Consider the following 72,089-nt stretch of genomic DNA (forward strand, 5'->3'; position numbering starts at 1 on the left):
CTCATTTTTCCAACTTTAAGGATACAGTCTTATCAATTATGCCCTCAATGATCAGAAGTCCTCTAACTTCAAATTACCTGAAGGATTGCTTCCTCTTATATGTACCTGCCCACCTCACAGCTCCTTCTCTGTGTGACCCTGCCAAAGGAAGAGAAGCAGGTGGCTACCGGAAAGAGGGCCTTCTCTGCTGTGGCACCCCGACTGTGGAATGAGCTCCTTAGAGAGGTTCGCCTGACACCTTTCTTGTACTCTTTTCTGCACCATGTGAAGACCTTTTAAATTTCCCCAGTATGTTAGCAATTTATTAACCTAGTCGTTTAACTCTGCTGTTCTAAACCAACATTTTAAATCTGTATTTTAAATCTCTGCATTGCTGCTTGGTTTTAATCTGGTTGTATTTGCATTATGGGTTTAAGCTTTTAGATTATATTTTATGCTGTACTTATGGTTTTGTAAACTGTCCAGAGAGCTTCAGCTATGGGGTGGTATATAAATATAATAAATAAATAATAAATAATAATGTTGATTTCTGTGAACCAATAGCTTTGGCTATTGGGCGGTATAGATATGAAATGAATACATGAATGAATAAATAAAAATAAATTTAAAAAGGCCCCTAACTCATAGGATTCATAGCAGCTCATAGCAACTCATAGCAGCAGCAGCAGAGATGATCATTGCCTCCCCATACTCCTTTGCTGCATATTTCATGAGGCAGGCTCCTTAGCCGTCTAGCATCAGCACTTCACAGCGGGGAGGGGAGGAGGCTGGCAGAGGTTCAGGATAGGTCATATCCCGGCCTCTCCAGACTCCTCCCCTCCCTGCCCACCAAAATGCTCCCTTCCCCACCACTCTCTGAGGTCATTTTTCTGACCTTATATGGCAACTAGTATGATTCTTTCCACACCAGCTGCAAGGGGGCAGGGGAGGGGGGAATCTCCAGTATCTGGTGACCCTGCAGACAATGTCTAGGGACCTAGCCCCAAATTGGAGAAGGGATGGTGAACGAGCAGTGCTTACATTCGCCAAGATTCTCTGAATGTCACCATGCTGCTCGTCTTGCCTCAATTTGTGCCCAGGTTTGTGCTTGCTTTTTGTTTTGCCTGAACAGGAAAGTTGCGCAAACCCAACAGCTATATTAAATGTGGAAGTCGTGCCAAAAAATCCCCAGATTTGCACAAATTCCCACCACAGACAAATGAGTAAAACATTCACACATGTTTGAAATTTGCGCAAAATCAAAAGGTGAAACTTGTGCGCATCAAACATGAGCGCATTTGCGAACATTTCAGGCAGACACATCTCCTGTTTGTGCTTGTGTTTGGCATTGTGAACAGGGCATGTTTTGAGCAGAAATGAAATTCTCATGCATCCCTATACCAGACTACATGCTTAGGGTCCCATCCCCTTTTGAAATCTCACAGACCAAAGCATGCTTAGCTTCATGTTGTTACATCATGCTTAGCTTCATGTTGGCCTTTGCTAGACCAGAGGTTATCCCAATGTGAGGCCACTTTGGGCCCGGTATTTCCACTGTTTCGGGCTCCCGGGACCGCAGAAGGTCTAGCCCGTTCTGCGGCATTTCCTGGCTACACGGCTTACTTACAAGTAGCTGGGAGAAGCCACGCATGGGGCCCAGCGCTCCATAGGAGAGCTGGGCCCATCAGAGCTGGGGGTGGAGATCAGAGCTGGGGGCAGGGGGGCATCGGAGCCGTAGGGTAGAGATCGGAGTCAGGGGCGGGAAGAGTAGAGACAAGGAGAGATTGGATCAAGGAAGAGCGGAGCCAGGGAGGATCGGCGCTCGGGGGCGGGGGGGGGAGCTCGGGGCAGGGGGAGTGGAGAGAATGATATTTTTTTTTTAAAAAAAGACTCACCTCAGCACACAAGCGTTCATGCGCATCTGTCCCTTTTAAGTAAAAAAAATGGCGGACGCAACGGGGCTTTTGTGCAGCCCTTCGCATCTGACGTGTGGAAAGGAGAGACAGCCCACGCTACTTCTAGCGCAGGCTGGCCCCTCCACACGCCCGAATTCTCAGGTAGGTCTAGCAAGGCCCGTTGTTACATCATGTTGTTTCGTCACGCTACACCAGTGAGGTGTAGTGGCTAAAGTGTTGGACTGGGAGTCGGGAGATCCGGGTTCTAGTCCTCACTCAGCCATGGAAGCTCACTGGGTGACTTTGGGCCAGTGACAGACTCTCAGCCCAACCTACCTCACAGGGTTGTTGTTGAGAGGATAAAAATGGAGAGGAGGATTACGTACACCGCCTTGAGTTCCTTGGAGGAAAAAAGGCAGGATATAAATGCAATAAATAAATAAATCATGTGCCTTCAGTTACTAGTCCTGACCCAGAAACATTAGGTGATTAAGGTTGCAATCCTGTTCCTAATTTTATCAACGGGGCTTACTTCTGAGTAAACGTGCAAAGGATTGGGCTGAGTATGGGCTAGATGCAAGTTTCCCACTGTAGAAATCTTTGACATCATTTTCCTATGTGCTACAACCCAAACACTGAATTTCTGTCACCATGATTTTTACAAGTCTACATATTTCTCAACTGGCAATATTAATAAATGTTCCCCTGAAAGGAATGTGTCAAGCGCGTGTGTCACAATGCTCCAAGAAAGTATATTAAATATTAATTATTTCCATATGGCATTAAACATTCATAAAGCTTTGGGGGGGAAATCGAGGGGTCGTGTCAGTTCTGAGAGGAGGGAACTGTGCTTTTTGTTTTATTCTTGACATTTGAATTGGAAGGTTGGCCTACATACGTTTCTTGAGTTGTCTCTAGATCTGCTAATTATCATGCTGTAGTTTCTGTTTCTTTTCACTCTGTCAAGCTGAGAAAAGATATTTGTCTGATTATATTTCTATCGTATATATATATATATATATATATATATATATATGAAAAATAGATAGAGTAACACAAGGCTCCATTTTGAATTCATTGTTATACTTGCATTGCCTCATCTTCTATAGAAAAGGAGCTTTAAGGAGAATTTTAAAAGGAATTTAACAAGTGGTACCAGCATAAGAGCCTTGTGTGGCGTAGAGTGGTAACCGGCAGTCACTGCAACCAAAACTCTCCCCACGGCCTGAGTTCGATCCCAGCAGAAGCTAGTTCTCAGGCAGCCGGCTCAGGTTGACTCAGCCTTCCATCCTTCCAAGATTGGTAAAATGAGTACCCAGCTAGCTGGGGGAAAGGTATACACGACTGGGGAAGGCAATGGCAAACCACCCCACTATAAAGTCGGCCAAGAAAATGTCAGCGAAAGCAGGCGTCCCTCTAGGAGTCAGCAATGACCCAAGTGCTTGCATGAGAGGTTCCTTTCCTTTCCTACCACCATGTGATCATTGCATTGGGATCATGTGGAGAACATAGGGGTGCTCAAGGGATGTTCCAGGTGTGCCCAGGCACACCCTAATGTCTCAGGCAATAATTGAGGGGGGATTGAGTAGAGGGCATTGAGTAGGGATCCAGAGGGGGATCCAGACACAGCGATAACAGACCTCTGGCTGTTCCACTGCTGCCCCCCACACATAAAAGTGCATCATTGTTTCTGGCAGCAGAAGTGAAAAGGAATCATTATGTTGGGAGCCTCTCTGCCAAGAGCCATACTTCAAAGAGGCCAGGGCAGGAGGAGGAGGGACCCTGAAGGCTAATATCACCTCATAAGCCCCTCCTCTAGCCAGTGTCACTACAAAGCCCCCATGCTGGGGCTTGAGGAGCATCTCTTCATTCTGCCCGCACACACCTGCAACAGCCCTCCCGCAGTCAGGCAAGCCAAACACAAAGCAGGGCATCAGTGTCTACAGTGTTTAATGAATAAATGAATAAAAATAATGTCCTGTATGACTGAGTATTCAATAAATATTCACATGGATATATAGATATAGATATAGATATAGATATAGATATAGATATAGATATAGATATAGATATATCTCCCTGGGTGCACACCCCAAAGAAATGTGCTGCACATGCCTATGGCAGAGAATGCAAAATGTGTGAACTGGCATCAACGTCCTTTCACAAGGATACTTCACATTAATATTAAGAGGGAGAGTGATCTGGTGGGGACCATTTAACCTCAACAACGATCTTGCAAGGGAGCCCTGAATGACTGTTATTTTCCTTATGAGCAAGCTGCAACACAAACTAGTTTATCTACTAAGGGTAAAGTGGGATGAGAAGAGAGGGAAAGCAAAGAAGAGCTTTGGGAAGGAGTAGCAGAGTTTCAGAAGAAGGAGATGTTAGGGAGAACTATGAAGACATTTGACAAGAGACTGTTTCTTCCTTATGAGTGGAGAAGGAACTGAGAAAATAACGACACAGGCCTTAGCTAGACCTACCTTCTATCCCATGACAGAGGAGGGAAGATCTCGTGTTGTGATTAACGCGAGATCCCTCCTCCGTTTACATGTAGGGCACAATGACCTCAGGAGGAGAAGTGTTGTGCCCGCCATTTTTAATTTTTTTAAAGAAGACGGAGTGCACGAATGGTCACGTGCAAAGGTAAGTGTTTTTTTTTAAAAAAAATAACTTAATTTCTCTGCTCCCCTCCCCCCGATGGGTGCAGCGCTCCTGGCTCCGTGCGAGTAATCGCATGGAGCTGGGTCAAGCCATGGCAATGGGCCGCACATTCTGTGGTCTCGGGCTCAACCCGGGACCACGGAAAAAGCGGGCCCAAAATGGAGGGCGAGATCCTGGGGCAAGGGAGGGATCATCCCTCCCTGATCTCGGGATCCCCTGTTCATCATGTGGACGCACAGGGATGATCCCGGGGTTCGCCCCGAAATTTCACCCAGTCTAGCTAAGGCCACAGACACCAGAGCTTGGGATAAGCTAGGTCCTCTTTATTTAAAGCAGGACATTCACCCCTCCCTAGATCTGCATGTGAAAGTGCGGGAATCTTGCTTGTCCTTCCCTTCCACAAATGCGGTACCCCGTCCAAGCTGTACTGGTGGGGCAGGAAGCAGGCATGGAGCCACATTTGCTGAAGGTTAGATAGTGACCAAAGTCTAGGGTCACAAGATGGCGATGACCCTTGAAGGGAGTCCAACAAATACGAGTGTATGTATGCCTTCAAAATTCATAGCTTGAAATCAGACTGCCAGAAATTCTACATCAGGGCAGGGAATGTGTGTCCTTCAGATGTTGCAGGATAATTCAGTTTCACTTACCTTTCAGGAGAAAAATCTTGATTGGGACCAGCCAGCCTTTTTCTCACACCCGGTTTTATGTCTTTGACCCTGCCCTTTCCTTGACTGTACCAATTATATTTAAAACAGGGAAAGGCTTTTAAAAATCTGTGCAAGTCCAAATTTTGCAGACCTTTCCATGTGACTTTTCCAAACTACTTACTATTCATGAACCCTTTAAACCTGTTTTTTTTTAAAAAAAAAATGAAGTTTTTATTTATTATTTTACAGTGGTGATTAAATTTTTATGGAACACCATTTCCCTGCCTAAGTTAAGGGATATATGTGCTATGCATGATGAAAAGATTAATCCAATGCCTTGATAAAATAAAACTTAACTAGAACAGGTGGATATAGCATCACTAAAATGAACATGCACTATAAAGCCAGAAGACCAGCCGGTAGAAGTAAAAAGCTCCCATCAAATGTCAATGGACCTATATTAATATATTTTGCTCAAATGTCTGAGTCATCGTATTGCTTTTTTATTGTGATTGCATCCCATCTTTGAATTCATTATATTTATTTCTATTTTACCCGTCTCTACCAGATAGATGTAGAGCATTGTTTTTGCTATATGAGAAAATAATAGTAATAATTGTAACTGGAGAAGAAGGCAGAAAGAGGCAGGCAGGAGAGGTTGGTATTAATGCTGTGCTGAAAATCCTGATGATTCCATTTTTGGCATTTGGGGGTGGGGAACAAAAATTCTAGCAAAAAAAGACTGGGAGAGTGAGAATTCTGGAGAATTTTCTCCTTGGGGATGTGAATAGGGTTTCCACATACTAGAGATGTGCTCCGCTTCTAATCAGACCGGCGAATTAGAAGCGGAGCGGGGGGCTTCGCTTTGCGGCCCAGACTTCCTGGTTGAACCGCGGGCTCAATTGAAGACGCCGACGGACCGTGGACGGAGGCAGGTAAGGCCCCCCTCCCCCTTGGTCCCTTACCGGGCTCTGCCGCCGTCACTGCACGGGCGGTGATGGTGGCAGGGTACGGTAAACCTCCCGCCCTCCTCTCCCGGCCTTACCTGGCACCACTCCCCTCCACTGCGGAGCTCCGATTCGGAGCCGGAGCTCCGCAGCGAAGAGGAGCGGAGTATGGGCGGAGCGGAGCGGAGCGGGCTGATCCGAAATTTTCGGATCGGCCCGCAGGGTGGAGCGGGGGGTCCGTGCACACCCCTACCACATACATTCTTACGTCTAGGCTGTTTTGAGGGGTCTTCTTTCTATTTTTTTATTTTTACTTTTTTAAAAAACAAAAACATGCCTGACCCTTGCAGGAGCCCAGGGGTTCTTCCTGAATGCCCATTGAAGAAGACCAGGTCCCATGGTGTCCAATAGACATTCAGGCCAGCCTCCTTCAAATGCGAGGGGTGTTCCTTTTTTAAAACAAAAAACAAAAAAACAAAACAGAAAGAAAGCTCCTCAACAAATGGCTACACTTTAAAAAGGTATGTGGAAATACAGTCCTCATCCCCAAGGATAAATGTTTGCAAAATTCTTTCCCTCCCTTTGAAAGAGGCAGAAAAAACAATGCCTCTTTTGCAGGAAGAGAAAATGTTCTGTACAATAGGGGGCAGGATTCAAGACAGAACTGCTTTGTATGAACTAGGGCCAGTTTTATTTAAATTAATAGGGTGACCATATGAAAAGTTGGACAGGGGTCCTGTATCTTTAACACTTACATAGAAAAGGGAATTTCAGCAGGGGTCATTTGTATATATTGGGATCCTGGTGAAATTTCCTCTTCATCACAACAGTTATTGCCGCCATTTTGGACAACATAAAATATGAAAAATTCAGATCCCCAATCTTTGCATCTAGGGGCTCACCACTGCCACTTGTCCCTTTCTGCCAGGCCACGCGAGCCCCAGAGGTGCCCCACCACCATGTGCTCCTAGATGTAAAGATTGGGGTTCTGAATTTTTCATATTTTATGTTGTCCAAAATGGCGGCTTGAAAGGGGCAATTTCCTCCACATTAGAGGCATAGTGGACCCCGTTACACCTCTAACATTGCAGAAATTGCACTTTTAAGGCCGCTGTTTTGTACAAATGTATGGAAAGGTCAAAGGCCCAATCTTCTGTAAAAATGCCATCTTGCATGGAGGAATGGAAGATTGCAGAGAACTCCCAGACCATGTGGACCTCATCAACTGCAAGTGTGAGCACCTCATGGCTCAGGAAACAATGCCCGGGCTCAGGGAAGTCAAGCAGTTTAGTGGACCCAGTCAGCACCTACATTGTTCCTAACCACTGTACTCTGGTTTTGAAGTCAGATCTGATTAGGATGACCATATGAAAAGGAGGACAGGGCTCCTGTATCTTTAACAGTTGTACAGAAAAGAAAATTTCAGCAGGTGTCATTTGTAGGTTTGCTACACCTGGTGAAATTCGCTCTTCATCACAACAGTTAAAGCTGCAGGAGCTATACTACAGTGAGCAAATACAAAAGAGGGTAAGGCTCCTGCAACTTTATCTGTTGTGATGAAGAGGGAATTTCACCAGATGCTGCAGGCCTACAAATGACACCTGCTGAAATTCGCTTTTCTACACAACTGTTAAAGACACAGGAACCCTGTCCTCCTTTCCATATGGTCACCCTAGATCTGACAGCCTGGTCAGATAGAGTTTCTTGACTACAGGTCTATTTTGGACTGTGGAAATGAATCATGCCAAAGATTATAACTTATGGAAGATGAATACAAGTTGCTTTTGTTTCTTACTGCTTCTACTACTACTTCAGTAATGGCGACGACAACTAAATAATTGAATTAAATTAAGATTGGTTCTGTTATTGGTTCCCCCCCCCCCCCCGGGAGCAACATCAACCTGTAACCTAAATGCAATTTTCATACTTCCAATGATAATGCTAAGCAATATGGCAGGAGATCCATCACAAGACAGTTCCTGGGCACATGCCACAAAACGCTGAGAGTTAATATGCCAAAGAAAAAAATCTATCCAGTAATATTGCTGTGTCACTGCAGGACAAATGAGCTATGCTAATGCAGCTGAATGAAAATCTGATTGTTCTGACAGCAAATAATACTGCTGAAGAATGAATGCAAATGGTTTTACTACCCGTATTTTACACTCACCACAGAGGGTCGTGCCAGCTATTTTCCTACTCCTTTGCATGGCTGAGTGATTGTGACCTAAAATAATAAGTAGAGTGCAATTTTTAAAGTTGTGTATGAATTTACATACAGTAATAAAAAGAAAAGAAATAAGATTTTTGTAAAAGAGTTGCATCAAGTGGGAGTATTTATATTGTGGAAACCCCTGGGCCACAATTTGCAAATAATTGCAACACTCTACAAAATTTCACAAGGTGTTTACTTAGTTGAAGGGAACCTCAGAGACAGATCTGTCCTTCACTACCCAGTGCAGTGTGTGTGCTTTCCTTTTTTAGGGTGTAATTTGATACATGTTTGGACAGAAAAAGACTTGTGCAATGCTGAATGGTGGAAGTTGTAGGACTTTTTTCTGTCTCAACACGCATAGGATTGGTGGGAGATCCAGGACAAATAAAAGGAAGTACTTCTTCACACACTGCATAGTTAAATTATGGAATTCACTACCACAAGATGTAGTGATGGCCACCAATTTGGATGGCTTTAAAAGGGAGTTCGATAAATTCCTGGAGGTGAAGGCTATCAGTGGCTACTAGCCATTATGGTTGTGTGCTAGCTCCAGTATTCGAGGCAGTAAGCTTGTGTGCACCAGTTTCTGGGGAACATGGGTGGGAGGGTGCTGTTGCACCATGTCCTGCTTGTTCATCCGTGGCCGACGGCTGGTTGTCCACAGTGTGAACAGAGTGCTGGACTATATGGACCCTTGGTCTGATCCAGCCTGGGACTTCTAATGTTCTTATATTCTTAGGATTGCACCTTAAAAAGGAAATACGTATAGTCGGTAACTTAAATCACTAGATGCAGAATGAAGACCACATATCTATCTCAGTTAAGACGTTATTTTGGAATTGAATGAAGAAGTTTCTCTCTGGCAGGAGCCACCCTACTGCTTTGACAACTGTTGGGGCCCACGACACATTCCATATACAGTTTTCAAACTGCTTCCGAAGTGTTATATGCTGCTTGGTGTAGATCTGGTCTCTGTTCCTTTTCCTTTCTTTCTTTCCCCCCAATATATAGTTTGGTTCATTCAAATTTTGTGATCTTGTTTTCTTTTATGTTCAGATGAAAATGTGTATTCATTTCACCAAATGCGTGCATTTTTGTACTCAAGTTTGCCTGATGTACACTGTTTTGCACGTACTTTTCCTACTATAAAGAATGCTATGTTATTTTCACTTATGTATGGATTTTATGCACATGTTTCACAGACATACTTTTTTCCCCTTTTGTACACATGTTTTGATTGGAGAACTCCATTCCAAAATTTGGAGATAGCTGAATTTCTAGGGAAACCTGTGTTTTGGTTTGAACATGTTGATTTAGATAACATTTTCATTGAAATATGAACTGAACTAATTTCTATCTCAGCTCTACTGAGGACCGAGCTGGGGCTGACATCCACCTGATCAGTGATGGATGGCTCATCACAGCAGACCATATAGATGATACATTGAACTCATGTATAATTTTAGCAAGATATAGGGCATGTCTACACCAGGCAGTTATCCTGGGGTCGCCCCTAGGTCATCCCTGTGCATCCAAATGGGGCACAGAGCTGCACAGGGTGGCTCCATGCCTATGGGGGTGGGGGCAGCAATATTGCCATCTCTGGGATGGCTGGGGTGGGTTTGAGCATGGAGTTTGGTGGGGAGGTTCATTACTTTTTGCCGCATGCAGCTCCTCTTCAAAAAAAGATGGCACCCACAACACCCCTCTTCCCTTCCGGAACTTCATACAGCTGTATAGACGCTGGGGGAGGATTATGGAAGCAGGCAAGTCGGTGATCCTCCCCCTCCCTCCTGCTACACCTTTTGGTGTAGATGAGCCCTGGGAGACAAAGCTGGTTAGGTTGACATTTTAATATAAAGTGATCTTCTTTGCATATCCCAACCTAATCTGCAAACCAGAATGCTGTCATCCTTCCAATTTCACCTTTCTCTGAATTTTGAGATGCAGTTCTCCAATCAAAAATGTATACAAAAATGTGTACATTTAATGTTGCATACAAAAGTGTATGCATTACAGAAAATTCTGTAGAGAAAGGCATATATGAGGGGACAGGGCTTGCGAACATGCATATTTCGACGAAAACTGAGTGCAACATTATATACAAATTTTCATGTGAATATTGTGCATATGAATATTCATTTGGACTTTAAACAAAAATAACAAATAAATGAGGAACTGGGATGGAACAAGCTTGTGTTGCAGAAATGGCAAACATTATTGAAAATTAAATGTCAGTTTTTTTATTCCTACATCTAACACGTCTTGTTTTGACTTTAAAAAGTAGCCATGTGGGAACCAGATTATTCTCCTGTGGTATAAATTAACCTAACAAAGGGAATTTTCTCCAGGGCTGCAGAGAAGGGATCAAGGGTCAATTCCTTTCAATGATGTGTAGGGTTTTATGGATCTCCCCAAGACTGCTCTCTCCCCACCGGTAATGTGGTCTGCCCCAATGAACCAGGCAGAATGAGCCTCTGCCGAGTTCTCACAAGGCTCACAAGCCCTCTGCAAGTGCCTGCCCTCCTCCCCCTGCACCAATGGCAGCTGCCATTGGTGTGAAAAGGGAAAATGCATGATTTCCAGGTGGTCTGAAAATTGTGCATTCCCCCTCCCTCCATGCCAATGGCCTTTAAGGTCCCTATTAACACAGGGGTGGGAAACATGTCCTTTCCAGAGTCTCCAGAAAGTGTGCATTCCCCCCCCCTTCAGACTAATGGCACCGTTAGCATGGGGGGAATGTGCACTATCTGGAAGGCTGTGGAAATCATGTTTTCAATTGGGACCTTAAAGTCCCCCTTAATGCAAGGTAGCCTTGCGTTAGGAGGGCCTAAGGCCCTAATCAGAGCAGAGGAGAGGAAAGTGTGCTTGCCCAGGGTGGGCCCATGTCTGAGCACTTGCAGGCACTCAGGAGCACTCGGACTCCGGTCCACCATCTTGCCACACTCACCTGGTTAGGTCTGTGAGGGCTAGATGTGGAGGGGTGTTCCACTGCCCTCATGGACCCAACTGGGCAGCCGCGACAACCCTACCCATGTGCTGTAGTCTTGATTTTGGTCCTTCCAATCTGTGGCCTTTGCTAGACCTACCGGTAAGTCTGCGATGGAGGAGGGGAGATCCCACAATGTGAGTATCATGGGATGTTGCCCTCATTTACACATCAGGCATGGCGACCTCCGGAGGAGAGCCGTCGCACCCATTTTTTTTAACTTTTAAAGGGCTGGCTGCGCACAAGCGACAAAAGGTAAGGTTTTTTAAAAAAGAAAGATTCCCCCGCTCCCCCCACCCTGCCCCCAATGGGTGCAGCACTCCTGGGGAGCGCTGTGCCCCGTATGCGGCTCCCAGCTCTGCGCAAGTAATCAAGCGGAGCCGGGAAAAGCTGCAGAAATGGGCCACACGCTCGCAGTCTTGGGGTCAGCCCGAGACTGTGGGAAAAAGCAGGGCCAAAGGGGTAGGTTATATCCTGGGGCCAGGGAAGGTTGATCCCTGCATGAGCCCAGGATCCCCTGTGCATCATTTGGACGCACAGGGGCGATCCCGGGTATCACCCCGGGATATAGCCTGGTCTAGCAAAGGCCTGTATTTGGGACTGAAAAACCCAGGAAAAGTGTGAGTGCATGGAGGGTAAGTTGTAAGCAAGCACAATCTGTGAAATGGCACATCATCATGACTGTTCATGGGGCACATCAGATGAGGCATCAGCCTTAGCTTTCAATTTCCTGGCTTTGCGGAGTTTGGACCAAGGTGAGAAAGCCTTGTCTTCGGGTCTTTTAATCCAACAGGTTTTCTTTTGATGATTAAATATCAACATAGCTGCAATTTTGGACTGTCTTTAGGGACATGAGTATGAAGACTGTCATGAAGAGTGCCTGCACTTCAAATTTACCAGTACACCACTGGGCAGAAGGAAGAACTGAAACTGGGGTGCCTAACTGGATGGAATGGGACACAGCAGATGGGAATGGAACATAATCAGAAGCCTAATCTACACTAAGCTGGATATTGCACTATAAAAGCGGTATGAAAATGTTATATAAAAGTCAGGAGCCACACCAAGCAGGATATGAAAGCAGGATATGGTCTGTGTCAATGCACACCGACAGTTGTCAGTGCACTTCAATACTGTGGGCGGATCTACACTACTCTTATAACATTATTTCTGTCCATTTTTAGCATTGTTATCTATTTCGGTTTTTAACGTCATGGGGCACACTCAGGGAATGTAGTGTTACTTACCTTTAACTTTGCCTGTATTTATTCATTATAGCAGGGCACACTGTTTGTTCTATCGTTGTAGCTTTTTCTGCCTTTTCTCTGTGATTAGCTGAGCTGCTCTGCTTGCTCCGCCCACTTCCTGATCTCCTTCCTTCGCCTCACCAAGAATAGTGCAGAAAGACACGAGGCAAAACACTGCTAAAGCAGTTGCTAAAGGCGGGTAACGGAAGTGGAAATGCCCCCAGGGAAGCTATTGGCGGATCAACTCACTTTGAAATTTCTGGAAAAGAACAAATGACGATAGAACGGGGCACATAACAGCAATATAACCGCTACTTCTGAGCAACAATGAAAGGGGACAATGAAATAAAACCCATGAGTACAACTCATATACAGCGTTAGATACACAGCGTCATGTGATGGTGTAGTCACAGTAACCCATTCATAACGTTAGAAAACCAATAGTGTAGATTCCCATTGCTATAAAGCAGTCGTGTGGCTCCTGCCTTTTATATACCACTTTCCTAGTGCAATATCCTGCTTGGTGTAGATTAGGCCACAGCTCCATGCACAAGGACAGCCATGTAGTCACTTCTGCAAGAATCTTAAGTCATGCTTAGGGTGACCATATGAAAAGGAGGACAGAGCTCCTGTATCTTTAACAGTTGCATAGAAAAGGGCATTTCAGCAGGTGTCATTTGTATATATGGGGGAACCTGGTGAAATTCCCTCTTCATCACAACAGTTAAAGGTGCAGGAGCTATACTAGAGTGACCAGATTTAAAAGAGGGCAGGGCACCTGCAGCTTTAACTGTTGTGATGAAGAGGAAATTTCACCAGGTTCCCCATGACACGGGCTGAAATATCCTTTCCAATACAACTGTTAAAGATACAGGAGCCCTGTCCTCCTTTTCATATGGTCACCCTAGTCATGCTAAACAAAGGTCCACTGAGTGTGAATTCTCCAGGGCCCTCAAAAGGTAGAAGAAAGAACCTCTTGGTATCTATAATGACAATTAATAGCAACCAGGTGCATAATCACGACAATCATGAGCTCCATTTCGTAGCAAAACCAAACATTGTTGAATCATCAACTTTGAGCCATTGTTTCCATTAATCTGACACCTGCATGGCTTAACCAGAGCCCCTGTGCATCTTACTTGGGAATTACATAGATAAGCTGAGGATTTCAATTTGTTTGCCATGTAAATGTCAAAAGGTGTCGCTGAAATGGTGTGCAGTTAATCTCATTTGGGTCGGGAGCGGGGGGTGGGAGATGTCTTCCGAGGCAAGGCTGCGATTTTTGAGGAGTCAGCTCTTAACATTTAACATGCTTTTTCTCAAGGTATTAGGAAAGCAGGAGAACTGTAAGCTAGTGGGAGATCTATATTCTCTCTCTCTCTCTCTCTCTCTCTCTCTCTCTCTCTCTCTCTCTCTCTCTCTCTCTCTCTCTCTTCCATTTTACCATGCAACTGAGAACCATGGTATAGCTCTTAATGTGCATCACCCAAACATATTTTAAGTAGGGCCAAATTGAAACAGTCCCCGCCCCACAACTTTGCAGACCAATCAGATTTATGTTATACTATCATGGAAGGTAAATGAAGCCTTCTGCTTTCCCAGTGATGAATGGGACAAGGGACAGAGGAACATACTGCCTTTCCATTCCATGGCTAGGTATGCATATTTCCACATGATTGACAGACGCAGAATGTGGATGGAAAGGTGCCACGATTAGCTTCCTTCCAGTAAGAAAGAACAGCTTCCAGGGATGGGGGGGGTGTCATGAGGCCACAACAGAAGGGATCCCAGAGTGGTATACAAAACATTAAAATGAGAAAACTAACCAGAGAGAGAGAGAGAGAGAGAGAGAGAGAGAGAGAGAGAGAGAGAGAGAGAGAGAGAGAGAGAGCAAGAGCAACCACACCATCAAAGATGATGTAAAACAATCAGTCCTCAACCAGCAAATCAAATAAGAACTTAATAATCAATTCAATTTAAAAATGAATTAAAGGCTCAACTCAATGCATATTTAGACAGAAAAATAACTCCCAGTATGCTCCAGCCAGCCACGCTGACAAGGGGCATGTCTAGACCAGGGCGGGTAGAGGGGGAGGATCTCATGATATGATGATTGTGAGATCTTCCCCCTCCATCTACACGTGGCGTGTGATGTCCCAGGAGGAAGAGGACATTGTGGCTGCCAGGTTTTTTTTTTAATCGAAAATAAGCGCAGGAGTGCTCCAATGCAAAAGGTGCATTTTTTTAAAAAAAAAAATCCCATTCCAGAGGAGCTCCGTGCCCCATGCCCATTTCCCAGCTCTTTGTGGTTACTCATGAGGAGCTGGGATGAAACCAGGATGGTGGCCCACACCTCCCACAGGCTCAGAATCATCCCAAGACTGTGGGAAAAGTTGGGATCTTTATCTCGGGGAAAGGGAAGGATCATCCCTCCCTGCCCCCGTTGTCCCCTGTGTGTCATGTGGATGCACAGGGGTGATCCCTAGGATATTGCCCCATCTAGCCATGCCCTGGGTCAGGCTGGGAGTTATAAGGTGAGGGCATCATGGTACCACAACAGAATCATTCTGTCTGTCTATCTATCTATCTATCTATCTATCTATCTATCTATCTATCTATCTATATCTCTAACATTTATAAACTGTCTAAGGGATCCCAGGGTAGTGCACATAACTTTAAAATGGACAAACTAACCCTAGATAGATAGACAGTTTGTCAAGAGAGAGAGAAACGTAATCACACATCCAAATTTGAACCAACCAGTAAACCAAACAAGAACTTAACAATTAACAATCAATTCTGTTTAAAATGAATGAAGGGCAAAACCTGATGCATGTTTAGACAGGAAAAAGTCCTACAACTCCCAGCATGCTCCAGCCAGCCATACTGGCTAGAGCATGCTGGGCATTCTGGGAGTTGTAAGACTTTTGGGGAGAACCAGCACTTCCCCCCTCCCATTTCTTGGCCCCAGAATTGTTGTCAAATCAACTTTGAAAAATGTGAATGGAACAGCTTTAGCGAGGTGAAGATATGTCAGAAGGGGCCATTGCACTAGATATTTCACCATGCATATTTTGAGTTGAGTATAAATCACTGTTTTAAAAAGGCTAAATGGGGAATGTAACAGAAATAGGTGACTGGAAAATAGTGTGAATCTCACCCAATGTGTCTTGCCTCATCAGAGATTCTGCTCATTGAGCCTCCGGCATGTAGGACCTTTGCCTTTTTTTTTTTTAGTTTTCTTTTGTTAAGCTGCCAGTGTAATAGCTACTGAAATTACCAGCACAATCAAACATTAATTATATTTTGTGTGTAACATACAGTAGAAAGTCTCTGTGGTCCAAGAGATCATGTTTAACTGACAAAGAGTTATTTAATCAAGTGATAGTCCCTACATAAGATACATGATCAGATGTTCTTGTTGTTTTGTTATTGTTTGAAACGGGACATCTTCACTATCCTCTGTAAGCTGACAAAACACTTTTTGAGTCAAATATGCTTCCCAAGGTTGGATGTTCCAAAACTGTGATGCCACCATGGAGAAGCCTGCTTCCCAGCTTTTGCGGTTGGGAAGGGGGAGTAAGAAAGACGCTGCACATGCAATGGCACGTGGGCAGCATAAGGTGTGGGCAGGGCAGAAACTGTAAAGGCCAGCCCTGCCGAAGCTCAGCCTCTTTCGCTTCTCGGCTCCCACCTTCCCTCCCTCCAACTAGTATGGGATTAGCCAGTTGCCCCCTTTGGAGGGGAGGCTGAGTAGGATTTTTTTTACCTGCCACGTTTTTTGCCTACTCCATACTGGAATTACAATTACCAGAGGGTGACTAAACAGGTGAATTCGATTGGATCGGCAGGGGTGTGCGGAAATTTGCATGATATTACAATAGGAACGGTGAGCCCTCTGGCACCTTTTGGGGATTGGCATATCTGAAGGTCTTGCTCCTTGGGGCTGTGCAGCTCTCGTATCAGGATATGGTTTGCCTTTGGGGACCCTCCTGTCTCATCTACTCAGAGCTCTGCAGCACTGAGTGGGGTTTACACAGGCTGTTCCCCCCATACACTGAAGTGTAGCTTGAATAAGGGGCCAGGTTTACCCGACCCCTGGGTTCAATGGAGGGGCTCACCCTTATTGGCAGGCTAGGTGCCTGAAGAAAGGGTCTAATAGATTCATGCACTTTTACATACAGATCCAGGGAGGGGTAAAGTCCCCTTATTTAAATAAAGAGGCTCTAGTTGATCCCAAGCTCTGGTGTCTGTGTCTTTATTCCATGCTTCCTTCTCCACTCGCAAGGCCCTGTTTCTTATAGCTGTCTACCTAATTCCTGAAGGATGCAGCACATAGACTCTAGAGCAAAAGGCTTTTATTTATTTATTTATTTTATTACATTTATATACCGCCTCATAGCTGAAGCTCTCTGGGCGGTTTACAAAAGTTAAAAACAGTGAACTATCTTCAATATAATTTCTAAGGCCTCTGATCAGATAGAAGAGCCTCGTGTGGCGCAGAGCGGTAAAGCAGCAGTTTCTGCAGCTGAAACTCTCCCCATGGCCTGAGTTCGATCCCAACGGAAGCTGGTTTCAGGCAGCCGGCTCGGGTCGACTCAGCCTTCCATCCTCCCGAGGTTGGTAAAATGAGTACCCAGTTAGCTGGGGGAAAGGTAATAATGGCCGGGGAAGGCAACGGCAAACCACCCCTCTATGAGGCCTGCCAAGAAAACGTCAGCGAAAGCTGGTGTCCCTCCAAGAGTCAGTAATGACTCAGTGCTTGCACGAGAGGTTCCTTTCCTTTTTCCTGATCAGATAACCTTGCCAGAACCAAGTCTGTCCCTGCTGTCCCTGCCCAATGCTCTAAACCCCTCCCTTACCCATAAAGAATTGGTATTTATCCTCCTTACAGCAATTTGTTTAGAAATTGCCAAACCTTGGAAGGATCCAAAGGGCCCTACACTCACCAGATGGAAAGGGAAAGTGTGGGATATAGCCTGCTCTGAAAAATTAACCTACCACCACAGAGTTTCATTGGGCCAACTTAGCTATGATCCTTTTGATGAAATATGGTCTCCTTTTCTCGATTACATCAATGGTACAGATGCGGCATCCAACTTTGGTTTAACTTAACTTCCTTTGACCACAGTAAATTGAAGGAAACAAGCTCGGTTTGGCATCTACAGAAATCATGAGGTCTCTGTTTGTGTCTTTATTAAGAAAGCTGTCTGACTTGTATGTTTTTTTAAATATATATTTATTTATTTTAACCGCTTTGATAAATAGAGTTTAATAATAATAAAAAACCCATCAAGAGCATAAAAACAACAGTATAAAAACAACAGTATCCATTTAAAAGCAACAGTTTACAAATTCACAGATGCACCAGGATCATAGGAATTGTAAGTTAAGTCACCAGCCTTAACAGTCAAGCCAGGTAAGGAGCAAACACACGCTGCAGGCTCATTTACCGTTCACTGACAATGTGAGCCTCCATTTCCCCCTTTTCTATTAGCCTTGATCCTCTTCCTCTGCAGGTTTCAGGAGTGCTAAAGCTCAGGATACTGGTTGTGCTATAAAACCTTTCTACGTTTTATAGTACAACCTTTTCTCCACAGAAGATATGTTGGTAAAGACATACGTATGGGGAAAGATGTTGCCTTAAACAGTAATCTGATGATGATGATGATGATGATTTCTTACCTGCCTCTCCCTCTGGATTGAGGCAGGGAACAACACTGAATACAAAAATACTATAAAATACTTAAAACTGATTAAAAAAACCATATAAAATAACAGTCTTACAAGCTGCCAAAGGTCATTTGCATGGTGATCATAGTTTGCACTACAGTTTTTCAGCTCACTTTGACCCAAGTACATTAGAAGTGCCAGGCTGGATCAGACCAAGGGTCCATCTAGTCCAGCACTCTGTTCACACAGTGGCCAACCAGCCATCGGCCAGGAATGAACAAGCAGGACATGGTGCAACAGCACCCTCCAACCCATGTTGCCCACCAACTGGTGCACACAGGCTTAGTGCCTCAAATACTAGAGATATCACACAACCACCAGGGCTAGTAGCCATTGATAGCCTTCACCTCCAGGAATTTATCAAACCCCCTTTTGAAGCCATCCAAATTGGTGGCCATCACTACATCCTGTGGTAGTGAGTTCCGTAATTTAACGATGTGCTGTGTGAAGAAAAATCAACTTAGATAATCCTACAACCTCCATCCAATCTAATCCTGCTCTCTAGCCTGGATCAGCTGTTATTTTCAATTCCCTCTCTGTAAAATGGATGGGGGAGCATCTAGGAGAAGGTCCACAGCTCAATGACAGGGCACATGCATTTCATTTCTAAGGTCTTAGGTTTGATCCATGGCAGTTCCACATATACATAGTCTAAAGCAGACCCCTACCTCCACTTTATATCCAAATTGGCAGGTGTATGTTTAGCAAACACACACATATACACACGGTATGGCCTTCAGAAGTAAGCAACCATGTTTAGGGTATACTTGTGTGAAATTTCCACTTTAAACAAATGGTTGTATTGGGCTTTTCTGGTTATGCCTATTCAAGCAGTTATATCCTTAATCCTGCAGGTGATCCAAAAATTTGCATATGAAATTAGGATTAGAGTGCCCAGAAGGGCATTTTAGCATTTCCTTCTCATTCTGTATTAGTATTTGCACTGCCTTGCTTTCTGTGAAGTATTCATGCCAATTAAAAGCTAATAGAAATCACACTCATCTCGGCTGCTAGGGGAGTTAGTGCTCCATTTATATAACAGTGTTGCTTCTAGCATATTAAAGATCAGACTATGCAGTAAGAGACATGCGGGCTGCTTTGAGTCTATGAGGGGGAGCACTTAAAAGTGATGGTGACTACTGAGGGGAGGATTAGCCATGAGATCAGGGAAGAGGTGTAGAACTGAAACCTGCTTTGGCGGGGCGGGGCGGAGGTGGTTAAAATGCAGAAGTACGAATTACAGCCTTCTCGCAAGTTCTAAAGTGCTGAGCTCAAACATGGAGCCCTCAGAGATCTACACCATGACTCACACTGGGTGGCAGAGCTGGACGCCTGGCTATAGATGAAGCAGTCGAGCCAGGCAATTTCAGAGCGGGGCATTAATGAGCTCAAAAAGGCTGTTAATCCAGCAAGGCCCAGAGGAGACAGCCCTCCTGTTCCTGCTAGGCCTCAGCTGGGTCATTGCTTGCAGCTGGATCGTCTCTCTCCTCCCAAATGGACCCTCTGATGATCAGAATCTTCTGGCAGCCCAACAGGTGCTTCTCCAGTGACCTGGGGTTTCCCATTGGGTCTGCTGGCACCATCATTCTGGATAACCAGGGGGTAAAGGGGACCATCAGGTGTGAATGCCAAGCTCCCCAGGAGCTTGCTTGCCTCATGTGCTTGCAGAATGCTGCCTGGCTGGACCTCTTCTGACTGAGCTGGCCCAGCGAATGCTTGGCATTGCGCTTGTTTGAAGCCTACATAAAGTGCACAATTCCTACGGCACGCCGTTAGTTTGTAGGGGGAATTGTGCACTTCCTGGAGGCCCCTCAGATGTGTGCTTTCCCTCCCATCCGGGCCTGAAAGGTAGGGTGACCATATGAAAAGGAGGACACAGCTCCTGTATCTTTAACAGTTGCATAGAAAAGGGAATTTCAGCAGGTGTCATTTGCATATAAGGAGAATCTGGTGAAATTCCCTCTTCATCACAACAGTTAAAGCTGCAGGAGCTATACTGGAGTGACCATTTTAAAAGGGGGCAGGGCACCTGCAGCTTTAACTGGTGTGATGAAAAGGAAATTTCCCCAGATTCCCCATATATGCAAATGACACCTGCTGAATTTCCCTTTTTAATGCAACTGTTAAAGATACAGGAGCCCTGTCCTCCTTTTCATATGGTCACCTTATGAAAGGGCCTCTTAACACTTGCATGGGAAAGTGCACTTTCTGGGCCTCTGAAAAGTGTGCAAATTCCATGAGCCACATTAATAATGTGGCCAGTGGAATTTGCACACTTTTCGGAGGCCTGGAAAGCACCCTCCCAGGTCCATTGGGGCTTGAAAGGGCCTTTTAATGGAGGCCCTTTCAGGCCCTCGTGGGTGTGGGGGGGGGAGAAGGGTTTCCCCCCCTTCCACTCTAATAGCAGCCACCTTTGCTGTAATCCAACCACCCTTGCTTAGCTGAGATCATGGCTTTGAACACTTGTTATAAAAATACAGATAAGTATAAAACTGACCCATGAACACTTCCTTAAAAAATATAACGTACAGCTCAGCCTCATGCCAACATTTACTTTTAAATAACCTCAAATCATGGGAGGACGGGGTGATTGAAAAAGGAGAGGGAAATTTTGAGTCACAAGTTTTAAACACAGCTGATCAACTGCCTGAAAAATAAATGAGCAACTTCACTTGAAATAGTTCTGATGACGGAGTATCGGGCTCGGAACATCCTGCCCTGCCAAGGTAGGGAGGCAGGACTTCGAGTTACCAGGCCAGCAATCCTCCAGCCCTTTCTAGGAATGCAATAATGGCTGGGATCTGCAAGGGTGGGGATGGGGGGTGGGTGGAGGAATAAAGAGGAGAGGCGTTTGCTCCACCACTGTGTGGTATTCGGTTCTGAGTTACTCATGCATTTGTATCATTTTCCAAAGAAGATGTTTGTTTGATATGTCAGCCAAGAGGAAGACGAATAGGTGGGACAGCAGAAGTTCATCAGGGAGTTAAAATTTGGGTGAGGTGAACAAAGGGAGGTTTTAACAGAGAAATGAGAGTACTGTTGTTCAGGCACAGGAGATGGACGAACATCCGAGAGGCATTTACCGAAAATTGGATTCTCCATTCTTGCATCAAAATTGCCAAGATGATATTCCAACAGATGTGTATGAATCAGGGCCAATCCAAAAACTGGCTTCCCAAAGGGGAGCTGCAACCAGCTTGGATCTCTTCTGAGTTCTGACACACCTTTCAGAACTTTAAGGGTATGCTTAAAATATTTTTAGCATACATCTACAAAACGTAGTGCTAGTTTTGGTGTAAAGTTCCCACTTTCATAATTCATGGAGTGTTCAACCCATACGCTCCTTCCTCTCCCTTCTCCTCCCATTGCATACCAACTTCTGGGTTGTTTAAACCAGAGTTCTCCACTTCATCCAAAATGGAGAACTCTGATTTAATGTTGGCTTACTAATCAGGATATTAAGCAGGGGTCAGTTTTTCTCGAGCTCAGCAAATTAATTACCCACCCACCCACTGACACCAGTCCACAGACCCCCATGCCTGCCTGAATCAGGGCCGCTTACCTGTGGGCAGCCATTTTGCAAAAAACCCACACCATAGGTAGGCTTTTTTATGTCAATTGCCATTTTGCGCAACATGGTGCCCATAAACAGTGCCATTCATGCAAAATTGCGAGTGTAAATAGTCTAATCCTAAACAGGTGACTTCATTCATCCCTAAGCCTTACCAAGATTTAGCAGGCGTAGATGTGTGAACTCACCCAGTTTTGATTCATCGGACACTCACCCCACTGCTACTGTCTGCCCCTGCTTGCAGCAGCACGTGAGATTTTTGGGGGGTCGCCAAGCGTCCAATGGTGTTGCAAGCCTGTCTGTCCTCATCCAGAGCCTCCATTGTGTACAAATTGCACATTTTCCCCATTGTGTAAATGACAGACATAAGGAAGCATTTGTGCCTTTACTCTTGTGTTAATGGGGCCTTTACAGCCGCCATTTACAAAACAGGGAAATTATGTAATTTCCGGAGCTTCCATTGTCATGCACAATAGAAGCTCCAGACAGGGCTGCACTCATCAGACCATGAAGGCGCTCAACTTGTGCGCCCATAAGTGCACTGCGGGTGCCCGATTAGGTCTGGGGGAGTGGATGCAGGGAGTCCATCAGACTCCTCAACCCGGTTGGGACCACCTTGGACTGGTGAACAGTCAATATCCATTTGGTGCCATAACTCCAACATTACCTCTACTAATCAAGACAGTCTATGGCTCGCTGGGTACTACAGTTGCAGCTAAGTAATTCAGCAGTTCCCAGTTTTATAAGAAGGAGAATGCTGTTTAGTCAGGGCTGGGTAGCCTCTAGGCCATGGGCTAAATCTGACCCACTATGTTCCCTTCTTGAACTTTTTCCAAGAACCTCCCCGTCTCCCAGCAGTAGTGACAGGCAGCTTTTCTCTAGCATTGGGCGAGGAAATCAAACTCTGATCTCCAGTCACGGAAGAATAGTTGTCTTAAAGCATTGTCTAGTGGATCAGTTTGATCCCTCTGACTTCTCCAAGTCAAAAATGACTCATTCCCGTTCTCCCCAAGTTTGAGGACTGACTCCCTTTGAGTCACACTTTTCAGTCCTGTTCCTGTCTCTACCAGTAAGAGGAAGGGGAGGACTTGAAGAAGACTATTATTTTGTGCCATTGATAAAATCCATAAATAGGGATGGGAGAAACCCCTGACATCCATTCTGGGGGTGGGGGAGCACTGCAGGGAAATTGGGCCACTTGGAACTCACTGGATTTCCCTGGAGCCCTGTTATGTCTGCTAAATTTTGTGGGATTTCTTTCTAGCTCTGTTAACGGCTTTTTAAGCCATTTATTTCTATGTAAATTGTAGCTATAGAGCACTTATTTCTATGCAAACTGAGGCCATAAAGCACAATTTATGTAGAGGTAAGTATTTTATGGCTGCAAATGCTGTAAAATGCTCAACTTACGGCCACAGTTTTCCCACGATAGGCTAATGGCAGCCACCATTAGTGCATCTTGCCTTTTGTAAAGACACCCTAAGCATAATTGGGTGAAGGTGCAGGTAAGGAAGGCTGTGCACGGCACAAGTGGGATTCTTGGGAACCCATTTCTCATTTGAGTCTGCAGTGGATTTCACCAGCTTCCCTATCCATAAATGAGTAGGGTGACCATATGGAAAGGAAGACAGGGCCCCTGTACCTTTAACAGTTGCATAGAGAAGGGGATTTCTGCAGGTGATATTTGTATGCATGCAGCACCTGGTGAAATTCCCTCTTCATCACAACAGTTAAAGCTGCAGGAGCCCTGCCCTCTTTTGTATCTGGTCAAGAGGGCAGGGCTCCTGCAGCTTTAACTTGTGAGGAACAGGGGATTTCACCACCTGCTACATGCATACAAATGACACCTGCTGAAATTCCCTTTTCTACAAAACTGTTAAAGATACCGGAACCCTGTCCTCCTTTCCATATGGTCGCCATATAAATGAGATAATGAGTCATCATCACTGACATCTTTCACCACCTCCCTCCAGTTGTTATTCAAGTAAAAGAGGTCTTAAAAACCAGGGTGTATCATTATAGTGTTCTGTTTTCAAAGGAAGAGGCAACTTGTCTCTCTGGGAGCTGAACTTGGCCTAAATGCCTGCCAGGCGTTGAATCAGCTTAGTTAAATAGACATAGAAATGTGGTTGTTAAGAAATGGCTAATCTGCTTCTACCAGATGCACAGGGAGGGACTGTTCTATAGGTAAGGCTATGCCAAATATTTGTGGGACATGGTTTTAAAACCTGTACAAAAGCAAATATATTTATAAGTTGAGATGAGGAAGAATTACATATGGTCTGCATTTTAAACTCACACTTCTCAGATTGATATGGTGATGAGAATACAGCTATTCTCTGGATTGTGCATTTCTCCAAACTTTGCAATGCAGCTTTTGGCTCACAAGTTGTGTACACAAATGCATTATTATTATTATTATTATTATTATTATTATTATTATTATTATTATTATTATTATTTTGCAATTATAGTAGGGAACGTGCATAGATTAAGAAAAACTGCCTACAAAATGTATGTTGAGGGAAATGGAATAAAAAATGTGAATGATCAGGGGTTTGCTAAGCTGTGCACAGGGCAAGCACAGGATGGCCCATGGGCCCATACATCCCTAGTTGAAAAAGAAAATGAATGTGAGGCAAACCAACTGGAGTTCAGAGAATATTAGTGAGCTTGTGTATCTCTGGTACTCCCATCTCTAGATAGGACTGATGGGTTCTGATCATACTTGTCCGCTCTCAAAGACCTTCCAAATGATAGCAAGAACGTCCATGATATCACCTTCCACAGCCTGTGTGTGAAGTAGCTGAATTTGAAGCATGGAGCAGGTGCTAGAGCTGGTGCTGCTGTCACTTTTGCCTCTATCTTTTAAAAATAGCTTCTGTAAATTAGATCTTGCAGGTCTACATAACCAGGACACTGTTGCACTACAACTCACGGTGTGGTGACATTGCCAACTGCTGATCAACAAAAGTGTTGAAAGAGGCAAGTCAACATAGCTAATCAAATATCCCAGAGCAAACATGATGAAATATCACATAGCGAACATGACATCACCAAATCCAATGCTATGCAATTAAATACCTGGATGTGAAGAAGAAGAAAAAGAAGGAGGAGGACGACGACGACAATTTGAGGGAGGATGCTTAAAACTAACTCAAATCAGCAAGTGGTTTTCACGATCAGCACACACAAAAATAGAATAAAAAGTACTTGAGTAAGTTAGCTTTGCATCATCAGGAGAAATATATGTGTTTGGTCTTTACAATGGTTTCCCAGTATAACCACTTCAGGATGTGTTTCAAATGAGAAGTTCTATATAAATTTTGTTAAATTATTCTATCCTTTCCTGGATCTAAGAAAACTCAGAAAAATCAAACAGTTGAGAAAGTAGCTTTCTCACCCTAGAAGGAACTTAAGTAGATTCAAAAGGTTCTTGTGAGTGAAATATATAATCTTCTGCTGACTCTTCTATTTCCCAAACGCAAGTTCATTCCAAGCTGGTCCCACGTGGACTTTTTTTTTAAAAAAATGGAAATAAATCTAAATGGATATTTTTGCATGAATAATTATTAATAATATAATATGATTTTTTGTGCACATTTTCCAAATTGTATGAATTTTTTTTTTACACTTCTACCCATTGTGTGCACGTGCATTTCATCTGATGTGTGTGAGTGTGGGTGTTTTCCTCTTGATTGGAATGTATCACAAGTCTGGTTAGTACAGATTTTGAAATGCAAAGTGTGAGTAGCCTGTGCCCATTTCTAGGTGATGCAGATTGGAGAAATTAATGAGCGAGGAGTGGGGAGAATAGACACAACAAATTTCTATTGTGAAGCAGTCACTGGTTCTTTCCCCCCCCCTTTTTTTAAAAAGTTTTTTATGGATCTATGAATATTATTTGCAAATACATTACTTGTTTGTGACATTTATCCACAATGAATATGCAGTGCTTGCAGCAGCATCTCATGTGTGCATGTGTACATCTGTGTGCCATGCGCCCATGTGTACGCTCATCTGTTTAGTGTTTTCCTTGCAAGAATATGTCTTTTAAAACAGCTACAAATGAAATGGAACATAGAAAGGAAACTCAGCCAGTAATCACAGGCCTGACTTTAGAATGCCCTAGTACAGAGACTAATGGACTTTAAATCATACCGAAACCAGTTACATCAGATTACAGACAAACATGCCTTTTGTACTGTGACGTTTGAGATCTCATGAATAATAGGTTTGTGTAATGGATGACTAGCAAGAAAATACATGGCTGCCTTCAACTGCCATAAATAAACTATCTAATACCAGATTTGATAGTTTCAATGGGACTCCACTGAACGGATTTTTCACCTTGTCAGTTGGATAAGTTACTCCTAGTGTAGAGAACCAGAGCATCTGTCCTTGTGCCTTGCATAAGCTAAGGTAGGGTGACCATATGAAAAGGAGGACAGGGCTCCTGTATCTTTAACAGTTGTATTGAGAAGGGAATTTCAGCAGGTGTCATTTGTATATATGGAGAACCTGGTGAAATTCCCTCTTCATCACAACAGTTAAAGCTGCAGGTGCCTTGCCCTCTTTTAAATTTGGTCACTCTAGTATAGCTCCTGCAGATTTAATTATTGTGATGAAGAGGGAATTTCACCAGGTTCTCCTTATATAAAAATGACCCCTGCTGAAATTCCCTTTTCTATGCAACTGTTAAAGATACAGGAGCCCTGTCCTCCTTCTCATATGGTCACCCTAAGCTAAGGAAGACCAATCTAGATGTGATGTGGAATGCATGGCTGCATTCAACGTGTCTAGACCTTCTAAGTAACTGCAGGATAATGGAAAATCAGGATCTTGACTGCAGTTCTGTTCGGAAGAGGCTTAATCTTCTCTCCCTTGCTGTGGTCACAGTGAAAATCCTTTCCCACTCCCGTAGCTGCTACTGGTTCTGGAATGGAAACATTCAATGATGCCAATAGGAGTTTCCCTCCAAAGGCAATGGTAGGTTCAAGGAGGGGGTATTTTCATTGGGACCACAGCTAGGATTGTACAGTTCTCAATCCATTCCATTTGGGTTTTGTGGAACTTCAGGGGTATCTTGTCCCATTCCCTGCTCATTGACAAAATCAGATTTTGTTTCGGACTGTGCATTTCGTTCCACTTGTGTAGTTTGTGCACATTAGCACGAACACATACTCGCCCTAATGTGCATTAGCAAAAGTGCAAATTTGTGCAAATTTCCAAAAGTTTTTTTTTAAATAAAAATAAAAATAACAACCCAGTCCTCAAGGTTTTATCCTGGTTGTGCTTTTTATATTGTGTTTTGTATTTGTATTTTTAACTTGTTGGTTGTTTTATGATGGTTTTAATTTTTGTGAACTGCCCAGAGATCTTCGGCTATTGGGCGGTATAAAAATGTAATAAATAAATAATAAATAAATAAATAAATAAGTCTCTGGAATCTGTGTGACATGGAAAAAGCTGCTGTGCTCTGGAATACTCAGGTCAGATTCATAGAAAGCCAGGCCTTAGCTAGATTTCAGACTTGGGTGGTGCAAGACAGATCAGGATCCTCTGTATCCTTATCAGCCACTCTTTGCTAGACCAGGGGTCATCCCGGGCTGATACCCGGGATCGCCCCTATGCATCCAGATGACGCACAGGGGATCCTGGGATCAGGGAGGGATCATCCCCCCCTGGCCCCGGGATAAAGCCCAACACTTTCGGCCCGCTTTTTCCCACTGTCTTGGGCTGAGCCCGAGACTGCAAGCATGTAGCCCATTTCTGCAACTTTTCCCAGCTCCACGCGTTTACTTGTGCAGAGCCAGGAGCTGCGCATGGGGCGCAGCACTCTTCAGGAGCACTGCTGCCATTGGGGCTAGGGTGGGGGGAGCAGGGAAAGTAGGTAATTTTTTTAAAAAAAACCCCACTTCCCTTTGCACAGGATCGATGGACGGCTCCTGCCTCTTTAAGAATAAAAAAATGGTGGGCATGACAGCTGTCTTCTTGAGCTCGTCACGCCTCACATGTAAACGAGGGTGAGGTCTCACGTTATTCATAATGTGGGGTCTCCCCTCCTCTCCCCTGGATTTTCACTTAGGTCTAGCAAAGGCCTAAGAGTGAGATTTGCCTGGTTAGAGCCTCAGATGCTTCTCTTCACCTCTGTGGTGTGTGTGTGTGGGGGGGCAGGTGTTCTTTTTTCGTTATTATTATCATCATGCCATTTTTATCATTCATCCTCCCTCACTCATGATCAGTTTTGGCCCATAGCAAAAGAGGCCCTTCAGGCTTTGGGCCTCAAGGCAGTTTGGTTCAACACACACTCCTACTGCATTGGGGCAGCATCCGTGATAGCAAGAGGGCAGACTGGACAACACAAGCATCTGGGCCAAAGGGAGATGGTATTTGGAGGCATTCAAATCTTACATTCACTGGGGAAAGAATGAAGAAGAGTCATGTTAGTTTCATTGTTGTTTACAGTTGTACTTTTGGCAGGTTGCTGGAGGAGACTGGAGCCCAAGAGGATCCTCATCTGTGGCCACAGCATGGTGTTCTGGCCAGCAACAGGGCAACTTGGTCATCTGTTGGCACACAGATGGGTTCAGCCTCATGGACTTTATCCAGTGGGTTGATGTTAAAACCTCATGTTCAATTGTCATCTCCTCCACATGCTTTTCGAACCCAGCAAGTTGTGCTCCCTCCCCAGGTGCAAGAGCTATACTAGAGTGACCAGATTGAAAAGAGGACAGGGCTCTTGCAGCTTCAATTGTTGTGATGAAGAGGGAATTTCACCAGGTTCTCCATATATACAAATGACACCTGCTGAAATTCCCCTTTCCTATACAACTGTTAAAGATACAGGAGCCCTGTCCTCCTTTCCATATGGTCACCCTACATTAAGCGCACTTTGCCTCCTCCCTCATGCCAATCGGGACCTTAAATGCAAGATCTTAAGAGGGCCTTTAAGGACATGATTAGTGTGGAGGGGAGGCAAAGCACACTTTCCAGGGCCTCTGGAAAGTGAGCAATTTCCCCACCATGCTAATGGCTGGCTGCCCAGAACAGGGCCAGAGGAGCAGGGATCAGTTAACTCATGGGGCAAATGCCCCTTGAGTTTTTTAGTCCCTATCTGGAGAATGAACAGGAGCCTTACAGAGACTCCTGGGTTCTTGGATGAATTTGGGCTGGCCAGGTACAAGAGCTAAATTTCCATGGGGCAAACCCAGAACAAAAGAGACATTGAGGGATACCCAGATGGTGCTTTAACCTCCTTATTTACCTTGAGGTGAGGACACTTCAGGACAGGAAGGCATTTCACAAAATATTTTAATACATCCACAGAAGACGAAAGCAATCCAAAAACAGGATACAGCCAATATTACAAAGAAATAATCAAGACTTCTTTTCCAGGAAGAGGTAGTTGTCATGTAGGGACATCTGGATTCTGTTAAATTCATTCTGTCTGTGTTTTGCAGGTTGTCAGGCATTTTTCATTCCATTATCTGCTCATTGATAGTAGGGATGCATGAGAAATTCAGTTCAGTTCATTTTTCATCAGGATTTATCCAGTTCACACCTTCCAGACCAAAAGCAGAATGGGATGCAACCTGTGTTTGAAATCCATACATTTCAGAGCTTGCATACATTCATGGACCCCCCCCAAAATTGCATTTGACAACTTGCGTACATTTGAAAAATGCATATGAAAAATGCATCCTTTAGAAAAGTGCACAGAAATATACTTTACTCAATGGCAGAAGAATGCATACATTTCAAAGATGCATACAATGGATGTATACGTTTGAGAAAATATGCATGGAAATACATAGGGATTTTCATACAGAAACAAAGCCAAAAAAGCAATCTGGTACGGACTCCATTCAGAACGAATTTCAGGATGAAGTTCAGAGAACTGCAGCAAACTCCCATTTTGATGATTCACACATCCTGAATTTGTGGAACGGGCTTGCTTTCACTAGAATTTTGTCTGTTTGCAAATGCATACTTGCACTAAGGGCATCAGTGCTAATGTGCATTAATTCAAGTGTGCATTTGCCTAGGGATCAAATTGTGCAAATCTGGTCTTTTGCAGAATCCTCAAGTTAGATTCCTAGAAATACAAACTCATTTGAAATGGTTGCAGATTTCTCCAACAACCCTACTGTTTTGTGAACCGCCCAGAGAGCTTCGGCTATTGGGCGGTATAAAAATGTAATAAATAAATAAATAAATAAATACTGTCACGTGACTGACAATCTAGCTTGTGGTGCCTCATTTTAGCTTTAGAATTTAACCACCACGTTTCTTATGTTCCCAGTGTAGGCATGCATTTATTAGTCTTATGCCCTCTTTTTGCTTAAAGAAATAGCAGCATGCCAACAATGCTTCCTTATGGCCACCTCCCACCACTGAACTGAACTGATATATAACTTTTTCAAGGGGAAAAAGACCAAATTTAATTTCATGACAGCCAATAGCTTTGCAGCATGTTAATCAATTGAAGTCAGTTGTATATCTGTATAAGGACCTTTCTACACCCATGGGTGTAGATGGAGGGAGGGGGGCGATCCCAGACTTACCTGCACCCAGGGTTATCCCTGGGTCTCTATATGGAAGTGCGACATCCCCGAAGGGAAGAGGGTTGTCACGCCCATCGCACCTGCCATTTTTTTTAAAAAAAAGACAGTGGTGGAGCACACTTGTGCTCCAGCATTTTAGTACGTAAAAAACCCCTCCCCACCCCACCCCCAATGTCCTTGGACACACACCCCAGCCTGGCTCCTTCCCACTGCTGACCCCTGCTACTCATGAGGAGGAGGGAATGGACAGGCGCCCACACCTCCAGCGGTCCTTGGAACAACCCAGGATCATGGGAAAAACCAGGATAACTGAGGTCTCAGTTAACCTGGAGAAATGGAGGGATCATCCCTCCCTGCTCCCGGGATCCCCTGTGCATCATTTGGATGCACAGGGATAATCTAGTGATGATCCCGGGGGCAAAGGCTACTGTTAAGGGCCTAATTCAGCATTCCCTCTTTCTAAATCCTTTTGCCACTAAAATTCCCATTATGCTATCAAGGTGACAAAACATAAATCTCTAAGTAAACAGTTACACCCACACATTTCAATGGTAGGCAGGTATTCGCTTTCTTTGGAGTGCATCATCAGCACACAAAAGGAAAGGGCAATGAAGTGATAGTCTTATTTCCTGTCCTTAATTCCCATTCCATAACTAGCGGTCAGCCTATTGTTGCCACAACCCGGAATGAAGACACAATACACTGTAAATAGATTCAACTAAAGGCAACAGCTGTAGTAAGTAATTTATCTTGGTTGCAATGGGGGCAAAAAGTTGTGAAGGGTGCAAGTCCCATGGACTACACCATTGCGGCTTGGTTGCTCCCAAACTGGGAGGGTTCTGAGATTCCTGTCCTCCGCTGGGCTGAAGCCAGCAGTGCAGAAGTAGCAGAGGGGGCAAGTGCTGCGTCCCATCCTCCAGTCTCCTATATTTTAATCGGACGGGCTTTTCAGCCCTTCTAGTGAGGGCACATTTTAAGGGGAAGGAAAGAGGCTGGAGGGGGCTCAGGATAAATTGTATCCCATGGTCAATTTCTGGACCTCAGAAGGCAGCTAGTGCAGTTCTCTCCATGCTGGCTGTGAGGCAGCAGGCAGCAGGGGATCAGTTCCCCAATCCACCCTTTCCAACATTGGAATGCTGCATTGCTGCTGTTGACCATGGAGTAGGAAATCTAAGCCATCCTAAGGTCCCATTTGTATTAATTCCATTTGTACCCTGCTTTGTCCCAAAATCTTAAAACCAAAGCAGTAGGGATATCCGGCATGGGGAAATCCAGCCCTTGTGAGCTGAGCTGCAGGCTCTCCACTGGAACTCACAGAGTCCCAACCATGGCAGATTGCTATGTGCAAGACATCCCTTCTCACTTCCAGGACCCAGGGTGGTGAAGGAGAGACTTGCATAGGGTGGAGAAGGAAAGCCAATGTGGTGTAGTGGCTAAAGTGTGGGACTGGGAGTCCGGAGATCCAGGTTCTAGTCTCCACTCAGCCATGGAAACCCACTGGGTGACTTTGGGCCAGTCACATACATAATCCTCCTCCTCTCCATTTTATCCTCACAACAACAAATCTGTGAGGTAGGTTGGTCTGAGCCCAACCTACCTCACAGGGTTCTTGTTGAGAGGATAAAATGGAGGGGAGGAAGATTATGTATGCCGCTTTGGGTTCCTTGGAGGAAAAAAGACAGGATATAAATGTAATGAATATTTCTTCTCACATCAGTCCGTTGGTTTCTGTTCACCACTCTGCCGCTAAGATCATCTTCTTGGCTCGCCATGTCACTCCACTTGTCACTCCACTTCTGAAATCTCTTCATTGGCTTCCAATCCACTTCAGAATCCAATATAAACTTCTCCTGTTGACCTTCAAAGCTTTCCATGGTCTAGCTCCTTCCTATCTCTCCTCTCTCATCTCACACTATTGCCCCGCTCGTGCTCTTCACTCCTCTGATGCCATGTTTCTCGCCTGCCCAAGGGTCTCTACTTCCCTTGCTCGGCTTCGTCCATTTTCTTCTGCTGCCCCTTATGCCTGGAACGCTCTTCCAGAACATTTGAGAACTACAAGTTCAACTGCAGCTTTTAAAGCTCAACTAAAAACTTTTCTTTTTCCTAAAGCTTTTAAATCTTGATTTTGTTCTGGCTTTATACTGTTAGTTTTACCCTACCCAGTGCCTGTTTACCCTACCCTGTGCCTGTTTGCATTCTCTTCCCCTCCTTATTGTTTCATTATGGTTTTATTAGAATGTAAGCCTATGCGGCAGGGTCTTGCTATTTACTGTTTTACTCTGTACAGCACCATGTACATTGATGGTGCTATATAAATAAATAAATAATAATAATAATAATAATTTATTTATTTATTTATTACACTTATATACCACCCCCATAGCCAGCGCTTTCTGGGCGGTTTACAGAAATTCTAAAATTAAGATAAAAACGAGTATACAAAATTTAAAATTCTAAAACACAGAACATATATTATTATTATTATTATTATTATTATTATTATTATTATTATTATTTATATAGCACCATCAATGTACATGGTGCTGTACAGAGTAAAACAGTAAATAGCAAGACCCTGCCGCATAGGCTTACATTCTAATATACACATAAAGCATTATACACATAAAGCATTATACATTATACATAAAGCATCTATACACATAAAGCATTAAAAACTGTTAAAAAACTAAATATGTGGGTGATTAAGATGGTAAATCAATACCATACGGCCAGCAATGGCGATGGCAGCGGCAGAAGTCCGTGAGCCCCTCTATCATTTATCTTAATAAAATTTATCTTAATAATAAGGGTGAAGACAGCCCTTTAAATCCCTATCAGCTAGCTAAGATGGCTGCAGTGCCACGCTCCCTTTGGGTTATGGCGCTTGCATGTTGCCCATACCGCATTTCTTCATCCAATGTGATTTTCTTCTTCCGTTCACCACTGGCAGCATGCTGTACATGGCCGCTGAATGACAAGGCATTCCTGGAGGAAATTGTGCAAGCGGCGGCATGTGGTCTCCTCTGCACAAAGGGAAAAGCCCTCACTTCGTTTATTTTTGCAGCACAGAAGAGCCAGGCAAGCCTGCGGAATCCCCATGAAAGAGCAAAACATAACAATGTGTTCTCATACAGCAATGAAGTGCAAATTCCTTTTATCAAGTGAAAAACAAGAACAAACACAGCCTGCGAAGGAGGCTAAAGATGAGCTAAGATGGAGCTGTTGGTCATGTGATGAGTCATTCTTAGTAATGGTAGAATGAAAGGAGGGGGGGGGGGAAGAATCTGTAAAGAATAAGCAGGTCATAAAAAGTATGTGGATGTGTGTGCTTGTGGATGGGTTTTGGTTTTGGTTTTTTAAGGGGAACCTGAGACTTGAAGTAATTCCAGGTTTTGACAAAGAAAACCTAACAAGAAACCAAATCCAGCCTTCAACAAGAACCAAATTCCAACAGCTCCGGATTTCAGCCAAGTTAATATATGAAGGATTCTCTCCACCTCAGAATGCTGGCTGGCAAGAGAGTCTGTAAGAGGAACAGACTGCTTTCCTGCGAGAGACGTTTAGGCCTCAGATAGAGCTAACACAAAAAGCTGAATGCTGGAAGGCATTTAGAATGTTATATTCTTCAGTGATTAATATAGTAAGTGATTGACTGGCTCCTGCATTTGTTTATTTGGATCAGCTACCCATCCCATCCCTGGGTGTCAAGGTGGCTGCAATTTTATTTTATTTTATTTTATTTAATCCAGATAGCAGATACTGATCAGACAATGTAAAATAGTGGATACCTGATCTTTTGGGGCCTGTAGAAACATTATGAATTTTGAGTAAATGCTATAGGTCTGGCTCCTGTGGTAAGCCTGGTCAGTCACAAAATGACTGGCATGATGGGTGTGGTCAGTCACAAAATGGCTGCCCTGGGGGCATGATGTCATATCCCCCCACCTTCCTGCCAAAATAGCCCTGGAATCTGAGAGATTTTAGAAGAGGAGGAGGATCCTATCACCAGTCCTAGTGGTCACAGGAGTCAAGAGAAGTTGGAGGATGCTAATGGTCTTTCCAAGACCACCACTGGGAGCAATGCCCCACTTGAAGAGGTTGTGCCATTGAAGGGACCTCAGCACCTGAATGAGTTCTATTCCCCTACTTCAGGCCCAACAGAATCACCCTCAGGACCCCAGGAACAGAGTCGGCAGGTCTAGGTCTAGCTAAGGCCAGTGATGCACTGTCTGGCAGTATGTTGACTAACTTTAAGGCCTCCTCATGAGAAGGAAGCATGATCTGGCTCAGGGCCTTACTGACAAGCTAGGAAGGAGTGCAGCATCTGCATTCTCCATAAAGCTGCTTAGTTGAAGTCTAGCTTTTGCTGAAGCAACACTTTTCTCACTGTGCTTTCTGCAGAACAGTTCCTCAGCTCGTCCTTTGTCGTCTTCAAGGTACACAACTGTTCCTGATCAGGTTGAGCGCTGACTTTCATAGCAGGGATGGCAGAAACAGGACACATGGCCAGTCACAAAGAGGCGGGCAGGTAAACCTCAGTGCTAGTAGGACTGTTGGTGCATCAAGAAAAGCAAAGAGATCAATCCAGTGCCTTGTGAACTGCCCAGAGAGCTTCGGCTATTGGGCGGTATAGAAATGCAATAAATAAATAAATACAGGCTTCGTGGGCTGATGGGGTTGTGCTGATCCTAATTATGCAACCAGAGGAAGACGGCAGACTCCAAGTGGGCATCAAAAATTGGGCAACCCAACATCTAAACCAAGGCAAACATTTTCCACACTAGTTAGGCACATAGTGTGAGCCAGTTGAGCCTAGCTAATCTTAATATGTTTGTTACTTGCAATTGGATCAGCATTAAATGAGGTCATATTTAGTTCCATGCAGGGTCTGGATGATGAGCTACACCTCTAAACTCAAAGAGCCATGAATCTAATTCCTCATCTTGCCTTTGTGTCAAACCCTAGCAAACTCACTCAAAGGTTGTGCCCACACTTATTTATAAAAGTGTCTAGGTGGGATGGGGTATGATAACAAGGATGTGGTTAAAAAGGTGAGTCAGGAGGAGGAGGAGCAAACAAAAACATTTCTTCCTGGGGACCATCTGGTTATAGATGTATATGCACTCCCCTAGGGGCAGAGACCTCCATGCAATAATTCCTCCAAATCATGATGCAATGGGATGTAACTAGTAAAATAGCCATTTAAGTGTTTCTGTAGGGGCTGCCAGTATATGTGTTACATCCAGCTTTTATGGTATTTTTTTTCAATATGAGAAAAGTTTTAAGATGCAAGATATAAATGGGTTCTATATGTCATTGATACCACTCAGGCTTCCCATTCTTTTAGGTTTCTCCACAAGAGCATCATAATAATTGGTACTGAAATTCTGTTTAACTCTATTGAGTTTCCTGTATGAAAACTGCAAGTAGTCCCATAGGAAATGGATCATAACTGTAGTATAACAGACTAGATTGATTCCAAACCTATGCTAAAAAGAAAAGACTTGGCAGCCAATGACACGGGAAGGAAAATCTCACAGACCTGGATTTCTCATCTGCAGATCATATGATTATGGCCAAGTGGGAAAACATGTGAACCCATGCGGTTATCAAATTTAATGGGGGAAGTCTTCAACTTCCATGACCTTTCCCAGAGGTTTACACAAATACCCCAAACCACAGAGATGTTAATAATGCATGGATACATATATAGATTTTTTTTTTAGCATGAATACAGGTTATTATGAAGATTGCACTTCATAAAACACTTTTTAGAATTGTTGGTTGGTTGGTTTTTAGCTTCTTTTTATTTTTTAAAACATCTATGACCGTTTCTGAACCCATCACTTTAATATCAATAGATTGCTGTGGGGAAAAGACAGCTATTGCATTGTGCAAAATGACACATTTGTTTATTTTGTTGAAGACATGCCTTGAATCGACATTAAAGAAAAGACATAAACCAAAATCCCTCGATCGTCTGGAGATATTGAGGGATTTTCTCTTGATTTCATTCTCAGGGGCAAGGAAACCATCAGTCTGAGATGGCATATTTAGCTTCTGATAGTTTCAATTTTCCCCCAGTCAACATTATTAATACTGAAATCCGGTGGCCCTTGGGACAGATCCCATGGGCTAGAGGATACTGCAGACAAAGGCCAGATCTACACCTTGTGTCAAATCATTACGAATGTGGAATAAAAAGCCGGATATAACACTACGAAAGCACTATATGAAATGTCAACTGTGCTGCAACAGTTATCAGTACACTTCAATAAAGCAGTAGTGTAGTTCTAGCCAAAGTCCACCCACAGAAGTGCTCTTTCATCAGTGGGGCAGCTTTTCACACTCACATCTGCCCTGCTAGCATCACTCCACCAGAAGGAAGAGCAATTGGAGGTGGGCCTGGTCATATTAGGAGCAGAGGCCTCCAGAACGAGGGGGGATAGTTTGTATACTAGCAAAAGTGGAGATTAATTTTGAAAATAATTAGGTAAATAAAAATAAAAATCAACAGAAGTCAAGTGAGATAGTGTTACCTAGTGGTTGGAGGGAAAGTAACCTCTTCAGGTGGGTGATATGGATGTTCTTCGGGTTGTAAAATGCCACTCCTAAATGGTTAAACTAGGGCCATAACTAGACAGGGCTTTATCCCAGGGTGATCCCCAGGATCGTCCCTGTGCATTCACATGACGCACAGGGGATCCTGGGATCAGGGAGGGATGATCCCTCGCTTGCCCCGGGATACGGCCCTATACTTTAGGCCCGCTTTTTCTGCGGTCTCAGGTTGATCCTGAGACTGCGGAACGAGTGGGTGGGCGTCGTGGTTTGTCCCAGCTCCTTGTGGTTACTGGCGTGGAGCTGGGACCTGTCCGTGGGGCGCAGAGCTCCTCAGGAGCTCTGTGCCCATTTGGGGGGGAGCAGGAAAAATCATCATCATCATCATCATCATCATCATCATCATCATCTTACCTTTTGTGCTTGAGCGCTCATGCGCTCCTTCCTCTTTTAAAAAAACAAAAAAATGGCGGGCGCAACATCCTCTCCCCCTGAGGTTGTCACGCACCATGTGTAAACAGAGAGGGAGATCTCGCGATGAAAATATTGTGAGATCTTCACCCCTCCATCATGCTAGACCAGTAGGTCTAGCTGAGGCCTACGACTTTTCCAAGTTACACATAAAACTACAGAGACCAGCATGACTTGCTTTGTTTCTCAGTTGTATTCTCCAGAGGGCAGAAATCTTTCCTGTCACATTTCTTTCTTTCTTTCTTTATTTGCAAAGTGACATATATATGTGTTTATGTCCATTTCAACCCCAAGACCTCTAATCTTTCACTTTCGTGGATAAAGCTGCAGGACACCAGGAAGCTGAATTCTTACCTGTTTTAAGTTTGAGATATGGATGGCCATATAGAAATAATAATAAAATTGATGACAACGACAAGGATTTCGTGATGAGAACTGCGATCAGCCAAACGGTATGAGAAGTAGAGCCATGCACTTGGGGCGAAGTAGAACTGTTATTTATCTTAACATAGTTTTCATCGAGCCTGTTTGTTAAAGATGAGAAAAGCACAGAGCATCCTTAAGGAGCCATCATGGCATGCCTGTATTTGATATCCATGACATTTTCCTTGTCTTGGGAACTAAATAAAAGCCGTTGTATATAGAAATAAAAAATGTCAACACCAACATTATTCATATCATTCTGATTGTACCCTTGATCATCATTCATATAAATGAAGTCATAGTGTAGTATATTATACTTTTCAACACATTCCACAGATGTCCCTGAGCAGGTAGGAAAGTATAATACTGACCTAAGAAAACTACCTGGCGTAGTTCTACCTGGGGTAGAAAATTCTCTCAGAGTTATACTATTGCTCTAGATCTCATTATTGTGAGTCTCCCCCTGCCCCACAGAAATTAGCTATTTAACTAAAGAGAGCCAGTGTGGTGTAGTGGCTAAGGTGTTGAACTGGAAATTGGGAGATCCGGGTTCTAGTCCCCACTTGGCCATGGAAACCGACTGGGTGACTTTGGGCTGGTCACAAACCCTCAGCCCAACCTATCTCACAGGGTTGTTGTTGTAAGGATAACATAGAGGAGGATGTACACCACCTTGGCTTCATTAGAGGGGGGAAAAGGTGGGATATAAATGTACTACTACTACTACTACTACTAATAATAATAATAATAATAATAATTATAATAATCCCAAAAAATTGATTAAAATTAAATTTAAGATGAATTTAGATTATCCTGGGCTTTCCTTCTGCCCTTAAAGCCCCAAGGGTCACTTCCATAAAAAATAAATGTTGGCTCCAAGCATGTTCAGCCATTAAACCTGCTATTACAGGACTCATTGCTATTAATGCCACCGAGGGATGTATGAGGATTCTGTTTGGGGGGTGAAATCTCAATGGATTTTACTGGATTGATCCTGATGGATTTCATTCCATTTCCTCCTGTTGGCATTTACTGGATCTGGCACTCTGTGTGTGTGTGTGTGTGTGTGGAATGGACAATTTATGGAGGCTTACGAAAATGTGCATTTACCCTGTTGCATCAATGGTGTCCGCCATTGACACAGGAAGGGGGAAGTGCTCAATTTTGGCATGTGCAGGCAGCTCCTGAGTGTTTGTCAGGCCAAGCCAAGACTCAGAAGAGGCTCATGTGGCCCGCTGAGCAGGGGTGAACAGCAGTGGTGATGGGGCAATGCCCTCAGAGCCTGGCACGGGTGATTTTGCCCATCCCTAGCTACAGAGAAGGCCTGCCATCTTCATGGTGACGTTCTGTTCATTTTGGAATGACCAGCAAGACATCCTCTGAAGATCCTATATGTCACCTTGGTATGTCTAAGGGAAGGGGATCTGCTAGGTGTCCTGGTCACGAGTTGTTTAGGCTTTATAGGATGATAAGATAACCTTGTACGTCACTCAGTAGGTAATAGGCAGCCACTGCAGTTCTTTTAACACAGGCGTGATCTGAGCATTGCTAGGGTGTCCCGGTGAGCCTCTTAGCTGCTGCATTCTGAACTAGCTGCAGCTTCTGAACCATGCATGAGGGTCACCCCACTTAGACCTCATTGCAGTAGTCTAATTGTGAGGTTATTAGTGCATGGATCACTGTGGCTAGGTTATCCCTATCCAGAAATGGGTGTAGATGTGCTCTTCTGACACATCTACAGGAATTTGTGTGGGGGTGAGGAAGAGAAGAATTATATTCAACGTTTTGTGGGGGAGGGCACATAACTCAGAATTTGAAAAATAAAGTAAAATAACCCAGTCATTCAAATTAGGGATAGTCGAATCTGTCCATTCCAGTTTCCCTCAGTTTCTCATTTTTCCACCCTGAGAATTTTTCCCCCAGTCTTAAATTCAGTTCACTGTTTTATTTTATTTTATTTTATTTTATTTTTTTAAAAAAGGTTTGCATGAAAATGTGTCTGATTTGTTGTGTAGGTTTCCTCTAATAGATGTACTTTTGTATACAATTTTGCATACTCTGCACATTGTTCGCAATCGATTTTCCTTATACAATGCAGTTTTCAACATTATGTTTGCTATCATGCACATTTCTGGTGTATTTTTACGTTATTATTGGAGAGCTCCATTGCAAAATTTGGAGAAGTACGCATTTTCAAGGATAACCGAGTTTCACTTTATGTATTATTATTTTTCCTGGAAGTGCAGCATTACAAAACTTTGTATTTAAATGCAAACTGAACTATTTTCATCCCCAGCTGTAATTCAAACTGTTTCACAATGCATTTGGACAAATGGGAGCAATGTATTCACGGCAGCAGGTAGCCATCCCTGAGGATAAAAGCTATATATCAATGCTAGAGAAGACCCGAAAGGAGATACGAGAACCTTGGAATCTTGGAATGGGGGGATCTCCCATGTGGCATTAATTACACCAAAATGAGAAAAGCATGAAAGAAACAGGAACATCTAAGGAAAGAGTTTCCAAGTGTGGGGATCAATTGCAATGGTAATAATACAAAAATCAGTGCTTTTACTGATCTCTATTGCAGTTTGTGTGAGACCCAAGTAAAAAGGTCAGAAATAGCAAAGCATTAGCACAGTGGGACATCAAGTCTGATGGGGTGGGAGAACCCCTGAGAATGGAATAATCCCTGACACATTTTGCAAGACCTCATCTGGTTCCAGTTTGGGAAGGTTATTTAAGAAATGTGTATCCACTGAGCAAAGGGAAATGTCAACTTTTCCAAATGGGATGGAGTAAGGGGAAATGAGTCGGCAAGAAGACACACTGGCTTGCAACAGCGTGGTGGAAATTGCCTGAAGCACGCGGGGATCTGCTACGCACACAGCTGCCACATGAAGTGATCTCCATGTGGTCGCCAATCAAGTTGCCACCTATGTTCCATACAGCTGATGTATGACTCAGACCAGAGGGATCAGGAGGCAGAGCGCTTTGAACAGCAAAACGAAGTTTCAAGGACTCTTCATCTGTTCTTGCTACTGCGTATTGCGAAGGCCGTGTATTTCCTGGCTTTCTATAAACACACGCAAGTTGTTCCTAAATAAAAGGTGATCCCAAAAATCTAAGAATCCCTGGTTAAGGTGTAGTTAGACCTGGGAAGGACACCTGCGTTCAAATTCTGCCTCTGCTGCCGTTTCACTGATTGACTTTCAGCATGTCACCACCGCTCATGTTGAGTTTGATAAACACAGGCTTGTAGCAAGAACAAACAAGAATGACTTGCAAATTCAAAAATGCTGTGCAAATAATTAGTTATTTATTTGTCACACCTGCAACCTGCTTTTATAGGACAGAAATGGCTGGGCGTGTTCCTACTGCAGCTGCCTGCTCACATGGATGCGAGTCACGAAATAATGACAGGGCAGCCATTGATCTGTAAAAAGAAAAATGTGAACCAGTGACTATTGGAGACAATGCATCTCAAATTCAAGATGATTTGAAAATCGTATTTTGGTGGGGGTAGGGAAATTCTAATAGATGGGATAAGATATTTTCTCTCAATTTCTTTTTGGTTCATAATAGCGATGCTTTCAGTAAAGTTTAAATAAATGCAGTTTTTGTACAACAATAACATTTTATTTGGACTGTACACTGCTTGGGGCACAAACCCCGAATCCAAGTTGAGGTGGGGTGATTTGGCCTGCCACAGTCCGAATCCGGGACTGGATTTGTCTGAGATTGTGCAAAGCACTTTGGGCTGCCTCAGCCTGACTTGGGGTGGTGGTGGGCCACTGCCCTCACCCATCCACAGGACTTATCTGATCTAACACCAGGAACCCACAACCCAGGAACCCACTTGTCCGGATCTCCCTTCAGATCCAGATCTGAAGTGGGTCAGCCCGGGCACGAAGCACCCTGAGTCAAATCATCGCCAATTTGGAACCTCAGGATCAGCCTCCAAAGTGAATTGGGGAGGGGTCTGTGCACAGCCCTACATTTTATCATGTGCCAATTTAAATAAGATCTTCAGGGTGAGGATGGCTTCTACCTCTGTGCTTCCAGCCAAAAAAGAAAAAAGTCCCTAATGTCAGCCAAGTCTTTCGGGGGTTCTGTCATTCAATGCATTCTAAGCTACATAGCAATGGCATGTGTTTGTTTTCCTGACTTTTCTTGGACTGACTTTTACTGTGCATCAGGCTTCTGTAAGAGTCTGGCTTCCCACTTGTGATTAAGCCATTCATAGTTTTGCAGTTGTTTTATCTCGTGTGTAACAAGAGATGCATTTTTCTCTTATTCTCCCACTTTTTTTAAAAAAATGAAAAACAGCCACTGGAGCAGAAGACTGGCAAGTCAGTAAGTGCTTAACATTTTCCCTGCTGGAAAATTTTGAAGGATAATTTGCCTCCATCCTCATTCCTCGGGAACATCCTGTGGGAGGAGAAAAGCAGTTTAGAGGCTGTTTTGAATGGAAGAATGAGCAACAGGGGTTTTCTCTTTCTTTTTTCCGTTTTGCTATTTAAAGGACAAAAACAATAATCTTTTGCCTAATACACACATCTTTGGCAAGCAATTTTCCTAATATAATACATTTTGGATGTTATTTCTCCTAATACACATATTTTAGTATGCTTTTAAAAAAATTATTGGACAACTCAGTTGCCAAATTTGGAGAAGTGCAAATTTTGAAGGTTATTTCAGTTTTCTTCGCACGGTTGTTTGGATGTGCAAAATCAGGTAAGTACACAACAAAATGTGATCTGAATGAACCTCCCCAGGACCACAACTCCTATCACAAATCAAGACTGAAAGGATAAACATGGGAGGACAACACAGAAAACAGAATGCACTGGGCTGACAATGACATTTGGGTAAAGAACAAAATTCCAGTGAAAATGAGTGGTGTAGCATACAAGTCAGTGTCCAATTACCTTTTCCTTTATTGGCAGGACCCTTACCCATGAATCCTTCCCAGCTATGTTGGGTGGCTGTATGTAGGGATGGATAGGCTCACCTCCATCCTACCTCTAATCTTGTGTAAATGGCAGCTCTACAGCTGCTATTTACGTAAAAGTCTTTATATGCAGAACAAGAAGCCACCATTTTTACACAAAATGGCAGCTCACTAAGAGCATGGGCAGCTGCATGGCATCCCTAGCTGAATGACCTTCTGTGACCTTGATCTCTTATATCTATCTATCTTTTGATGTTTGAGGGAGCATCTCCCTTTTCAAACATAACAATCCGAAACATAAGTAAAATCATACACACATTCAGCTTATCTAAAGAAATAAAGGAAGTGACCTAATATGGACTGGCACTTCAGCAGACTCTGGTTATTATTGCATTTTCCTTTACTTTCAGTTTCTCCTTCCTTTTCATGTTACTCCAAGAAGCCATGTCCCATCCAAGACCCTTGGGCTCCAGCAATGAATAAATGCCTGTTGTTAACACCTGACGCCATGTCCTTTTGCCTTCAGCTTCAGAGGATGCTAATGCTAAGCCAGTTGAGGATCTACATGCAGTTCTGTCATCCCTAAACAGCAACAGTACTGAACTTCCCTTCCCTTCCCTGAAAATCCTGATGTATTATTGACCATTTTAGATTCTGTCTTTATAATTCATAAATCACATGCTTTGTCCCACCTTTGATTGGAAGGCTGAACCCTGAATTCATTGATCAGGGCAAGAGGTTGTTCCATTATATTCTAATGTGAATTGGTGTCATGCCTGATCCAGATCAAGACCAGGATCACCCTTTAAATGAAGAGCCTGGCATGTGGAACCCCCTGATGCTAGTGTTAACCCAGGCCCGTCCAGCATCTGTAGGGAAGCTACGACGGGCTCTTCAACAGTGGTGGACCCTAAGGAACCCAAAGGCAGGGCCCCCTGAGACATGTGCCTCACCCATGGTGTCAGAGAACTTGACTAACCAACCTCACCACCCAGGAGAGTGCTAGGACCAGAAGGACCAGGAAATTGAGTGTCAGGAGTGGTTAGTGTGTTGGGAGGAGTTGGGAGACCCAGGTTCTTGTCCCCACTCAGCTATGGAAGCTCACTGAGTAGTTCTGGGCCAGTCACAGACTTTCAGTCTAACCTACCTTACAGGGTTGTTGCTGTGAAGATAAAATGGAGAAAAGGAGGATTATGTATATGGCCTTGAGTTCCTTCGAGGGAGAAAAGGTGGAATATAAATATAATAAATATAATAACTGCACACCCAAATGATAGCTAACCGCTGTATTTGCATTAGTAGAAACCCAGCTTAGTCATCTTTTCCCTTAACCAATTCTGGAAAAGCCATTTTCTCTTCTCTCTTTTCTTTTTTCTTTTAAAACCCAACAACAAATACACACATTGTAGAACAAGCTGGGTTTGTCTATTAGCCTTGAAACAACCCAGCCTGTGAAGTTATGATGAATTACAACCTTTAGTTCTTTTTGGCATTTGGCAGTATACAATTAGATCAAGCCTTGCTCTTTGTAAGCATCAAAAGAAGATGTAAATCAGCTGTGGGTGAGGATCATCATCATAAACCCAACCATGACTAAGATGGGGAAAAGAGTAACATGTATTTTAAATACGGATGTAGGAGGATTTCGTTTTTGCTTGCAAAACATGTGAGCATGCCCTGTTCGAAGACCCAAATGCGAGCGGGAGTTCACCAAAAATGTTCACAAATTGCCGGCGGTGTGCTTCCATTTGATTTGCACGACTTTACCAGATTGAATTTGAACACCATTTCTAATCTGCTCAAATTTGTGTTTTGTTGGTCGTTTTATTATGCTTTTCATGGTTCTGATTTTTGTGAACTTCCCAGAGAGCTTCAGCTATTGGGCGGTATAAAAATGTAATAAATAAATAAATAAATAAAAAATTTCCTCTGCAGGCTGAAAGCCCTGCTTTAGTCTATAGAGGAAAGCTGCAAATGTCATATTCGATCACCACTTGACTTGTGCCTTTTTCCTGTTTAAGCAGAATGAGCAGCGATCGCAAAGCTGAACAGGAATCAGGCACAAGACAAACATCTGGACAACATCTGGAGAATCCTAGTGACATCAAACATCGCTTATTTGCTCATTCCTAATTTTAAACCCTTTGACCAGGAGTGGCTAACTGCTAGCATGAGGACTGTAGCAAACCTCCAAAACAAGTTTAACCTCCCCCCACACCCCATTATTCTACCAGAGTGTAATCAAGGTGCAATTTTGAACACAGCATCACTTGCATGGAAGAGACGCCATGAGATTTTGTGTGTTTTCCCATGAATGATATTGCAATCCTATTTCATGCATATTTGGAATAGGGTGACCATATGGAAAGGAGGACAGGGCTCCTGTATCTTTAACAATTGTTTAGAAAAGGGAATTTCAGCAGGTGTCAGTTGTCTGCATGCAGCACCTGTTGAAATCCCCTCTTCATCATAACAGTTAAAGCTGCAGGAGCCCTGCCCTCTTTTGTATCTGGTCACTCTAGTATAGCTCCTGCAGCTTTAACTGTGGTGACAAAGAGGGAATTTCACCAGGTGCTGCATGCATACAAATGGCACCTGCTGAAATTCCCGTTTCTGTACAACTGTTAAAGATACAGGAGCCCTGTCCTCCTTTCCTTATGGTCTCTCTAATATTTGTGATGGTAGGGATGCTCAAGCTTATTTAGCCAGATGACCATGTCAGAAAATCTCTAGGGGGGCACATCCCAGTTGTAAGTCAGGCAGAAGGCAAAAGAGATGGGTCCAAAAATAATAAAAATACTAGCGTCTTTTTTGCTTAAAGCACTTACTGCAAGTAACTAAATCCTTATGTGATGCTGAACAAAAGCCAGGGAACTGCCAAACAGATGGTGGTTGAAAAGGAGGTCAGGACCAGGGGAAGGAGACAGGGCAATCTGGGGAATCCTGGAGGGCCATACAGTATCCCCAGGAAGGTCAAATTCCACACACACACCGGCCCTGTGGTTCTGCACTCTGCTCTAGAGATCCAATCCTAATTTCTGTCTTGATCTCAATGTGCCTTAAAGAAGTGCTTCTATTCTATAGCACACATATGGATGGACTGATCTGTCTATTTTAGGGTGACCCTATGGAAAGGAGGGCAGGGTTCCTATTTTGTTGTTTATTCATTCAGTCGCTTCCGACTCTTCGTGACTTCATGGACCAGCCCACGCCAGAGCTTTCTGTCGGCTGTCGCCACCCCCAGCTCCCCCAAGGTCAAGTCTGTCACCTCCAGAATATCATCCATCCATCTTGCCCTTGGTCTGCCCCTCTTCCTTTTGCCTTCCACTTTCCCTAGCATCAGCCTCTTCTCCAGGGTATCCTGTCTTCTCATTATCTGGCCAAAGTACTTCAGTTCCTATACCTTTAACAATTGCATAGAAAAGGGAATTTCAACAGGTGTCATTTTTATGAATGCAGCACTTGGTGTAATTCCCTCTTCATCACAACAGTTAAACCTGCAGGAGCCTTGCCATCTTTTGTAGAGCGACCAGATACAAAAGAGGGTAGGGCTCCGGCAGCTTCAACTGTCGTATTGAAGATGGAATTTCACCAGCTGCTGCATGCATGAGAGGTATTACAGTTCTGAATAACCACTGATATGCCCTAATATGTATATCATAACACAGCATTTCGGCACCAAATGAACTTTCTAGTTAATGGATCTTTGCCTCTTCAGTTTGCAATTCTTAGGCAGATCTTTGAGGTGCCAGAAATGAGCTGAAATTGGTTTGCCTGAAGAAGTCCCCATTCAATCATACACTAATTTAAGGAAACAGTTAACAGTACCATCCAATTTAATGATTTGGGGTTTTTTTGTTTTGTTTGTTTTTTACATTCTTCTTTAAGCTTCTTTATTTAGCTATAATTGCAGTGGAAATGGGGCTTGTGATGTTATGGTCAATAACTCATCTATTTTAAAAGACTGGGTTTAATAAAAACAGGTGCAGCACCTCACCAGTGCCTACTGTGGCAGTTTATAGCTTATGAGTTTATCCCATGTGCTGTCTAATTACAGCACAGTCAACAGGACAATAAATTATAGCCATAGAGTCAAGTCTGTTAGTCAAAGGTTCTTTGACAGTGAACGTAGCAAATGAGCTCCTAATCCCCAAAGCATCTACAAAGCTGAAGCACATTTGCTCCCAATGTTTCTCCTCTAAATTCTCTTCTATCAATTTTGAGGTTCAAATATTCCCTTAATATTCAATAATTGCCAATTAGTATTTCATCTCCAACAATATTTGACTTCAATCCCTCGTACTTGTATCGCTTGTGCCTGTCACTACTTGATAGTGAAAACACTTTGGCACTTAGTATTTGATAGATGGTATGAAAAAGAATGCATAGTTAGCATTTTGATACTTGGCATGCAATGGTGTTTAATGAAAATTGACATGCAATAGCATTTGGCTTGTGCAGTAATGAACAGCTAACATGCAATGGCATTAATCACTATGAGGCAAGTAACAGTGTATGAGGTCCTAATTTTATGCCAAGCAATTCTGAGATTCAAAACTATCAAGGGATGCCAAATATCTGACATTCTCTGATTTGGCATTCAAAATTTGAATTTCCACTTGGAAATTTGAAGTGTTCAACTTTGCAAAGCCTGAAAATATTCTTACATGGAGGTAAATACATAGCAACACAAAGTAGCATGGGATGGCTTTTGAACATTTGTTGTTGCTGTTGTCGTCATCATCATCATTATTATTAAAAATAATAATAATATTGCAAGCCTCTTGGATTTTTTTAAAGAGCAAACTTTCATTTCAGCTGTAATCTAAAAGCATTTGTAGTCCTTGCAGTGTAGCAGATGCATAGGAACTCCTGCAAACAAACAAACAAACAATCCAATATCCCTTCGCAGTTTAATGTCCATTCATTCATGCCTATTGATTTCAATAGCTGGAAAAATGACTGTACTCTATCACACACACACACACACACACACACACACCCCACATATACACAAATTTTGGATTTAAATCCGAAACCTGCAAATATATTGCTTTGGTTTTCCAACTTCCGAACCCCTGTCATTTCCTATACTCAGAGAGGAACTCACACCCATATGATGATTCATGTTTTCATTCCATAAAACCCAACATTCTACCATACAGGGAGGTAGAATACGGGCAAGGTGGCTTTCTCAGGATGCTGGGTGAGGCATACTGAGCAACAGGCTCAACTCAGGAGATTGTGTATGTAATCATTCTTTCTGAGTACATGCCTCATTCTAGGGAGACCCATGTGCCCTCTGGCAGATTCCTCTCATACTTTCTCATCACACCCATACTCTAGGATTCCCTCCCACTAGGCAGGAAAATTGCCGGAGGGGTCAAAACAACTCATCAGAAAACATAGTAAAAGATATGGGTGTGTACATAGGATTCCCTTCATGTATTCAAAGAATGTGTGGAGGGGGGTGACGGGCACAGGGACTTGCCATGCCCAATGCTGGAATTGCAGGCTTCCTCCTTGAGTGTAGGAGCTTTCCACACATACATTTGTACATGTGGATACTCATTCTCATGACCAGGGTGTGGTTCAGGAAGTGTAAAGGGCTACCTTGCCCAACCCTGAGAATGCATCATGTGAACCCTTCTAGGCACACGGTGGCATGGGATGGCTCCTAGAGGTGTACAAATTTTGTTAAATCCATTTCCTCTGCATTTCACAGAATGCCAAGTCCCTTTTTTTCCTGTCATCCACTCATTGAGGGAATCTGGTTTGTCTCAATTTCCCGAACTTGCATTTATGCACACTTGGGCAAACATGAATTTACACAAATGTACACTTCAGAAAGCTTCGGCTATTGGGCGGTATAAAAATGTAGCCAGAGAGCTTCGGCTATTGGGCGGTATAAAAATGTAATAAATAAATAAATAAATAAATAAATACTAGAGCTATGCGGAAGTGGCACCCCAAAATTCTCCACCATATTTATATTATATTTTGTGTAGCAGAAATCTGAACTACGGATATCAGAAGAATCTATTTGGGGGAGTGGAACTTGACAAGCTTGTATTAGCTGCCTCCCTCCACCGGACTGTGGTCTATTCTCCTCTAATTGGCCCAACTCAGGGCTCATCTACACCAAGCAGGATATTGCACTATAAAAGCGGTATGAAAGCGGTATATAAAAGCCAGGAGCCACACTACGGCTTTATAGTGGTATTCAAGTGCACTGCAGGATCTACACTACTGCTTTCTAATGGTACTGAAGTGCACTGAAACTGTTGGGGCCCATGACACATCTGCACCAAGCAGGATATAACACTATGAAAGTGGTATGAAAGCGGTATAGGGTATGTGTCAATGGGCCCCAACAGTTGTCAGTGCACTTCAATACTGCTATAAAGCAGTCGTGTGGCTCCTGCGTTTTATATACTGCTTTCTTTTTTTTCTTTTTTTTTATTTTTTTTTTTTATTATTATTTTTTTTATTATTAAAACAACAAACACAAATCAAAATCACTTAATACAAGATATTATCATACCTTACTATCATATATTCAATATTAACCTATTAAACATAATATAATAAACATAACAGTGCTCCCCCCACCTCGGGATCTCATTCTTGTTTCCAAAAACTCATAGTTTCATCTGTTGGTGGAACCCCCCTTCCTTTAGAAAATACAAACTCCAGGAACTTTTTCCATATACTCTCAAAATCATTCGTTTTTACTATGCCTCTTTGCATTTTTATATTACATGTCAATTTATCATTTATAGCAATGTCCCACACTTCTTTATACCATTCTTCAATACTATAATCTCCTGTAATTTTCCAATTCCTAGTTACTATCAACCTCGCAGCTGTCAGTAGGTTCGTTATCAATTCTTTCATTTCTTTATTACATTTAGGATCATCATGCAGTGAGAGTAATGCAATCCTTGGTGTAACTTCTACTTTAAATCCCACAATCTGTTCAATCTCATAAAACACCATCTTCCATAACTTTTGCACATGTATACAATCCCACCACATATGTAAATACGTTCCCTTTTCTCCACAACCCCTCCAACAATCTGCTGAAAGCTGTTTATTAATCTTATTTAATCTAACCGGAGTTAAGTACCACCTCCATACAAGTTTATAATAATTCTCCTTTATTCTTACTGACATATTTCTCAACATATTTCTCATATTTATATACTGCTTTCAAACCACTTTCATAGCGGAATATCCTGCTTGGTGTAGATGAGCCTTCAGTCAGCAGTGAGCTGGGCAAATCAGCAGATTCTCCACATTTGCTTTTGTTTTTAATTTGTGCAAATTGTGGCTGCAAGTTGCACAATTTTGCCTAAATCATTCAAATTGCACCAAGTCAAGCCACAATCTGCATAAATTCACAGATTTTATAAAAATTTACACAAACAATCTCTATTTGCCCAAACTTGCCCAACCGATGAATAAGTGAATAAATCAGTGCGAAAAGTTCCCAGAATTTGGGGGAAATGCACAAATGCAAGCTGAGGCAGACAGACGGCAGAAGTCTGTTGAGTCCAAAATGCTCTGGATATCCAAGTGATGGATATTCCTAATCTGAACCAATCAGACACTGAATTTCGTAGAAAGAGGCAGTCTTTACTTTGCTCTTGCATCCTCATCAGCCATGTGACCCCCACAAAGGCAATTTTAGTTCATACATATTGCTATTACTCAAAAGTTATGGGAATTTTTTTATATATATATATATAGAATGGTGTGGCCCGGGACCGAAGAACCATCATGTAGCCACTGTATCCTTCAGAGGGTGATTTGGGGGGAGGGGGTCCCTCCCAGACTGTGAGGCCTTAGACCTGGACCCTGCAATCCAACCCCAGCGGTTTGCCTCACACAGGATAAATGAGTATCTACGCTATTATCATTACATGTTTATCCTGAGTAGGGATTTGAATTTGGCACATCCTGTTCTATATCCAGTACTCTCTCCACTACACCACACTGCCAGTCCGTAGGAGCCTTGTAGCAAACCTTCACATCAAAACCAGCTTGGACCGCCTGCTCTTCCACATTGGCTTCCCTTGTTTCCCTTCAGAAGCCCAACCGTGAGCGCACTCTCTATTCATTCACCCTAGAAACCATTTTGCTTTCTCATGCTCCAGGGAGGCATAAATGTGGAGCATATTTTCACTCCCTGAGCTGGAAAGGAAAAAATGAACAGTAATTATTCCTTCTCCTGCTCTTTCCCCGAAACTCTGCATTTTTTAAAAAGGCTCGTATAAACTACTAAAGCGGAGAGGTGCTGAGCTGTTGGTTTGTTTTTTAAACAGTTTGAAAGCCAGATTTGTCTGCTCAGAAAAGTCACGGATGTTTTCCAAGGCACTGTTCATGGCTCGCGAGTGACTGAGGACGGGGATGCTGGGAAGCTGCATCATTCAAATCATCTTTTCAGCCGTGGCTACCCCTCAAATACAGTAGTGCGAAGTTCTAAGCTAAGGGTAGTTGAACCTCTTTCAGTCTAAGGGCCAAATTCCATTTTGCGGGATTTCTTGGGAGGGGTGTGTTCCACCAGTGGGTGGGGCCAGAGGCAAAATGTCAAAAATACCTACGTGTTTTAACATGACAAAGGTGAAAAACTGCACAAGGGCTAGGAAATCAACAAACAATTGATGGTTAGGGAGGAGCAGGTTGGGGGCAGCTGGAGAATCTCAGAAGGCCAGATTGGGACTCCCAGGAGAGCCGGATTTGGCCTGCTGGCCAAAGATTCTGCACCCCTGTTCTAGTTTTGGTAGGGTGACCATCTGGAAAGGAGGACAGAACTCCTGTATCTTTAGCAGTTGTATTGAAAAGGGGATTTCAGCAGGTGACATTTCTATGTATGCAGCAGCTACTGAAATTCCCTCTTCCTTACAACAGTTAAAGCTGCAGGAGCCCTGCCCTCTTGATCAGATACAAAATAGGGCAGGGCTCTTGGAGCTATAACTATTGTGAGGAAGAGGGAATGTCACCAGGTGCTGCATGGATTAGGGCTGTGCACCACCATCCCGAACTGCTTCAGGGCCTGACCCTCCCCAGAGCCGCTCCAGAACAGGATCTGGAGTGAAATCCGGAGGGCCGGATTGAGATTTGGCCCCCATTTTGCCCCCTCTTCCCCACTTACTTGTGTCTGGAGCTCTGGATCGAGGCAAACCACTTTGCTTCAATCTGGAGCTCCCTAGACCCGATCCGGATCCGAATTTAGCAGGTCCGGATTGGGTCACTCCAATCCAAAATGGAGCAGAGCACAGCCCTAGCATGGATACAAATGACACCTGCTGAATTTCCCTTTTCTATACAACTGTTAAAGATACAAGAGCACTGTCCTCCTTTCCAGATGGTCACCCTAATTTTCTTTTGATGCTAAAGAGAGAACTATAGATGGATGTGGGTTGTGTAAGGTTTGGTTTATTCACAAATATTCTGAGTGCTTGAGCAGAATCAAGCAATTCTAGAAGGCAATCTATTCACTACCTTACATTGGATCTAGGGATGGGTGAGAGTTTTGTTCACTTCATATTAATTAAATAAGAACTTAACTAAATTCACAAATTTAGCCTCCTCCCACATGTACCTGCCTAGACCCTAAGGTCACCCTCAGGGGTACTTCTCTGTGAGCCCCTGCCAAAGGAAGTGAGCCAGGTGGCTACCAGGAGGAGGGCCTTCTCTGCTGTGGCACCCCGGCTGTGGAATGAGCTCCCTAAGGAGGTTTGCTTGGCACCAATATTATATGCCTTTAGACGCCAGGTGAAGACCTTTTTATTCTCCCAGCATTTTAACAGTCTATAAATAAATTTTAACTTGGTGTTTTAAATTTGTAATTTTGCATTGCTGCTGTTTTTATCTGGTTGAGCTTTTATATTGTATTTTATATTATGGTTTTATAGTGTTGTTTATACTTTGAATGGTTTTAATTTTTGTGAACTGCCCAGAGAGCTCCAGCTATTGGACGGTATAGAAATGCAATAAATAAATAAATAAATAAATAAATAAATAAATAAATAATAAATTTGAGTGTGATTCAATATGACTTGCGGACCCCCCCCAAAAATGTGTTCGACAGCATGCATACGTTTGAAACAATGTGCATGGGAAAATGTGTTTTTTTGAAAACTATGAACAAATACACTTTAATCAAATGGGGAAGAACGAGTAGATTTCAAGAATGTGCTCAATTGATGTGTACTTTTGGGAAAATACAAATAAAAAATACACACAGATTTTATTTATTTATTTATTTATTTATTACATTTATTGCATTTTTATCCCACCTTTTTTTCCTCCATGGAACCTAGGAAGCATCCATAATCCTTCACCTCTCCATTTTATCCTCACAACAGCAACCCTGTGAGGTAGGCTGGGCTGAGAGTTTGGAGCCAAAAATTCCAGGCAATGTATCACTCCAATTTCTGTCATGTTGTTGTTGTTGTTGTTGTTGTTGTTGTTGTTGTTGTTGTTGTTGTGTTTGGAACTTATTATTATTATTATTGTTGTTGTTGTTGTTGTTGTTGTTGTTGTTGTTGTTTGATTTGTACCCCACCTTTCTACCAGAATGGCCTTCACGTTGGCTAGGAATCACAACAGTAAGCCAATGTATTAAAAACGTCTTCTCCTTCTAGTGCCTTCTCCTATCAGAGGTTAGCTATCCTTGCTTTTTGTTTTTGATGCCACTGCTCTAAGTAATTGTATAGACATACAGCTTCACCATTCCCTCAAGTTCTTTAGCTGTAATGTTAATCTTTTTCCCACTGATCTTTTCCCTTCAATTTCCCCTTATATGCTAAGTTAGTATAGTGTGTGTTTTTCCTCAAATGTTATGACCAATTTATTGTAATTTTCTTCTTTTGATTATATTCATTAATTCCATTAGTTTATTTACCCTACTTAGTATGTCCTCATTTGTTTTTCAGTCAGTCCATGGTATCTTCAACATATGTCGGTATATTCACATTTCAAAAGATTCGATTTTGCTAAAATCATTTTTCTTGAGGGTCCAAGCCGCCACTCCATAAAATAATATTGAAAACATGTAGCATCGTAGCATCTGAGTCCATAGTGTAAGATTAATGTCCCGATTACATAGCTGTTGTTTCATTTTGACAATGAAAACAATTAAAAGCAATTAAGAAATAACCAGAGCATACTTAAACTAAGGAATTTGCTACTGCAAGATGTAGTGATAACCACCAAATTGGATGGCTTTAAAAGGGGGTTGGATAAATTCCTGGAGGAGAAAGTTATCAATGGGTAATAGTCCTAACGGCTGTATCCTAACTCCAGTATCAGAGGCGGTAACCATATATATATATATATATATATATATATATATATATATATATATGTTGCTGGGGAACATGGGTGGGAGGGTACTGTTGCACCAGTGTCCTGTTTGTGGGTTCCTGGTCAACAGCTGATTGGCCACTGTGAGAACAGAATGCTGGACTAGATGGACCTTTGGTCTGATCCAGCATGGCTCTTCATATGTCCTTAACAACGCAATAAAAACAGTGTCCTGGGCCAGATCTACACCAAGCAGGATATAACACTTTGAAAATGGTTTGAAAACTGAATATGGAGGGCCTTGCTAGACCGGTTGAAAAATCCAGAGGAGAGGAGGGAAGACCTCACATTATGAATAACGCAAGATTATTATTATTTATTTATATAGCACCATCAATGTACATGGTGCTGTACAGAGTAAAACAGTAAATAGCAAGACCCTGCCACATAGGCTTACATTCTAATAAAATCATAATAAAACAATAAGGAGAGGAAGAGAATGCACCAAACAGGCACAGGGTAGGGTAAAACTAGCAGTATAAAGTCAGAACAAAATCAAGTTTTAAAAGCTTTAGGAAAAAGAAAAGTTTTTAGCTGAGCTTTAAAAGCTGTGGTTGAACTTGTAGTTCTCAAATGTTCTGGAAGAGCGTTCCAGGCGTAAGGGGCAGCAGAAGAAAATGGACAAAGCCGAGCAAGGGAAGTAGAGACCCTTGGGCAGGCGAGAAACATGGCATCAGAGGAGCGAAGAGCACGAGCGGGGCAATAGTGTGAGATGAGAGAGGAAAGATAGATCTCTCCCTTATTCACACACAAGCCGCGACGAGCTCTGGAGGAGAGCCGTCGCGGCCACCATTTTTTAAACTTTTTAAAGCGGCAGCAGCAGCACAGGAGCCAGGAAAGGTAAATAGGGTTGTTTTGTTTTGTTTTTAATTATCCTTCCCCCCATCTGCGATCTCCCCCCCGGCCCTATTCTCCTTCCCCCTCCCACCCCCCCGGCCTCTGATTTCCCCCATATCTGGTTCCCCCCCCCCCGCGATCTCCCCCCCGATCTCTCCCCCTGCCCCGATGGGCCCAGCGCTCCTGGGAATGCTGGGCCCCATCCGCCACTTTTCCCGGCTACTCGTGAGTAATTGTGATAGCTGGGAAAAGTGACAGACAGGTCTACATGCCCACAGTCTTGAGCTCAGCTCGAGACCATGGGAAATACCAGGCCAAAAGTGGTGCCCGTTATCCCAGGCCAAGGGAGGGTTACTCCTGCCTGAGTCCTGGATCTCCTGTGCCACAGGGAAAAGCCCAAGGCTCGCACTGGGCTAACCCATCGTCTAGCAACGGCCGTAGAGTTCAGTGTCGTCAGCATACTGGTGGCACCAAACCCCAAAACTCTGAACCATCTCTTGCAGTGATTTCATCTTAATAGCATGGGGAATGAAATGGAAGCCTGAGGGACACCACACACCAGTAGCCACAGAGTCGAACAGGAATCCCCCAGCACCATCTTCTGACATTACCCCTTCCCAAAGGACTGGAGCCACCATATAACAGTGCCTCCCAGTCCTGTCTCAAACAGACACCACACTTCCCAGTTTCAGGGATCATATAGCGTACTTCTTCCTTTTGCCACATTCCTAACACAGCCCATTTTGGCACGCTGGGGTTGATCCCTAATCTTAACACATATTTGGAGAGGACTTCTTTAAAATTACAGATTCATGTGGAAACTGAACCAGATTACTGGTAAAAATGTGCAAAAATGGCACAGAATGGAAATAGACGAGACATTACAAGGTTATAGTATATAGTCCATATATTTTATAATGATGCAACAAAGAAGGAAATACACAAGACATATTCATGCATCCCTATATTAAACTTTGTCCATTACATTAGTAAAACATGTGTGTACTCAACTTGCTAGAATTGCAAATAACTTCCTTTTCTAACCCAATGATAGTAGCAGATGCAATTCTGACAGAACTTAAAATTAACTTTCCAATTACTTCTAACTACATTTTGATCAAAGCACATGCAAGCTGTTTTTCTTGCAGAGAATGAAATCCCTATTAACTCTGAGAGAAATAACACTGAGGGTTACCCTCCTGTGGGAGGGAGGGGTGCAGGGGGTGGAATGTTAGCATTCAGCTTTCTAATTATTAACACGATTAATCTTCCCTCCTTCTGTTTTTAGAATTCCAATAAAACTATTTAAAAATTTAGAACCTGCTTTATGTGAGAGAAACATTCTTTAATTGGGAAGAGAGTGCAGATTATATGTGCAGAACCGAGATTCAGAATGATATCCACCAGCATTCCCTTCCCAAGTCACACTGCATTAGTTTTGCTTCTCAGTTGTCTCTTTCATTTGCTTTGGGTTCAAATCCTCAGCAGTTTATGCTTCTTAAATGGTGGGGAAAAATTGTAATCACCTGCAGCAGGGGTGAGCAAACTGCGGCCCTCAACCTCATTTCAGAAACCATCTGCAAGCAATCTGTTAAGCGTGATCAAGCAGGAAAAAAGTAGAAAGAGATACCAAAAGCACAAGAGAGAGAGAGAGAGAGAGAGAGAGAGAGAGGTGGTAGAAAATAGGTTTGGGCAAATGAGGGATGTTCAAGACACTTGGGCTTTTTCTACACCTCCCAGCATTCCGGGAGGAAGGTGTCATGTCTAACCCTACTGCCCCTCTTTTGGGAGAAGGTGTTCCAGGTAGTCAATCAGAATCAGATTCGGAAATAGAGGAGGTGGCGCCAGACACCAGCCAGCCTCTACAAGTGGGGGAGGAAGCTCTCATGGGCGATACCCAAGCTGGGAGTCAGCCCTTGCCAGAGCTTATCTCCTCAAGGCCAAATCCTACACACTCAATGGGAAGTGAGCTTTCTTCTGGAGGAGAGCGTCCCAACAAGCTAGCTGATGCTAGGGTCCGCCGGAAGCTCAAACGCACAGAGCGGAAGGAAGGTGTGAGAAAGTCGGTCCAACTAGGATTGCCCCAGAATCTGCCTCCACAGCAGGTTCTCTGAAGTTACGGGTGTTTGGGAAGTGGCTTCCTATTCTTCTTGAATGGACAATTGTCTTGCTTAGTTTGCATAGTTTTGCCTAGGGGGAAGTTTCCAAGAGATTAGACTCTCTTCAGAAGAGGTGTTTGTTGCTTAATTAAAGCTTTGTCAATTACTTAACACGACAGGAGGGGGGGATCTCTCACAATATCCTGATCGTGAGAGCTTCCCCCAGCATGCATATGAGGAGTGTGACGTCCTGGGAGGAAGCAGGGACATTGTGAGGGCCTTTTTTTAAAAAAAGCAGCAGGGCAGGTCATGGAAACACAAGGCCTCGCTCCACTGAAAATGTAAGTTTTTCTAAAAAAAACAACCACAACCTGAAATCGCCCCCGCCCAACCCCCTCCCTGCCATCCCAGGGGTGACAAAATTGTTGCCAGCCCTCCCCTGATGGGCACAGAGCCACACTACGTGGCTCCATGCCCATTTCTGGTGCCACGCTTCTGTGCAAGTAAGCTCAGCACCAGACGGCACAGGTGCCCTCACCTCCCGCTGTCTCAGGATGATCCCGAGACCACAGGAAGAATTGGGTTTGCCCAGGGTGTCTTTATCCCTGGGAAAACCCGTGCCTATCCCCCTGGGAGACCCTGTGCGTCATTTGCATGCACAGGGACTCAGCTGTGACCAGCCTGGACTATCGGGCTGGTGTAGAAACAGCCTAGGATTCTCCAAACTTCATCTCATTGCTTGTTTCATGATCATGCAGGATTCCAGGAAGCTTGCACAAAAAGAGCAGCAATCAAATGGGGGATTTGCACAGATCTCCCCTAATTTGCACAGTTTTGTTTTCTCACCATAGACTACAGCGGGGCCAATTACTGAGGAAATTTGCACGCATTAAGGCATTTGTGCAAATTGGAGAATTGTGGGAATTTTGAAAATCCCTCGTTCTCCCATTCCAAATTATCCCCGAGGAATTGTGTACCGCAAAAGAAAAGAAGTTCCTCTTCACCAGTGAACTATTGGATCCACTTGGGGGCTGTTCCATTTCATTTATATACAGCTCTATGGCTTTGACATAGCTGATTTTTTTACCTATTTGTAACTACTAGTTGCTTACTAGTAACTAGAACATTTACTCTGCATATCATCCTCTGAGTCCCAAAGGCAGCATCAGCATTGGTACAAAGGTGGAGAACAGATACATTGATCTGAGAAAGAAGCAGATGTAAAAAACCAATGGGCCTGTTCAGAAGACACCTTAATCCCTGCTGGTTAAGGCTTTTGGTTAAGCAGCAGGATTTAAGGTGACTTGGGTGATGCATTTTGCTAAACCCTGCTCATTCACTAACCACAGTTGGACCATCTGCAGCAGGATTAGCAGCTCTAACCATGGTTTAAAGTGTTGTGTGCGACAGCATGGTTTGTAGTTAGTGCTAAGCCCAGAGGACCACAGTTTTGCTAACCACAGAACCTGAACTGTTGTCTGAACAGGACCAATATTATTGATTTTTACACCCTCACTTCAGTTAGGTTGAGCATAGTATAGAAAGACAAAGAACATTCAAAAACTAATGGGCAATGCAGTGTGCTGAGAACTTGACACTAAACTCAAGAGGAGGGAATTAATAATCAACACAAGTTAGAGGGAATTCAGATCTATAATTGGATCTGAGCTTCCCCATAGTTGATATTAATGGGTATTAAAATATGCTGGACTGTAGATGGATACCCATTGCCCATCTAGACTTGGGACACAAAAATATAGTTCTGCATTCATGTTCATAGTCCTTTAAAGTCTTCGGAAAAGAAGAGTATCTGAACCTATATTGAAAGATGTGTGGTTGGACAGGGAGTTTGGCTCATGCAACTGGGCTGTGGAAGGGGACTTCCCTTTTCAATACAGCCCTTCTCGGGGTTAAAATGCTACACAGAGAGTCAGGGGACCCTGCTGAATGGGTTGAGCTGTGTGGTTTTCTGTCTGTGGTAGAAGCAGAGTGTGAAATAGAAGAGGACTAGATGCTGTTAGCCTTCTCCCTCCATATCTGAGGCCTGAGGGAAGATAGGCCCAATGAGGTAGGACCTCAAGTTCCTGGCATAAAGATCCTGGCCTAATCAGAATAGTTTTTCTGTGTTTCTCACCATGTAGTACAGTAGGACCAAATAGACAAGGATCATTTCTCACTCATCTCATCCACTGTTTGGTTTCAGCTATATTTTTGAGAGTGAAGCAAAACTCCTTTCGGAAGAAATTAATCAGAATGGTTGCCATTCCTCACTCCCACCCCCGGAAAAGAAAAAAAAGAAAAAGCTCTAGTTTGAGGTGTTTTTGAAGTTTGTGAAATTCAACATAGCTGCCTCCTTTCCCACTCACTGAGAAGGCTAATGCAGTGGACAGGAGTTGAATATTTACTTTTTTAAAAAAGCATACTTTTACACTCCAGCACTTCATCTTATTTAAAGAGTACAGTGCTGAATACTCCTCCAAAGAAAGGCGTGTGATTGAAGTAGGTTGTTAAATATAAAGTCATGGTCTGTGCTTCCATGAAACCCTATTTATAAATCTGAACAACTAGGTAAGGTTTTGTTTGTTTGTTCGTTTTTATTTATACTGACCCTGTTCAGACGACAGGCTAAGCCACCACAGTTAAGCATTTTGAGCTAAACATTCTGGCTGAGCATGTCACATGAACCATGACTTAGCGTGTCATGTGAACTATTCCTAACCATGGTGGCTACATAACCACATTTTAAACACACTCACTAATCATTTGCTGCAAAAGGACTAGCAGACTAACCATGGTTTAGTGTGTTGCCTTTTTAATGAGAATGTCTTGCACCCACCCACCGATATTATATTTGAAAGCTGGCCCAAACGTTTACTTTAAAAAAGTATCTCATGCCACAGGGGAGGAGGAAGCACATATTAACAGTGCAATCCTATGTATATCTAAATTGAAGTAAGCCCCATTCAGTTCGATGGGACTTATTTCCAAGAAAGCAGGCTGATTTGGAAGAAAAAAGCCACAAAAATGTTGTCCTCTGATTATTCTGTTAATTTCACACATTTTTGGTGAAAGCTAGGCTTCCTTTTACAGCCGAATAAACCGGGGTATAGTTCGTGGCTTTTGGAAGAAACAAAGGCCATTTCTATTAGGGCTGTGCTCCGCTTCGCTTTGGCGCATAGAAGCGATAGCGAGGCGGCCTGATTTGCCTCCGGTAAAGGCGGAGGAGAAGTGAGTCGGGGGAGGGCTGCAGATTGAGGTAAAGAGGATCGCCTCGATCCGGAGCTCCAAATGCAGGTAAGTGGGGGGGGAGGAGGACTCATCTGGCGCTGGTGCCACAGTCCCTGCGGTGACGGCAATGGAGCCATGTAAGGGGGCAGGGAGGAGGTAGGCTTACCTATGTCCATCGCGGTCCATTGCGGGCTTCTATTGAGGCCCTGGCTTCAAGCGGAAGAGGCTGTGGCCTTCTCCTCTGCTTGAAGCCAGGGCCTCAATTGAAGCCTGCAATGGACCATGACGGACGTAGGTAAGGGGGCAGGGGGTTGGCCTACCTGGTGCCACCGGCGGTGGCACTGTCCATGCGGTGGTGGCAGCGGCAGAGCCAGGTAAGGGGGCAGGGAGGAGGGAGGCTTACCTGTGTCCGTCGTGGTCTGTCGCAGGCTTCAATTGAGGACCCAGGTGAAGCCGGAAGTGAAGGCCAAGGCATCTTCCGGCTTCAAGCCAGGGCCTCAATTGAAGCCCACGATGACAGACACAGATAAGGGGGTGGGGGTTTGGCTTACCTGGCAGCGGCAGCGGCCATGTAGCGATGGCGGCAGAGCCGGATCTTGCTCCGTGGAGCGAGGGACAGGAAGATCAGCCTGAAGAGGATCAGGCCCAATCTGGAAGTTCCAGATCGGGCCATGAAGTGGATTGGGGGGGGGGGGGCGTGCAAATTTCTACACCTGCCATTTTTTTTCAGGGATTGTCCCTGGATCATTCCTGTGCATGTAAATGACACACAGGGGATCCCAGGAGCAGTCAGGGAAGATCCCTCCATTTTTCTGAGATAATCCTTAGGTATAGAAAGGGCCAAAGGTGGCTCCCCCGAATCCTGCTTGCTCTCCTAGACAGATTCTCCCATATGTTCTGTACATCTGAATGGTGACCATTGTTTCCCTTGAGAAACATCTTTTGTTGGTTGTCTGAAGCAAAGGCAAAATAAGAATCATCCAATAGGTTTTTTTCTTTCTTTTTCTTTTTCTGGAGTCCCATTCAAGGAACCATAAATACTTTGAAGTGGTGGCGGCGGTGGTAGAGACCCACCCATGACAGAAGCATAAAGCCTTCCTCTCAAAAGAGCATTATTTAGCAGAGTCCTCACTGAAACCAACCCTGTCTCTGCTGGCAGAATAGTCTATGGATTAACACATCCTGAGTCATGAGTGTCCCTGAGTTTCATTCAAATGTTTTGCTTTGGGGTAACCAGATATGTTTGGTTGTTATGTGAGACCCTTAGCTGCTTTAATGCATCATCTGTATTATGTCCTTTCAGCAATGTTTTCATGGCTCATTACAGAGGCATTCACATTTCCTAAGGATGTCATCATTTCTATGGGTGAACTGGGCACATTGCAAATGCCATGCAACTCCGCATCTTTGAAAATGGTTACCCAGGCTAAATCTCCAGATAGCTATCTGGAGAACATTTTGGATTGGTGGGGTAGCCCACAGTAGGCATGGTGGAGAAATTAATGCACTTCACATTTTCTTGCGAATTTACCTTATTTACCTTAATTTCAAAAATTGGGAGAAATGACATTCAAAACTGTAGTATGTTAAAAAAATATGGTTGCAGAAATATGTATATTGGCAAAAATGTATTTATTGTGAAAAATGAGCATAAAGGTCATTATGAATTCTCATGCAAACTTCTTAAAAAATATATTGCAAAAGTTCAGGATGAACCAAGGTTAAGATGAGAAAAATCCTCACAATTTGAGACAAACCAAACTTAAGTTTGAAAAACTGAGCAGCAGAGAGAAAATTAAATCGACAGATTCCTGCACCCCTGCTGAAAACAATCTGTATGGGTGGGTGGGTGTGGGTGTCTTAGGCGAATATTCACACCTAGTTCAGTAATTATATTATCATGTGAATATTTTTAACATTTTCAGTCATGTATGCTATTTGATTGAATTTAGGAATTGCAAGTGGGACTGGCAACAAAATGTTTCAGTATGCTATGGGGATAGATGAGGGCAATGGTGTGTGGGTGGGAACTGTGTCCAGCTCTGGGAAAGAGGTGGAACTAATACTATGCCAAAATCTGTCTTCTTATATTGTGCTTTTTATATTGTATTTTGTATTTGTGTTTTAAATGTGTTGGTTGTTTTTATGCTCTTCATGGTTTTAATTTTTGTGAACCGCCCAGAGAGCTTCGGCTATTGGGCAGTATAAAATGTAATAAATAAATAAAATAAAATAAAATAATTCTAATTTCCTAAGGGTTTTCTTCCTCCAAGAAAGAGAATTCCACTTTTCTGTCTCATTCTCAGAGTGCTTTCAAATTTAGTTTGGTGGGGGACGTGGTTAAGCTACCTTAGTGCTGCAGGTGGTTGATGGAGCTATGTGAGGTTTCTTTCTTTATTTTTCCCTTTTCTGTCTATCACACTTGCCATGGTTCCTGGCTTTGATGCAGAAGAATGTTTGGCACAGCAATAGTTAATATAGGCCCCCGTTCAGACAACACCATTAACCATGGTTAAGCAGCAGGGTTAACAGTGTTGTCTGACTCATTTTCCTTAACCAGGTGGCTCCACTATCCACATTGTGGTTGGTTTCACTAACCCTGTTCTATAGCAGGGTTAGAGGCACTAACTTTGGCTTAAGGTGTCTTACACAATGCAGCTATGGTTAAGGGCTGAAATCATAGAGCTAGCAGCATAGAGTGACCTTAATACCCTAAATCGCGCAACTGCCAGCTCTCTTAGGCCATAGCTAGACCTAAGGTTTATCCCTGGATCATCCAGGGGTCAGACCTGTTCATCTAGGTGACACACAGGGGATCCAGTGCTCAGGCAGGGGTGAACCCTGGATGATCCCAGGATAAACCTTAGGTCTAGTTGTGGCCTTAGTGCAAGGGCTGATGGGACATGGGGCGGAGCATTCAGAGGACTCAGGCACTCATCTAACTGCTTTGTGGTTTGTGTATGGTTAAGAAAACCAGGAACCGGACTGGGTTAATGGTGTTGTGTGTGAGTGTATGTCTTATGGTTAGTGCTAACCACAGAGAAGCATGGTTAAGCTAAGCACAGAGCCCTCACTGTTGGCTGAACGGGCTCATTGAGATGTGAGCATGAAGTATGCAGAAGCAATGGCCATGCACAGGGCCAGCCCTACTTCAGGCAGCAGATGCTGGCTGGAGAAAGCAAGGTGTTGTAGGAGAGAACTGTGTATCCAATGGCCTGTGTTGTGCCCCCTAAGCTAGTTTGCTGCCTTCAGAAATAGTTGAGGATGCTGCCCCAGAGTCAGTGTTGACAAAAAAAATCAATTGCCAGTTCATTTAGTATTTGAACATGGAATAGGAAAGGGCACCATATTGTTCTTTGCAAAATGTCTTGAACTGGCTTTGTTCATGCATTCCAAGAGTCATATCCTTCTAACCCAAAACTGAAAGCTCATAAATTTTAGCAGTAGTATTGGAGTGCAACTCTACACAGTTCATGCGACTCACCAACTCAAATGCAGAACACCAGGAGGGGTGTGTGCAAATCACCCTCTGGACTAAACGTGGGCTTGTGTGTAATCTGTGGTCAAAATTCTTCAAATTCCATCACACAGCTCATTCTGACTCAAATCCATATCACACACCGAGCTTTCTTCTTCTTCTTCCTCTTCCTCTTCCTCTTCCTCTTCCTCTTCCTCTTCCTCTTCCTCTTCCTCCTCCTCCTCCTCCTCCTCCTCCTCCTCCTCCTCCTCCTCCTCCTCCTCCTCTTCTTCTTCTTCTTCTTCTTCTTCTTCTTCTTCCATAAATTTCCCTGTATTTTCATGCGTTTTTACAAATGTTTGCATCAGTTGTGCACATCTTGGAAACTGATTAAAGCATATTGCGAACATTTTCCAAATGTGCTTATGTTGTTGAACACATTTCTTTTAGGCTGCAAATCACATTGCACGCTCATAAATTTGATAGCGTTTGACTGCAAATTGCTTATGTGTCCGTGTTCAGTTCGGAACAAGCGAACTGGGTAAATTGTGAACTGAAATTAATTTCTCATATATCCCTACACACCGACTATGGCCACAGCTAGACCTAAGGTTTATCCTGGGATCATCCAGGGTTCACCAGGGTTCACCCCTGCCTGGATCCCCTGTGTGTCACCTAGATGAACAGGTTTGACCCCTGGACGATCCAGGGATAAACCTTATGTCTAGCTATGGCCTATGTCTATTAGGTGATGGACTGCACTTGAACTGCAAAAACAGCTGGGTAATCAAACATATCAGGAGGCACCATACATGGATGGTGTCTCCTAAATTGTCCAAGCCTGGGTTAGCCTGTTGGGGAAATAAAAGAGCTAGAAATGAAACTAAATGGAAGTGAAACATCTATACAGCTGGGTGGTACACAGGGTGCTACGAAGCTCCAAGAAGAATCATGTCAGCATTTTGTTCTAAGGCATTTTCTTTAAAGGAAAATATAATGAAAGGGTTATAATAATCATAAAAAAATCCTTCTGGAAGAATTACAACCCCGCAAGCTTTCTCTTGGGGGAGTTGCACAAAATGTTGGTTAATTATTCCTGACATTTATTCTTGGGTCCCTTAGTAAAGGAGAACACAGGAGGCAAGATTTAAGAAACTAATAATAGCCCATTTAAAATATTTACTGACTCGTATCTTGGGATGTGGAGCTGGAGATCTTTTTTTCCTGAAGAATTTGGTAGTTGTGTTATTCTGTACCTTGGAGGATGGAAAGATAATAAGAAGCAGTGGAGGCTTCTAACCCTTAGCGGGAAAGACTATTTACTGTACCTCTTATTGCGTGCTGGTTTAAAACATACTGTACTGACCTATTTCCACTATCTGAGAGCTACAGTGGAGTGTCCTCTTATCTGGTTTGAACTTCCTTTGGGTTTCTTTATTTTTGGAAGTCTTTGAAAGGAACGTCAGTTTCCTAGCGGGAGAAATATGTCTTGGTTTTGGAGAAATATATTCTGCCACAGCGATAAGAGTAGCTAATTGTAAGCAACATGATTGCAAAAATACACACTTACATGAATCATATATATATATATATATATATATATATATATATATATATATGCTATATTTTTTGGGAGGGATCAAATTCAATGGCAGAAGAGATGGTTGAAAACTTATATCAGGATGAGAGCTGCATACAAATGGCATCTTGGATTCATCCACCCTATTTGTGGAAAGAGGGTTATATCAGTCTTTTTTCAAGTAGACCCACTAAAATGAATGGGACTTCAGTTAGTCATGATGAAGTCTGATCCGATTCATTTCAGTGGCTAATGTTGGATTTAACCCAGGGGTATTGGGGAAATAATTTCTGCAAAGTTCTTAAGCAGGAGGAGAAATCCTCCAACAGTTTCTCCTCGCTGGGCTCTATAAGGAGTGGCAATAGCACAGCTTTATTCCTTTCTCCTGAGGATTGGGAGGGGGCCCAGCAGTAGTGACTCCCTTGGTAACCTGGCTACCAGTTGGCTGCATCCTTCGCAACGGCCTGGACCTTGTTCCAGGGCATTGTGGGGAGTAAATGGTGGAGAGTATTCAGGGGCCTTCTTTTTCGGTGGTGGGGTGATTGAGAAAAATCTCAGAATTTTTCTCAGAAAAAAAATGCCTTGTGAGTGTGGCTGTGCACAGCCCACCCACCCAGCCACCCACTCCGATTCATTTCAGAGGCTGATTCAGAGCCTCTGGAGTGGCATTGATTCGGTTTGGAGTACTTCAGGCCCTGGCCAGCCCATATCCAAAGCGACATCTGAACACCCTGAAGTGGGTCAGCCATTGCAGGTTCCTGGGCACCCTCCATGCACTTGCTCAGTGGGTGCCTGGGTAAGCCATGCATGAGGCCAACTGGGAGTCCAATGGATTTCCCTCCTCCTCCTCTTCCCCCATTCTTTTCTTTCCTCCTTCTCCTCCCCCTCCTCCTCCCCACTCATCCTGAACCCTGAGCCGCCACTCTCACTCACCCGTGGCACTTACCTGATCTGACCTGCAGCCATGCAGCCTCAACGAGAGCTGCAATTTTATAGGAAGATGGGGTCTCTCTATTTCCTACATCTAAGGCCACAAACTAAGGCCTTAGCTAGACCTAAGGTTTATCCCGAGATTGTCCCGGGGTCATCCCTGTTCATGTAAATGACACACAGGATATCCCAGGAGCAGACAGGGATGACCCCGGGACGACCCCGGGGTCGTCTAGCTAAGGTCTGAGTATCTGAAAAAGAGCCATTTCCATAGTTTGTGACTTTAGATGTAGTTTCCTTCAGAGCCTCTTCTTCTTCTTTAAAATAGTGGCTCTCATCGAGGACATACAGCTGCAGGACAGCTCAGGTAAATCCGGTAATCAGGCTGGGACAGCAGCTTATTATTCCCCCAGATTGGGCTGAAGCAGTCCAAGGTGCACTGGGCCTGGCCTGATGCACTCTGGACCATCTTGTCGCAATCCAGTGTCAATCCAGATTAATACCGAATTGGTCCAGATCAGCTCACTTGAATATAGATTTGGGGTTCAGCCCTGAGGTGGTGCATAGCCCTACTTCTGAGATAATTCAGCTCAACTCTAAACAAAGTAAGCATATCTGTGCAAAAATGATTTGTGACTTTTGGTAAAAACGCAAGCAAAACACTCGCTGAGGAGTCTTTGTTAAGGCATGGATGTAATGGGTACTATATTTTATGAAGGAATCTGTTAGGGTTAGGGTGAACATGCTTTGACTTGGCCATCAAAGCTGGTTTACATTCTCTGTGGTATGACTAAGTGTAAACAGCTAAGTCATTTCCCATTTGCTAACTGTTTTAGGGATGATTTAATTGGTCATTTTAATTTTCTCTATTATTATTATTATTATTATTATTATTATTATTATTATTATTATTATTATTAAATAAATTCAAGTTTAGATGAAAAAATGTTGGAAAATTCTTATTTTTTTTTTTAAAAAAAAACAGAAATGAAATGAAATTCTTACCTGTTTCCACACAAAAAAATCTTCAAAGATTAGCCTCCAGTATTTTCTCACCAATTTACAAGACTACATCATTAAATTAGAGCTAGGTCCCAGGTTGTAATCTCAGTTACAAACTCACCAGCTAGCCTTAGGGAAGCCACTGACTCAGCTCCTCTATCTGTAATATGACCTAGTTCTAAGAGATGAACTAGATGTAAAATGTGAGGTTTGTAATTAGAATTGCCAATGGCTTTTGTTTAGCAGCAGCACAGGAAAACAGGGAAGTGGTGTTCTGGGAGAGGGTTTTAATCTGTTCCTCCTATACCATTTCCATAATCTAAATTCCTTCCCCAAAGCTGAATTTAAGAACATAACATAAGCAAAGAGGAAGAACCATCCTGTACCAGACCAAAATTAGGGCTGTGCAAATTAGCAGTATTCAAGAGCACTAGGATTCTCCAAAAATCATCTCGTAGCTCATTTTGTGCCAATCATGTTTCGGATCGTTGCTTGCCATGTGGACACAAGCAAACTGTGCACATCGATCTGTGATCAAGCATGAAATTTGTGCAAATTTTCCCAAAATTTGTGCAGATTTCCTCCATAGACCACAGCAAGGCTGATTCAGTTTAAGGGGAAATTTGCACAAATTGGGAAAGTCGCACAGATTAAACCAGGAAAATAGCACAAATCAAACACAAGCACATGCTTGGCAATTTACCAATACTTTTGGCGAATGTGTGTTCATGCTTGTGATCATATTCAGGGCTTCGAACTCAGCATGCTCACACGCTTTGCGTGCAAACACAAAATTCTCATACGTCCCTATGAAGCGTACTGTTTGGTGGACACAGGAAGCCCATTGGACCCAGTGGGGCACTTGTGACATCCATACTCATGCTCCCCAGCAACTGGTATTCAGAAGGCATGCTGCCTTTAATTCTGGAGGTAGCACAGGCAGCCATCATCCCCCATGAATTTGTCTCATCCACTTTTGAAACCATCCAAGTTGGTAGCCATCACCATGTCCTGCAAAAGTGAATTCCATCATTTCAGTGTGCTGCGTCAAGAAGCAGGTTTTTTTGTCTGTCGCTTGCATTGGCTGCCTATACGTGTCCGAGCCAAATTCAAGGTGCTGGTTTTAACCTATAAAGCCCTACATGGCTTGGGACCACAATACCTGATGGAACGCCTCTCCCGACATGAACCTACCCGTACACTGCACTCAACATCTAAGGTCCTCCTCCGAGTGCCTACTCTGAGGGAAGCTCGGAGGATGGCAACAAGGGAGAGGGCCTTTTCGGTGGTGGCCCCCAGACTGTGGAATGATCTCCCCGATGAGGCTCGCCTGGCATCAAAACTGTTATCTTTTAGGCGCCAGGTCAAGACTTTCCTCTTCTCCCAGGCATTTAACACCATTTAACAACGCTAAGTTTGTTTTCTAACGGAACCCAGAACTATTGCTTTTTAAATGGATATTGTTGTTTTTATAGTGTTGTTCTTATGTTTCTGATGGTTTTTGAATTTTGTATACTTTTTTAGTGTTTACTGTTTTAACTCAGCTGTGGGGTGGTCTATAACTGTAATAAATAAATACATAAATAAATAAAATCTCCCACACTTCAGATTCATTGGATGACCTTGGGGGGTTGGGGAGAGAGAAACAGGCACAGATGATCTTAAGATTGGTGAGAGGACATAGTGAAACAATTTCTCTGGAAGTGCCACTTCCCCCATCTTTAAAGCAGCCCTGTGCATCTGCTGATAAGTAACATGAAACCCAAAGGTTATCCTGACATCTCCATGCCATATCTAGTTTGACTCTAAGAAGTAAAGGATATGCATAAGGTAAGTATGTAAAGTGCTCTGACTTCCATGGCAGAAAGGGCTTTGCTCATGGAAGAGCCATCAACCCTATTTGGGAGGACCCCCACAAGTCACAAGTCACCCTGTTCATCAGGGTCTCCTGACTCTGTGCAGCATTTGGGGAGTGGAGCTATGGGAAAGAAGGACAGCAAACTCCACTTCCAACAGCACAGGTGATCAAGCTTAAAGTTGGATTCAACCCATGAAATATGTTACACAAAGCTTTTGCACCAATATCTGAAATTAATCCCACTGAACAGGATGGGACATACTTCTAAGTAAGCAGACATAAGCTTGGGTTCCATGTGTGTGTTTTTCCCTATATTTTATTTACTTTCAAAGTATAAAGTGCTTCCTCCTCATCTCAGAACTGTGACCAACAAGCAACTAGGCCACGTGCCTTGCAATGTGCAGACAGGAAGGACTGGATGTTGTATGAGAGGGTCATACAGAACTCTCATTCCCGATAATGCCCTGGTGTGCTGCTCAAACATGACTCAAGGCCCATGAGGATCATTGCACCTACGCGGTTTGCACCTATGCACTGAAAGAACATCTCCTAAATATTTCTAATTTGTTTTGAAGCTAAATAATAATAATAATAATAATAATAATAATAATAATAATACCAAATATATGCAGTGGTATACTCCCTGCCAAGATAAATAATATTGTTCCATGCAGGTGGCAGCACCTGTTGGCATATGATTAACAAGGAGCTTCTTAACACACCCAGGTGATGCAAGGATCCCTTCGGGCTGCCTTACTTGTAGGCCCAGCTCTGCCTGTTATTCCATAGTAAATCAAATATATGTACCTTATCTCCTTCCCTCATTGTTTGAGAAACTCACCAGAACACCTTGAAAGTCTTGTCAACGACCTCCATGCTTGACCTACCAGCTCATCTAGTCCCTTTTATTCTCTTGCTTTCCTCATTTGAACTCCCTTTTCTCAGCTGTGTCTAATTTGTGAATCTGAATCCTACACAGGAATATGCTGGTGGTGTCTTCTTAAGGGCCAACACCTTCCTTTCCTTGTTCACAAAAGAAGCCTAAAAATTGCCTCCATGTGGCTTGAAGCCTCTAGGGCCATGTCTAGATCATGCCTTATCCCAGGAATCACCCCAGGTTCATCCCTGTGTGTCCACATGATGCACAGGGAATCCCAGGGGCAGGGAGGGAAGATCCCTCCATTTCCCTGGGATAACCGTGATGGCTTTTGGCCCAATTTTTCCCACGGTCTCGGGATCATCCCGAGAACGCAGGAGGTGTGGGTGGCCATCCCAGTTTCATCCCGGCTCCTTGTGAGTAAACATGAGGAGCCGGGAACTGGGCATGGGGCATGGAGCTCTTCAGGTGCTCTGTGCCCATCGGGTGGGGGGTGGGGGGAGCGGGATCATTTTTTTTAAAAAAAGAAACACCTTACCTTATCGTTGGAGCACTCATGCGCTCATCTTCAATAAAAAAATGGTGGGTGCGACGTCCTCCTTCCTCCCTGGACATTGCGTGCTGCGTGTGGACAAAGTGGGAGGATCACACAATCAGCATATTGCAAGATCCTTCCCCCTTCCAGTGTAGAAACACCCCAGGAAATTGCAGCCACAGAGTCCAGTTCTAACTCTTTTTCCATGTTGGTATCTGCCACCACCTTCTCACTTGCCCTTCAGCACCAGGGGGATGTTCCCAGTATCAGAGAGTAACAAGGAGAGAGCTTTTTAACTGTCTCATCCTTGCTAGTGATTATTTTTCTCACCTGGCCTTTAGGCAAAACAATGAAACAGAAGGCATTTTCCCATGCTGTGATCCTACAGGGCTGCTGTAAAGTTGAAAGGCCCGACACCATCTGGGCAGGGCAAATCACATGGGACCGTTATATGCAATCGTTGCTTGGGCAAGATTAGGGTTGACCACTGGATGGAAAGGGCCCAGTGACAGATGCTGCCCATGGGGTGCCTGAGCTTTCAAAGTGTGGCAGGAAACCACAGAAAAGTGGCTCCCACGCCACTGTGATTTTCTGTAAATACACCACTGCCTAGGTCAATATACACAGAATCCTATTGTGCCTGTGGGAGTAACCACTTGTGCAATGGGTCCTCCAGATTTCTAAACATAAGCCAAAATGCGTGGAAATACTGGTTTCCATAATGGGCCAGGTCAGTGGAGTTTGCAGAAGGAGATTGACTTGTCCCAATCTGGGAATGTTTCTTGGGTCATTCTTAGAAGCCCCATTGTCCAAGTCGTCACTCCTGCAAGTGCAATGGAACCAGGGGAGGCAGAGCAGCCACATTGGATACTGCCCATGATGTTTCGTCATGTTATGAAGCCATGCCTTTCTTTGCCCCTCTGAAGTTCTTCTTTGCCTGAGAATGTACGATGAGATTCTCTGCGTGCACAAATCAGTGTTTAGTCGACCAGGCATCCAAAGGCAGCTACTTTGTGCAAAGGTTATTTATTTTTAATGTTAACCTCTTAGACCCTGTTCAGACAACATGCTAAACATTCCTAACCAGGATGGCTACATAACCATGGTTTCAACATGCTCACTATCCATTTGTTGCAAAAGGGTTAGTGCCTAACCATGGTTTAATGTGTTGTCTGAATAGGCCCTTAGTGTGTCATGTAAACCATTCCTAACTATGGTGGCTACATAACCATGGTTTAAGCATGCTCACTAACCACTTGCTGCAAAAGGGTTAGCAACCTAACCATGGCTTAGTGTGTTGTCTGAACAGGACCTTACTCTCAAACTTTTGCTGTAAACTGCATAATTAATCCACTCAAGCATGCAGCCTTCTTTTTGGAGTTCTCTGGATTGATTCCGGCAAGCATTATTTGTGATTATTTCTCTTCATCCAGATCTAAAACCTATTCTTA

This window comes from Elgaria multicarinata, chromosome 1 (genome assembly GCF_023053635.1).
Source record: "Elgaria multicarinata webbii isolate HBS135686 ecotype San Diego chromosome 1, rElgMul1.1.pri, whole genome shotgun sequence".
Classification (NCBI taxonomy): Eukaryota; Metazoa; Chordata; class Lepidosauria; order Squamata; family Anguidae; genus Elgaria; species Elgaria multicarinata.